Consider the following 72,089-nt stretch of genomic DNA (forward strand, 5'->3'; position numbering starts at 1 on the left):
AGAAAAGTATAACCATGTTGTGACTGATACAGGTACCTAACTGACACGTATGAGAAATGAACTCTATGTAAAATATAAGAGTAATGAGTTGGTAACGAGTAAGTCAAGCCTACGTTTATATTTGTAGTAAGAGATTGATGATCGTAGTAAAATTGTTGTTGTATAATTATTTAAGTGCAACTTACTAAGCTTTTATGCTTACTCCCTTTTTCCTTCCATTTTCTTTCAGTGCTACCTAGCTAGCTAAAGGATCACCGGAAGTCAGAGATATCGATCACACTATCAGCCAAAGCATTGGTATAGTTGGTTTTATATCTTTGAGCATGGCATGTATAGGGCTAGACTTTATTATTTTTGTGCCTTGAGAATTGGCCAAATGGGTTGGCTTGGGATAAATCCCACACTTGATATTAAGCCTTGAATGATGGCTAATATTCATTTTGGTTATATTTGCATATGTTATTACCATAGCGGAGTAATTTTTCTTGTGAAAGAATGTCCATTGTGGCTGATCTAGCCATATGGATTGTGTTGTTTTGGTATTTTCTTGCAGTTGTATTAAATTATGCTTGTAAGGGTGGCAATGAGGCTTGGTAAATAGCCTCATATTGCCCACATGGGTAGACACACGGGTGTGTGGTCTAGCCTTGTGTCCCCTACACGTAGAAATTTTAAGTTAGTATGCATGGTAATAAACACACAGGTAGAGACACGGCCGTGTGTCTCAGCCGTGTGTGTGACAGCCCTAATGTGACCCTAGTCGGGAAGTGGTTTTGGGACCACAAAACTGAGTCATAAAAATAATTAACTGTCATATTTGATGCTTATTATATGTATATATGCATGTGTGAAAATTTTCATATTTGAATTTTATTGTAGGTGAATTTTAGTAAATAGGACTTATGTGAGAAAATTTAGAAATGTGCTAGGCAAATGTAAAGTGGCCTATTAATGCATGTTATAGAAATGATGGGTTTGCATGTCAAATTACCAAAAATTTGAGCTAGTGGCCGGCCATGCTATGGGTCATAGCATATTATAAACATGGTGTGTTAATGTTTCATGTGGGAAAGAATAAAATAAAAGAGTTAGTAATAAAATAAGGGGATGAAAGGTGATGAAAACAAAGAAAAGAAAAAAAAATGTTCATCCTTTAACATCTTTGGCCGAAAATTCTAAGGAGAAAGGAAGAAGAAAGGTTGAAGAGGTTCGGCCATGCATGTAACTAGGCTAAGGTATGTTTGATGTTGCTCCATGAGATTCATGCATATTTTTAGTTGTTAGCTTGAGTTCTACCTAGCCCATGGTTTAAATCTTTGCTATGTGAGGGAGATGATACTCGGCCATAGGTGTTGTCTTCTTGGTTGGTGTTTGATGTTGTGTTGATGAGGTATGAAGATGATAGAGTTTGAGTGCTCAACAAAAAGGATTGGATGTGAGTGTGTGTGAGAATTTGAAAAAGGTAGGTCTTAGCAACTTCATGAAGCATTCGGCCATGGTAGGAAGTAGAAGAGAAATATAGTTGTTGTTCATGTTAGATGAAGTAGAGAAGTTGTGTGCTAAGGCCGAATGTGACTTTGAATATTATTGAGTAATGTATGCGTTTTGAATTGATGGAATGGAGAGGATGCTTTAATTTTGTTATGAACAATTATATGTTAAATTAAGGGTTGCTAAGTTAGCTATTAAGGTGAAGTGCAAATGTTAGTATTTGATTACTAGTGTATATATGTGTTTTAGCCGAGCTTTGAACTTGAAACAAAATGGTAATTAGTCAATACAAGTGACCATATTTGTAGAATGTATTAAGTATACAATCGGCCTCACCATAGACATGCATATTCAGCCACATGAATGAATACATAGATTGATGTTGTACGTTCGGCTATAGGTAAGCATATTGATGGCTTTATCTTGACTTAGAAAATCGGCTAAAGGAGAATATTGGCTAATATGTTGAATTTGATTCATGATTTCATACATATATGGCTCTAATGCCTAATATGCATGGGCTAAGTACCTTGAATTTCTCCTTGATGTTCAAAATGATTAAATCAATTTATTTGTTAAATTAAGCTCAAGAGCAAAGGGGAACTAAATCCGACAAAGGAAAGGAAAAGGTGATCGAATAGACGTTGAAATCGTTCGACAACATCCGAGGTAAGTTTTCGAGTAATGGAACTTAGATTATGATTCGATTAGGTCATGACATATAAGTATGACAAATAAACGGTGATATAATGATTCTACTTGAATTATATATTGAGGTGATTAGTTTATACCTATGACGGGTAGCCGAATGTGTATAGAGATCATGTTATAAAGCCAATCAAAATCGTGCTCTTTGTATGTGGCTATTGAGCCGAAATTAGTAAGTGTGATAAGTGTCTTGTGTTTGAGCTTTGGTAATGAAAATGAAATATGGATGTGTCATGATTTATTGATATATGTGCATGGTTATTCGAATGATATCCAGGCTAAGTCCCGAAGGCTTTTATGCTAGTGGCTATATCCGGACTAAGATCCGAAGGCATTTGTGCGAGTTGCTATATCCGGGCTAAGACCCGAAGGCATTTGTGCTAGCGACTATATCCGGGCTAAGTCCCGAAGGCATTTATGCTAGTGACCATATCCGGGCTAAGACCCGAAGGCCTTGTGCGAGTGGTTCTGTCCGGCTAAATCCCGAAGATACTTGGGTTTGGGAATGAGCGATCTTGTTGTAATAATTTCAATTAATACGCTCGTAAAATCCCAACGATGAGGTATGTTTCGTATATGCATTGGAATAATTGATTCCTTCTAAATAGTATTTGCTCAATCGATTGACAAGCTTCCGGCTTTTAGTCAAGTTGATTCCTTATGTAAGAATATAAGGGTTGGAAATGTGAAGTAGGTATGATTGTGAGAATATGTGTATATGAAATTATTCGTTTAGTCGTATGAATGCTATACTTCAGTTGTGCATGATTTCATTACTCAAAACTTACTAAGCATTAAATGCTTATTCCGTTTCTTTGATTCTCTGTTTTATAGATTTTGGTTCGTCAGCTATCGGACTCGGGATTGTCAAAGTCGAAGTCGTCCACACTATCAAAGCCCTTCTGGTACTCTTTTAGTTGAACTCTGCTAATGGCATGTATAGGACTGCCCTTTTGTTATTAGTCAAGTACTTTGGTGTTGTATATATTTGGATAGCCATGCGAAAATGGCTTATATATTTTGAGCATAGTGTTATAATCATTTTGTATGTATATGGTTATTGAGAGGTGTGGATATGCTTGGCAATGATTGGCCATTGGAATGGTTAATCATGATCATATTTTGTGCTATATATGCTAAAGGGCTAGTTGAATCATGGAAACTATGAAATAGGTGAAGTCTACCTTAAAGGTAGATGCTGACAGCAGCAGTGATGTAAATCTGAAGAATCACTAAAAATAGTAGAAATGGAATTAAATAGTTAATAAATTATGTAATCTAACCTTGATGAATCTACTTTCATTTGGAAGAACGAAACGATCATATGAGTCGTATTTTAAGAGATATTTAAGTTTTCGTGGAACAGGGCCAGAGCGATTTTTGGATCCCCTGGTCTGACTTTGGAAATTCAATATAAATTAACCAAAGATAATTAGAAGTCATTCCATATGTGTATAGATTCCTTTTTGAGTCTAGTTTCATTAGAAACACACTGCATAAATATTGAAGCCCTGTACAGGGAGATATATAAGTCGTAATGCATGAAGGTCAGAGCAGTCGAACCCTGAAACAGGGGAGACTTTAACTAATAAACTGTACTAATTGGCCTGATCAAAAATTCTAGAAAAACATTTTTAGATGGATATATGAGTCTAGTTTCAGGGAAATTTTATGGAATCAGTTTTCGAGCTTCGGAACTCGAGATATGAATTTTAAAGTGACTATGATGCAGTTAGCCAGCTTGTCTGGAAATAAAAAAATGAACTGTGTAAGTCAATGAAATAAGTCCGTAAATACCTCGTGTTCGACTCCGGCAACGGTCTCGGGTACGGGGCGTTACAATTTTATTGGTATCAGAGCTACAGTTTAATCGATTCTAGGACTACCGTAATACGTTTGGGTCTAGCTATACATGCCATTTTGCGATTATTTGATAGTGTGCTGATTTCTGACAATTGAAAATGTGTTTATTTATAGTAATGGATCCCGATCCCAACCGAGCGGTAGCTGATGATCTTGAGAGTGTAGCGCCTGCTCCCGCGCAAGGGACAGCGCCGGCGGACTCTGAACCTATTGCTAGTAATCCGAACGATGAAGCTAGACAAGCTTTTTATAGCGTGATGAATGATTGGTTCAACCAATACATTCGAACTAATACGGCAGTTCCACAACCCCCATTCCCGACTAATACAACCCCCGCACCTGCAATGCCTCCGGTCACTGACCAAATAAGGTCAAATAAGCCCCCAGTTGACAGAATCCGAAAACACGGGGCTACTGAATTTAAAGCTACGGATAGCGACGACGCCGAGCAAGCTGAATTTTGGTTGGATAACACTATTCGGGTACTTGATGAACTATCTTGCACACCCGATGAATGCTTAAAGTGTACTATCTCCTTGCTACGTGATTCTGCCTACTATTGGTGGAATACGTTGATTTCTGTTGTGCCCAGGGAGCAAGTAACTTGGGAGTTTTTCCAAACCGAGTTTCGAAAGAAGTATATCAGGCAGAGATTCATTGACCAAAAACGGAAGGAATTTCTTGAACTTAAACAAGGTTCCATGTCGGTTACCGACTATGAACGAAAATTTGTGAGGCTTAGCCGGTACGCACGAGAATGCATTTCTTCAGAAGCTGTGATGTGTAAACGTTTCGAAGATGGACTGAATGATGATATAAAGCTGTATGTTGGCATTTTAGAAATCCGAGAATTTGTGATACTTGTCGAGCGAGCTTGCAAAGCCGAGGGGCTCAGTAAGGAGAAAAGGAAAGCTGATATGGGAGTAAAAGAGTTTCGTAAGAGAACTTCGGGAATGCCCTTCCAACAGTCATCGAAGAAATTTAGAGATGACTTAGGCCAGTCTAGAGACACTTCGGGTTTTTCTAGACGAGATCGTGACCGACCCCCTGTGAGTACACGAGTCACTTCGGTCGCCAGTGTTGGAAAAGATCGTCGAGAAAGAACGGAGTGCCAGTATTGTGGTAAATGGCATTCGGGGAGTTGTAGATTCCATGACCGCTCCTGTTATAAATGCGGATCAGCTGACCATTTTATCAAGGATTGCCCGAGGCTGTCTGAACAAAATGTAAATCAGAGTGGGAAACTAGGTGCTACTACTGCTCGGGGTAGACCGTCTAGAAACAGTGGCAATGCTAGTGGCGGTCAGAGAGGATCTAGAGATGCTACATGTGACAGCCCTAAAGTGACCCTAGTTGGAAAGCGGTTTCGGGATCGCTAAACCGAGTCACCAAATTATTTGGATATGATAATTATTGTCTAAAATATGTGAATATGAATGTGTGAAAGTTTTAAGCTTCGATTTAGTTAATTGCATGTGAATTTATTTAATAGAACTTATGTGAGAAAATTTAGAAATGTGCTAGGCAAATGTAAGTGGCCTATTAATGCATGTTATAAAGGTGATGGGTTTGCATGTCAAATTACCCAAAATTTGACTAGTGGCCGGCCATGCTATAGGGTAAAAGGTATTATAAACCTTTTATGTTAGTGTTTTATGTTAGGAAAAATAAAATAAGGAGCATGGGCAATAAAATAATAATGGTTAGTAGGATGATGAAAAAAAAAAGAGGTTCTCATTTGTTTCTTCTTGACCGAAAAATCAAAGAAAGGAGGGGAAGAAAAGGTTGAAGAGGTTCGGCCATACTAGTATCTAGATTAAGGTACGTTTGATGATGTTCCATGAGATACATGCATGTTTTAGTTGTTAGCTTGAGTTCTACCTTGCCCATGGTTTAAATCTTTGCTATGTGATGGAGATGATATTCGGCCATGGGTGTTGTCTTCTTGGTTGGTGTTTGATGTTGTGGTGATGATGCATGGAGATGAGTTAAGTTTCGGCTAAGGTGGAATTGTGTTGATGTCATTTGCATGCTAAATGTGAAGCTTTGTAATGATACATGTGATGGTGGATTGATGCCTCTTGGATATTCTTTTTAGCATTTTTTTGAGTTAGACATTAGGTTCTTTGTTTAACCCATAACCAAAATTGAAATGGTATGGTGCCTTGATGCATTCGGCCATAGTAGGAAATATGGTTGTTGTTCATGTTATTTGCATGAGAAATGGTAGTAAGGTGAAGTGCAAATATTAGTATTTGATTACTAGTGTATATATGTGTATTAGCCGAGTTTTGAACTTGAAACAAAATGGTATGTAGTTAATACAAGTAACCATATTTGTAGGAAGTATTAAGCATATAATTGGCCTCAACATAGACATGCATATTCGGCCACATGAGATAGATTAGTGTTGCATGTATTCGGTTAGGGGCAAGCATATTGATGCTTTTATCTTGACTTAGATAATCGGCTCAAGGAGAATTTGTTAAAGTGCTTAGTTAATTGATATTAGGTTAATGATGTGTGTATTCGGTCATGAAGGTGCACATGAGGAAATGTTAGATTAATTGTATTAAATTGCTCAATGTGATTAAAAATGCGTATGACCACTTTGTATTTGAGCTAAAGGTGGCCATATGACCTATCAACTCCTTGTCATATTCGGCCATAAGCTAGCATAATGAGACTTTAATAAGTTAAATTTGCTTGAATTAGCTCAAAAGCTTAGAGGACCAAAGTTGGACAAGGGAAAGGAAAAAGTGATCGAATAGCCGCCGAAATCATTCGACAACATCCAAAGTAAGTTTTTGAGTAATGGATCTTAGATTATGATTCGATTAGATCATGTTTTAAGTAAATTAAAATCATGCTCTTTGTATGTACTATTGAGCCAAAAATGATAATGCTTGATAAGTGACTTGTGTTTGAATTCTAGTTATGAAAATGAAATATAGATGTGTCATGATTTATTGATATGTGCATGGATATTTGGATGATAACCGGGCTAAGTCCTGAAGGCATTTGTGCTAGTGACTAATTCCGGGCTAAGCCCGAAGGCATTTGTGCGAGCTACTATATCCGGGCTAAGTCCCGAAGCCATTTGTGCGAGTTACTATAACCGGGCTAAGTCCCGAAGCCATTTGTGCGAGTTACTATAACCGGGCTAAGTCCCGAAGGCATTTGAGCAAGTAGCTATATCCGGCTAAATTCCGAAGGTACTTGGTTTGGGAATGAGCGATCTTGTTGTAATAATTTCAATTAATACGCTCGTAAAATTCCAACGATGAGGTACGTTTCGTATATGCATTGGAGTAGTTGATTCCTTTTAAATATTATTCGCTCAGTCAATTAATGAGCTTCCGGCCTTTGGTTAAGTTGATCCCTTATATGTGAATATAAGGGTTGGAAATGTGAAGTAGGACTGATTTTTTTTGAGAATATGTGTATATGAAATTATCCGTTTAGTTATATGAATGTTATACTTTAGTTGTGCCTAATTTCATTGCTCAAAACTTACTAAGCATTAAATGCTTACTCCGTTCTTTGAATCTCTGTTTTATAGATTTTGGTTCGTCAGCTATCGGACTCGGGATTGTCGAAGTCGAAGTCGTCCACACTATCAAAGCCCTTTTGGTACACTTTTGGTTGAACTCTGAAAATGGCATGTATAGGACTACCCTTTTTGTTGTTGGTCATGTACCCTTTGGTTTTGTATAAATTTGGATAGCCATGCGAAAATGGCTTATATATATACTTTGAGCATAGCATTATAATCGTTTTGTATGTTGTTCATTGAGAGGTATGGAAATGTTTGGTAATGATTAGCCATTGGAATGGTTAATCATGATCATTTTGGTGCTTTGTATGACAAGTTCTAGTTGATTCATGGAAAACCATGAAATAGGTAAAGTTTACCTTAAAAACAGATGCTGATAGCAGCAGTAGTGTGGATTTGAAAAATTACTAAAAATAGTAGGAATAGAATTAAATAGTGAATAAATTATGTAATCGAACGTTGATGAATCTACTTTCATATGGAAGAAACGAAATGATCATATGAGTCGTATTTTAAGAGATATTTAAGTTTTCGTGGAATAGGGCCAGAGCGATTTCTGGATCCCCTGGTATGAATTTGGAAATTCACTATAAATTAAAAAAAGATAATTAGAAGTCATGCCACATATTTATATATTCCTTTTTGAGTATAGTTTCATTAGAAACAAACGGCATAAGTATTGAAGCCCTGTACAAGGAGATATCTAAGTCGTAATGCATGAAGGTCAGAGTTGTCGAACCCTGAAACAGGGGAGACTTTAACTAATAAACTGTACTAATTGGCTCAACCAAAAATTCTAGAAAAAAATTTGTAGAAGGATATGTGAGTATAGTTTCAGATAAAATTTACGAAACTGGTTTTCTAGTTTTGGAACTCAAGATATGGTTTTTAAGGTGACAGTGATGCAGTTACCCAGCTTGTCTGGAATTTTTTAAAATGAACTGTGTTTTACAATGAAATAAGTCTGTAAATACCTCGTGTTCGACTCCGGCCACGGTCTCGGGTACGGGGTGTTACAATTTTATTGATATCAGAGCTACAGTTTAGTCGATTCTAGGACTACCGTAATACGTTTGGGTCTAGCTATACATGCCATTATGTGATTATTTGATAGTGTGGTGATTTCTGACAATTGAAAATGTGTTTATTTATAGTAATGGATCCTGATCCGAACCGAGCGATAGCTGATGATCTTGAGAGTGTAGCGCCCGCTCCCGCACAAGGGACAGCGCCGGCGGACTCTCAACCTATTGCTAGTAATCTGAATGATGAGGCTAGACAAGCTTTTTATAGCGTGATGAATGATTGGTTCAACCAATACATTCGAACTAATACGGCTGTTCCACAACCTCCATTCCCGACTAATACCACCCCCGCACCTACAATACCTCCGGCAACTGACCAAATAAGGTCAAATAAGCCCCTAGTTGACAGAATCCGAAAACACGGGGCTACTGAATTAAAAGCTACAGACAGCGATGATGCCGAGCAAGCTGAATTTTGGTTGGACAACACTATTCGGGTACTCGATGAGCTATCTTGCACACCCGATGAGTGCCTAAAGTGTACTATCTCCTTGCTACGTGATTCTGCCTACTATTGGTGGAATACGTTGACTTCTGTTGTGCCCAGAGAGCAAGTAACTTGGGAGTTTTTCCAAACCGAGTTTCGGAAAAAGTATATCAGTCAGAGATTCATGGATCAAAAACGGAAGGAATTTCTTTAACTTAAACAAGGTTCCATGTCGGTTACTGACTATGAACGAAAATTTGTAAGGCTTAGCCGGTACGCTCGAGAATGTATTTCCTCAGAAGCCGTGATGTGTAAACGTTTCGAGGATGGGCTGAATTATGATATAAAGCTGTATGTTGGCATTTTGGAAATCTGAGAATTTGTGGTACTTGTCGAGCGAGCTTGCAAAGCCAAGGAGCTCAGTATGGAGAAAAGAAAAGCTGAGGTGGGAGCAAAGGAGTTTCGTAAGAGGTCTTCGGGGAAGCCCTTCCAACAGTCATCGAAGAAATTTAGAGATGACTTAGGCCGGTCTAGAGACACTTCGGGTTTTTCTAGACGAGATCGTGATCAAACCCCTGTGAGTGCAAGAGTCACTTCGGTCGCCAGTGTTGGAAATGATCGTCGAGACAGAACGGAGTGTCAGTATTGTGGTAAATGACATTCGGGGAGTTGTAGATTCCATGACCGCTCCTGTTACAAGTGCGGATCAGCTGACCACTTTATTAAAGATTGCCCGAGATTATCTGAACAGAACGTAAATCAGAGTGGGAAACCTGGTGCTACTACTACTCGGGGTAGACCATCTAGGAATACGGGCAATGCTAGTGGCGGTCAGAGAGGATCTAGAGATGCTACAACCAGATCTGAGGCTCGTGCTCCTGCTAGAGCTTATGCCATACGCGCACGCGAGGATGCTTCTTCGCCAGATGTTATTACCGGTACTTTTACTCTCTTTGATACTAATGTGATTGCTTTGATTGACCCTGGTTCTACTCATTCTTATATATGTGAAACCTTAGCATCCAGTAAGACTCTACCTGTTGAGTCTACTGAGTTTGTAATTCGGGTGTCAAATCCTTTGGGACGTTACGTGCTTGTCGACAAAGTGTGTAAGAAATGTCCCTAGTAATCCGAGGTTCCTGTTTTCCGGCCAATTTGATGCTTTTATCGTTTGACGAATTTGATGTTATCCTCGGTATGGATTGATTGACTGTACATGATGCAATTGTAAATTGCAAAAGAAAAACCATCGATTTAAGGTGTGTAAATAACGAGGTAATCCGAGTAGAGTCTACTGACTTGAATAGGTTGCCAGCTGTAATATCATCGATGTTGGCTCAGAAATATGTAAGAAAGGGGTGTGAAGCATACCTTGCGTATGTACTTGATGACAAAGAGTTAGAAAAGAAGCCTGAATTCGTGCCAGTGGTTTGTGAATACCCGGATGTTTTTCCCGAAGAATTACCGGGTTTACCACCTGTTCGGGAGGTAGAGTTTGGTATCGAGCTTGTACCTGGGACTACACCGATTTCGATAGCTCCGTATCGTATGGCACCAACCGAGTTAAAAGAGTTGAAAGCTCAGTTGCAAGAGTTGACGGATAGGGGTTTCGCTCGACCAAGTTTCTCACCTTGGGGTGCACCAGTATTGTTTGTGAAAAAGAAGGACGGAACCATGAGGTTGTGCATCGACTATCGTCAGCTGAATAAGGTGACAATAAAGAATAAATATCCGATACCGCGCATTGACGATTTGTTTGATCAACTAAAGGGAGCCTCAATGTTTTCAAAGATAGACTTGAGATCGAGTTATTATCAGTTGCGAATTTGAGATTCGGATATACCCAAAACAGCTTTCAGAATGAGATACGGTCACTACGAGTTCTTAGTGATGCCGTTTGGGCTCACTAATGCCCCTGCGGTATTTATGGATCTGATGAATCGGGTCTTCAGACAGTATCTGGACCGGTTTGTAGTTGTGTTTATTGATGACATCTTGGTCTACTCAAGAGATGAAACCGAGCATGCTGAGCACCTGAGATTAGTGTTGCAGATTTTACGAGATAAGCAGTTATATGCTAAGTTCAGTAAGTGTGAGTTCTGGTTAAGAGAAGTGAGCTTCTTGGGTCATGTGGTATCCGCATCGGGTATTCGAGTTGATCCGAGCAAAATTTCAGTCATACTTAACTGGAAGCCTCCGAGAAATATTACTGAGGTTCGGAGCTTTTTGGGCTAGCTGGTTACTACAGACGATTTGTAAAGGGTTTCTCGATGATAGCCACACCAATGACGAAGCTACTTCAAAAAGATGTTAAGTTCGAATGGACGGAAAAATGTTAGAAAAGTTTTGATCAACTGAAAACTTATTTGACTGAAGCTCCAATTCTAGTGCAGCCCGAATCAGGCAAGGAGTTTGTCATTTATAGTGATGCATCCCTACTTGGGTTGGGTTGCGTATTGATGCAAGAAGGTCGAGTTGTGGCCTATGCGTCGAGACAATTAAAGCCACATGAGAAAAATTATCCGACCCATGATCTCGAACTAGCTGCCATCGTATTCGCTTTGAAAATATGGCGACATTATTTATTTGGTGAGAAGTGTCATGTATATTCGGATTACAAAAGTCTCAAATATTTGATGACTCAAAGAGACTTGAATCTGCGACAAAGGCGTTGGCTTGAGTTGTTGAAAGATTATGAGCTTGTCATTGATTATCACCCGGGAAAGGCTAATGTGGTTGCGGACGCCTTAAGCCGAAAATCACTGTTTGCTTTACGAGCGATGAATGTACACTTGTCTGTTCTACCCGACAATGTGTTAGTAGCTGAATTAAAGGCCAAACCATTGTTGATTCATCAAATTCGTGAAGCTCAGAAAGTCGATGATGAATTGGTTGCAAAAGGGCTGAATGTGTTTCGAATATGGAATCAGAGTTTCAAACTGATGATGATGATTGTTTGAGGTTCAGAAGTCGTTTGTTTGTTCCAAGAAATATAGAACTTATTTCGATGATTCTGAACGAAGCTCATTGGAGCCGAATGTCAATTCACCCGGGGAGTATGAAAATGTACAACGATCTGAGACGTCAGTTTTGGTGGCATGGTATGAAACGAGACATTTCCGATTTTGCTTCGAAGTGCTTAGTATGTCAGCAAGTGAAGGCGGAACATCAAGTGCCTACGGGTTTACTTCAGCCGATCATGATACCTGGATGGAAATTGGATCGAGTCACGATAGATTTTGTATCTGGGTTGCCAGTGTCGGCAAGTAAGAAAGATGCGATTTGGGTTGTTGTTGATAGACTGACTAAGTCGGCTCACTTTATCCCCGTACGCACGGATTTTTCATTGGATAAACTAGCTGAATTGTATGTTTCTCAGATTGTGAGATTACACGGGGTACCTATTTCTATTGTGTCGGATAGAGATCCGAGATTCACCTCACGATTTTGGAAGAAATTGCAAGAAGCTTTGGGTACCAAGTTGCATTTTAGCACCGCTTTTCACCCCAAACCGATGGTCAATCCGAGCGGATAATTCAGATACTCGAGGATATGTTGAGATGCTGCATCCTTGAGTTTAGTGGTTCATGGGAACGGTATCTACCTTTGATTGAGTTCGCTTACAACAATAGTTTTCAGTCAAGCATTAAGATGGCGCCTTACGAGGCTTTGTACGGTCGAAAATGCCGTACACCATTATTTTGGACCGAGCTCGGTGAAACTAAAATTTTCGGAGTTGATTTGATTAAAGATGCTGAGCAGAAAGTAAAAGTAATTCGTGAAAGTCTGAAGGCAGCATCAGATCGTCAGAAGTCGTACGCGGATTTGAAACGAAAGGACATTGAGTATCAGGTGGGAGATAAAGTGTTTCTTAAAGTTTCACCTTGGAAAAAGATACTCAGATTTGAGCGTAAGGGCAAATTGAGTCCGAGGTTCATCGGGCCATATGAAATATCCGAACGAGTCGGTCCAGTAGCGTATAGATTGATTTTACCCCTGAACTTGAAAGGATCCACAACGTTTTTCATGTTTCGATGCTTCGACGCTACAGATCTGATCCTTCGCACATAATAAGTCCCTCGAGGTTGAAATTCAAGCCGATATGAGTTATGAAGAAGAACCGATTCGTATCCTGGCTCGTGAAGTGAAAGAGTTACGAAACAAAAAGGTTCCTTTAGTAAAAGTGTTATGGCTCAAACACGGGATGGAAGAAGCTACTTGGGAGACCGAGAACTCTATGAAAGAACGATACCCAAACTTATTTACCGGTAAGATTTTCGGGGACGAAAATTTCTTAAGTGGGGGAGAGTTGTGACAGCCTTAAAGTGACCCTAGTCGGAAAGCAGTTTGGGACCGCTAAACCGAGTCACCAAATTATTTGAATATGATAATTATTGTCTAAAATATGTGAATATGAATGTGTGAAAGTTTTAAGCTTCGATTTAGTTAATTGCATGTGAATTTAGTTAATAGGACTTATGTGAGAAAATTTAGAAATGTGCTAGGCAAATGTAAGTGGCCTATTAATGCATGTTATAAAGGTGATGGGTTTGCATGTCAAATTACCCAAAATTTGACTAGTGGCCGGCCATGCTATGGAATAAAAGGTATTATAAACCTTTTATGTTAGTGTTTTATGTTAGGAAAAATAAAATAAGGAGCATGGGCAATAAAATAATAATGGTTAGTAGGATGATGAAAAAAAAAAGAGGTTCTCATTTGTTTCTTCTTGACCGAAAAATCAAAGGAAGGAGGGGAAGAAAAGGTTGAAGAGGTTCGGCCATACTAGTATCTAGATTAAGGTATGTTTGATGATGTTCCATGAGATGCATGCATGTTTTAGTTGTTAGCTTGAGTTCTACCTAGCCCATGGTTTAAATCTTTGCTATGTGATGGAGATGATATTCGGCCGTGGGTGTTGTCTTCTTGGTTGGTGTTTGATGTTGTGGTGATGATGCATGGAGATGAGTTAAGTTTCGGCTAAGGTGGAATTGTGTTGATGTCATTTGCATGCTAAATGTGAAGCTTTGTAATGATACATGTGATGGTGGATTGATGCCTCTTGGATATTCTTTTTAGCATTTTTTTGAGTTAGACATTAGGTTCTTTGTTTAACCCATAACCAAAATTGAAATGGTATGGTGTCTTGATGCATTCGGCCATAGTAGGAAATATGGTTGTTGTTCATGTTATTTGCATGAGAAATGGTAGTAAGGTGAAGTGCAAATATTAGTATTTGATTACTAGTGTATATATGTGTATTAGCCGAGTTTTGAACTTGAAACAAAATGGTATGTAGTTAATACAAGTAACCATATCTGTAGGAAGTATTAAGCATATAATTGGCCTCAACATAGACATGCATATTCGGCCACATGAGATAGATTGGTGTTGCATGTATTCGGTTAGGGGCAAGCATATTGATGCTTTTATCTTGACTTAGATAATCGGCTCAAGGAGAATTTGTTAAAGTGCTTAGTTAATTGATATTAGGTTAATGATGTGTGTATTCGGTCATGAAGGTGCACATGAGGAAATGTTAGATTAATTGTATTAAATTGCTCAATGTGATTAAAAATGCGTATGACCACTTTGTATTTGAGCTAAAGGAGGCCATATGACCTATCAGCTCCTTGTCATATTCGGCCATAAGCTAGCATAATGAGACTTTAATAAGTTAAATTTGCTTGAATTAGCTCAAGAGCTTAGAGGACCAAAGTTGGACAAGGGAAAGGAAAAAGTGATCGAATAGCCGCCGAAATCGTTCGACACATCCAAAGTAAGTTTTTGAGTAATGGATCTTAGATTATGATTCGATTAGATCATTTTTAAGTAAATTAAAATCATGCTCTTTGTATGTACTATTGAGCCGAAAATGATAATGCTTGATAAGTGACTTGTGTTTAATTCTAGTTATGAAAATGAAATATAGATGTGTCATGATTCATTGATATGTGCATGGATATTTGGATGATAACTGGGCTAAGTCCCGAAGGCATTTGTGCTAGTGACTAATTCCGGGCTAAGCCCGAAGGCATTTGTGCGAGCTACTATATCCGGGCTAAGTCCCGAAGCATTTGTGCGAGTTACTATAACCGGGCTAAGTCCCGAAGCATTTGTGCGAGTTACTATAACCGGGCTAAGTCCCGAAGGCATTTGAGCAAGTAGCTATATCCGGCTAAATTCTGAAGGTACTTGGTTTGGGATGAGCGATCTTGTTGTAATAATTTCAATTAATACGCTCGTAAAATTCCAACGATGAGGTACGTTTCGTATATGCATTGGAGTAGTTGATTCCTTTTAAATATTATTCGCTCAGTCAATTAATGAGCTTCCGGCCTTTGGTTAAGTTGATCCCTTATGTGTGAATATAAGTGTCGGAAATGTGAAGTAGGACTGATGTTTTTTTAGAATATGTGTATATGAAATTATCCGTTTAGTTATATGAATGCTATACTTTAGTTGTGCCTAATTTCATTGCTCAAAACTTACTAAGCATTAAAGCTTACTCTGTTCTTTGAATCTCTGTTTTATAGATTTTGTTCGTCAGCTATCGGACTCAGGATTGTCGAAGTCGAAGTCGTCCACACTATCAAAGCCCTTTTGGTACGCTTTTGGTTGAACTCTGAAAATGGCATGTATAGGACTACCCTTTTTGTTGTTGGTCATGTACCCTTTGTTTTGTATAAATTTGGATAGCATGCGAAAATGGCTTATATATATACTTTGAGCATAGCATTATAATCGTTTTGATGTTGTTCATTGAGAGGTATGGAAATGTTTGGTAACGATTAGCCATTGGAATGGTTAATCATGATCATTTTGGTGCTTTGTATGACAAGTTCTAGTTGATTCATGGAAAACCATGAAATAGGTAAAGTTTACCTTAAAAACAGATGCTGACAGCAGTAGTGGTGTGGATTTGAAAAATCACTAAAAATAGTAGAATGGAATTAAATAGTGAATAAATTATGTAATCGAACCCTGCTGAATCTACTTTCATATGGAGAAACGAAACGATCATATGAGTCGTATTTTAAGAGATATCTATTTTTAACCAAGGATTGATTGATGAAAATAAATTAACCAGAGATAATTAGAAGTCATGCCACATATGTATAGATTCCTTTTTGAGTTAGTTTCATTAGAACAAACGGCATAAGTATTGAAGCCTGTAAAGGAGATATCTAAGTCGTAATGCATGAAGGTCAGAGTAGTCAACCCTGAAACAGGGGAGAATTTAACTAATAAACTGTACTAATTGGCTCGACCAAAAATTCTAGAAAAAATTTGTAGAAGGATATGTGAGTCTAGTTTCAGGTAAAATTTACGAAACTGGTTTTCGAGTTTTGGAACTCAAGATATGGTTTTTAAGGTGACAGTGACGCAGTTAGCCAGCTTGTCTAAATTTTTTAAAATGAATGTGTTTTACAATGAAATAAGTCCGTAAATACCTCGTGTTCGACTCTGGCCACGGTCTAGGGTACGGGGTGTTACACTACAACCGTATCTGAGGCTCGTGCGCCTGCTAGAGCTTATGCTATACGTGCACGCGAGGATGCTTCTTCGCCGATGTTATTACCGGTACTTTCACTCTCTTTGATACTAATGTGATTGCTTTGATTGACCCTGGTTCTACTCATTCTTATATATGTGAAACCTTAGCAACCAGTAAGACTTTACCTGTTGAGTCTACTGAGTTCGTAATTCAGGTGTCAAATCCCTTGGGTCGTTATGTGCTTGTCGACAAAGTGTGTAAGAAATGTCCCTTAGAAATCAGAGGTTCCTGCTTTCCGGCCAATTTGATGCTTTTACCGTTTGTGAATTTGATGTTATCCTCGGTATGGATTGGCTAACCGTTCACGATGCAGTTGTGAATTGCAAAAGAAAAACTATCGATTTGAGGTGTGCAAAAATGAGATGATTCGAGTTGAGTCTACTGAATTGAATGGGTCGCCAGCTGTAATATCATCGATGTTGGCTCAGAAATATGTAAGAAAGGGGTGCGAAGCATACCTTGCGTATGTACTTGATGACAAAGAGTTAGAAAAGAAGCCTGAATCTGTGCCGGTGGTTTGTGAATATCTGGATGTTTTTCCCGAAGAATTCCGGGTTTACCACCTGTTCGGGAGGTAGGTTTGGTATTGAGCTTGTACCTGGGACTACACCGATTTCGATAGCTCCGTATCGTATGGCACCAACAGAATTAAAGGAATTGAAAGCTCGGTGCAAGAGTTGACGGATAGAGGTTTCGCTCGACCAAGTTTCTCACCTTGGGGTGCACCAGTATTGTTTGTGAAAAAGAAGGACGGAACCATGAGGTTGTGCATCGACTATCGTCAACTGAATAAGGTGACAATAAAGAATAAATATCTGATACCGCGCATTGACGATTTGTTTGATCAACTAAAGGGAGCCTCGGTGTTTTCAAAGATAGATTTGAGATCGGGTTATTATCAGTTGCGAATTCGAGATTCAATATACCCAAAACTGCTTTCAGAACAAGATACGGTCACTACGAATTCTTAGTGATGCCGTTTGGGCTCACTAATGCCCCGCGGTATTTATGGATCTGATGAATTGGATCTTCAGACCGTATTTAGATCGATTTGTAGTTGTGTTTATCGATGATATTTTGGTCTATTCGAGAAATGAAACCGATCATGCTGAACACCTGGGATTAGTGTTGCAAATTTTACGGGATAAGCAGTTGTATGCTAAGTTCAGTAAGTGCGAGTTCTGGTTAAGAGAGGTTAGCTTCTTGGGACATGTGGTATCTGCATCGGGTATTCGAGTTGATCCGAGCAAAATTTCAGCCATACTTAACTGGAAGCCTCCGAGAAATATTACTGAAGTTCGGAGCTTTTTGGGCTTTCCGGTTACTACCGACGGTTTGTAAAAGGTTTCTCGATGATAGCCACACCAATGACGAAACTACTTCAAAAGATGTTAAGTTTGAATGGACAGAAAAGTGTCAGAAAAGTTTGATCAATTGAAAACTCATTTGACGGAAGCTCCAGTACTAGTGTAGCCCGAATCAGGCAAGGAGTTCGTCATTTACAGTGATGCATCCTTACTTAGGTTGGGTTGTGTATTGATGCAAGAAGTCGAGTTGTAGCTTATGCGTCGAGGCAACTGAAGCCATATGAGAAAAATTATCCAACCCATGATCTCGAACTGGCTGCCATCGTATTCGCTTTGAAAATATGGCGACATTACTTATTTGGTGAGAAGTGCCATGTATATTCGGATCACAAAAGTCTCAAATATTTGATGACTCAAAGAGACTTGAATCTGCGACAAAGACGTTGGCTTGAGTTGTTAAAAGATTATGAGCTTGTCATTGACTATCACCTAGGAAAGGCTAATGTAGTTGCGGATGCCTTAAGTCGTAAATCACTGTTTGCTTTACGAGCGATGAATGTACACTTGTCCATTTTATCTGACAATGTGTTAGTGGCAGAATTAAAGGCCAAACCATTATTGATTCATCAAATTCGTGAAGCTCAGAAAATCGATGATGAACTGGTTGCAAAACGGGCTGAATGTGTTTCGAATATGGTATCAGAGTTTCAAATTGATGATGACGATTGTTTGAGGTTCAGAAGTCGTTTGTGTGTTCCAAGAAATTCAGAACTTATTTCGATGATTCTGAACGAAGCTCATTGTAGCCGAATGTCAATTCACCCGGGGAGTACGAAAATGTACAACGATCTGAGACGTCAGTTTTGGTGGCATGGTATGAAACGAGACATTTTCGATTTTGTTTCGAAGTGCTTAGTATGTCAGCAAGTGAAGGCGGAACATCAAGTGATACCTGAATGGAAATGGGATCGAGTCACGATGGATTTTGTATCTGGGTTGCCAGTGTCGGCAAGTAAGAAAGATGCGATTTGGGTTGTTGTTGATAGACTGACTAAGTCGGCTCACTTTATCCCCGTACGCACGGATTTTTCATTGGATAAACTAGCTGAGTTGTATGTTTCTCAGATTATGAGATTACACGGGGTACCCATTTCTATTGTGTCGGATAGAGATCCGAGATTCACCTCGCGATTTTGGAAGAAATTGCAAGAAGCTTTGGGTACCAAGTTGCATTTTAGCACCGCTTTTCACCCCCAAATCGATGGTCAATCCGAGCGGATAATTCAGATACTTGAGGATATGTTGAGATGTTGCATCCTCGAGTTTAGTGGTTCATGGGAACGGTATTTACCTTTGATTGAACTCGCTTACAATAATAGTTTTCAATCAAGTATTAAGATGGCGCCTTACGAGGCTTTGTAAGGTCGTAAATGCTGTACACCATTATTTTGGACCGAGCTCGGTGAAAGTAAAATTTTCAAAGTTGATTTGATTAAAGATGCTGAACAGAAAGTAAAAGTAATCCGTGAAAGTCTGAAGGCAGCCACAGATCGTCAAAAGTCGTACGCGGATTTGAAATGAAGAGATATTGAGTATCAGGTGGGAGACAAAGTGTTTCTTAAAGTTTCACCTTGGAAAAAGATACTCAGATTTGGCCGTAAGGGCAATTTGAGTCCGAGATTCATTGGGCCGTATGAAATCTCCGAACGAGTTGGTCCAGTTGCATATAGGTTGCTTTTACCCCCTGAACTTGAAAGGATCCACAAAGTTTTTCATGTTTCGATGCTTCGGCGTTACAGATCTGATCCTTTGCACTTTATTAGTCCATCAGAGGTTGAAATTCAATCTGACTTGAGTTATGAAGAAGAACCGATTCGTATCCTAGCTCGTGAAGTGAAAGAGTTGCGAAACAAAAGGGTTCCGTTAGTAAAGGTGTTATGGCTCAAACACAGAATTGAAGAAGCTACTTGGGAAACCGAGAACTCTATGAGAGAACGATACCCAAACCTATTTACCGGTAAGATTTTCGGGGACGAAAATTTCTTAAGTGGGGGAGAGTTGTGATAGCCCTAATGTGACCCTAGTCGGGAAGTGGTTTCGGGACCACAAAACCGAGTCATAAAAATAATTAACTGTCATATTTGATGCTTATTATATGTATATATGCATGTGTGAAAAATTTCATATTTGAATTTTGTTAATTGTAGGTGAATTTTAGTAAATAGGACTTATGTGAGAAAATTTAGAAATGTGCTAGGCAAATGTAAAGTAGCCTATTAATGCATGTTATAGAAATGATGGGTTTGCATGTCAAATTACCCAAAATTTGAGCTAGTGGCCGGCCATGCTATGGGTCATAGCATATTATAAACATGGTGTGTTAATGTTTCATGTGAGAAAGAATAAAATAAAAGAGTTAGTAATAAAATAAGGGGATGAAGGGTGATGAAAACAAAGAAAAGAAAAAAAAATGTTCATCCTTTAACATCTTTGGCCTAAAATTCTAAGGAGAAAGGAAGAAGAAAGGTTGAAGAGGTTCGGCCATGCATGTAACTAGGCTAAGGTATGTTTGATGTTGCTCCATGAGATTCATGCATATTTTTAGTTGTTAGCTTGAGTTCTACCTAGCCCATGGTTTAAATCTTTGCTATGTGAGGGAGATGATACTCGGCCATAGGTGTTGTCTTCTTGGTTGGTGTTTGATGTTGTGTTGATGAGGTATGAAGATGATAGAGTTTGAGTGCTCAACAAAAAGGATTGGATGTGAGTGTGTGTGAGAATTTGAAAAAGGTAGGTCTTAGCAACTTCATGAAGCATTCGGCCATGGTAGGAAGTAGAAGAGAAATATAGTTGTTGTTCATGTTAGATGAAGTAGAGAAGTTGTGTGCTAAGGCCGAATGTGACTTTGAATATTATTGAGTAATGTATGTGTTTTGAATTGATGGAATGGAGAGGATGCTTTAATTTTGTTATGAACAATTATATGTTAAATTAAGGGTTGCTAAGTTAGCTATTAAGGTGAAGTGAAAATGTTAGTATTTGATTACTAGTGTATATATGTGTTTTAGCCGAGCTTTGAACTTGAAACAAAATGGTAATTAGTCAATACAAGTGACCATATTTGTAGAATGTATTAAGTATACAATCGGCCTCACCATAGACATGCATATTCGGCCACATGAATGAATACATAGATTGATGTTGTACGTTCGGCTATAGGTAAGCATATTGATGGCTTTATCTTGACTTAGAAAATCGGCTAAAGGAGAATATTGGCTAATATGTTGAATTTGATTCATGATTTCATACATATATGGCTCTAATGCCTAATATGCATGGGCTAAGTACCTTGAATTTCTCCTTGATGTTCAAAATGATTAAATCAATTTATTTGTTAAATTAAGCTCAAGAGCAAAGGGGAACTAAATCCTACAAAGGAAAGGAAAAGGTGATCGAATAGACGTTGAAATCGTTCGACAACATCCGAGGTAAGTTTTCGAGTAATGGAACTTAGATTATGATTCGATTAGGTCATGACATATAAGTATGACAAATAAACGGTGATATAATGATTCTACTTGAATTATATATTAAGGTGATTAGTTTATACCTATGACGGGTAGCCGAATGTGTATAGAGATCATGTTATAAAGCCAATCAAAATCGTGCTCTTTGTATGTGGCTGTTGAGCCGAAATTAGTAAGTGTGATAAGTGTCTTGTGTTTAAGCTTTGGTAATGAAAATGAAATATGGATGTGTCATGATTTATTGATATATGTGCATGGTTATTCGAATGATATCTGGGCTAAGTCCCGAAGGCTTTTATGCTAGTGACTATATCCGGACTAAGATCCAAAGGCATTTGTGCGAGTTGCTATATCCGGGCTAAGACCCGAAGGCATTTGTGCTAGCGGCTATATCCGGGCTAAGTCCCGAAGGCATTTATGCTAGTGACCATATCCGGGCTAAGACCCGAAGGCCTTGTGCGAGTGGTTATGTCCGGCTAAATCCCGAAGATACTTGGGTTTGGGAATGAGCGATCTTGCTGTAGTAATTTCAATTAATACGCTCGTAAAATCCCAACGATGAGGTATGTTTCGTATATGCATTGGAATAATTGATTCCTTCTAAATAGTATTCGCTCAATCGATTGACAAGCTTCCGGCTTTTAGTCAAGTTGATTCCTTATGTATGAATATAAGGGTTGGAAATGTGAAGTAGGTATGATTGTGAGAATATGTGTATATGAAATTATTCGTTTAGTCGTATGAATGCTATACTTCAGTTGTGCATGATTTCATTACTCAAAACTTACTAAGCATTAAATGCTTATTCCGTTTCTTTGATTCTCTATTTTATAGATTTTGGTTCGTCAGCTATCGGACTCGGGATTGTCAAAGTCGAAGTCGTCCACACTATCAAAGCCCTTTTGGTACTCTTTTAGTTGAACTCTGCTAATGGCATGTATAGGACTGCCCTTTTGTTATTAGTCAAGTACTTTGGTGTTGTATATATTTGGATAGCCATGCGAAAATGGCTTATATATTTTGAGCATAGTGTTATAATCATTTTGTATGTATATGGTTATTGAGAGGTGTGGATATGCTTGGCAATGATTGGCCATTGGAATGGTTAATCATGATCATATTTTGTGCTATATATGCTAAAGGGCTAGTTGAATCATGGAAACTATGAAATAGGTAAAGTCTACCTTAAAGGTAGATGCTGACAGCAGCAGTGATGTAAATTTGAAAAATCACTAAAAATAGTAGAAATGGAATTAAATAGTGAATAAATTATGTAATCGAACCTTGATGAATCTACTTTCATATGGATGAAACAAAACGATCATATGAGTCTTATTTTAAGAGATATTTAAGTTTTTGTGGAACAGGGACAGAGCAATTTCTGGATCCCCTGATCTGACTTTGGAAATTCACTATAAATTAACCAGAGATAATTAGAAGTCATTCCATATATGTATAGATTCCTTTTTGAGTCTATTTTCATTAGAAACAAACAGAATAAATATTGAATCCCTGTACAGGGAGATATATAAGTCATAATGCATGAAGGCAGAGCAGTCGAACCCTGAAACAGGGCAGACTTTAACTAATAAACTGTACTAATTGGCCTGATCAAAAATTCTAGAAAAAAATTTTTAGAAGGATATATGAGTCTAGTTTCAGGGAAAATTTACGGAATCAGTTTTCGAGCTTCGGAACTCGAGATATGAATTTTAAAGTGACTGTGATGCAGTTAGCCAGCTTGTCTGGAAATAAATAAAAAAATGAACTGTGTAAGTCAATGAAATAAGTCCGTAAATACCTCGTGTTCGACTCCGGCAACGGTCTCGGGTACGGGGCGTTACAGTGTGGTTCACACGGCATAGCACGCGGGCGTGTGCCTTGACCGTGTGACATTTTGGGTGTGCTGACGTCAGAAATAGAATACTCAAGTTTTCTCACAAAGGTTAAGATACGGGTGTGTCAATGCCGTGTGAGCAACACGAGCTAGGGACACGGGCGTGTGCCCAGGCCGTCTGAAGTTTTCTCTTGAATTATGAAAAAACATTGTGGAATTAAATGGGCCACACGGGCAATGGACCTAGGCGTGTCCCAAGCCACACGGCCGTGTGTAAGCACACAGCCTACCTACACAGGCGTGTCCCCTGTTTTAGAGTAAATTTTTCAGAGTTGGTTTAAAGACACGGAATGGTTCTAAATAGTTTTTAATGATAGATTTAGGGCTTATAGGCCTATAATAAGGAGTCCAAAATGGTTATTAAAAAAATTTTGATTTGGATCGAGTCTCGGTGACTTGAGGTTGTTCGAGTATATGAGAACCAGTTAAGTAATGCCTCGTACCCTACCCCGATGTGGGATACGGGTATGGAGTGTTACACGTAGGCCCATATTAAGGACGTGTTCATAAGCTTGATAAAGTTTTAAATTTTTCAAAGTCTTGGAGACTCGAAATTGGTAGTAAGCTCGAGTTTAAGTTAGGTAACGCCTTATACTATTTCTCGACATAGGATACGAGTATGGGGTGTTACATGTGAATTGTCATTTGAGGTGCCTAAGGGCATATTGGTTGTATGTGAATATACTACATGTTTAAGGCTTGATTTTACTTGTTTTGGATGTATTAATATGCCTTGTTTATATGCACAATGTTGAGCGTAGGTTGATGCCAAATTGGGTGAGAAATATGGCTTGCAAAATAGCCTATTTTTGTCCACACGGACATGTGTCTTAGCCATGTGTGACACATAGCCAGGTGACACAACTGTGTGTCCCCTGTAGTTTTCAAAGGGTTGCAAGTCAGGGAATCTGACTTGTTATAAAATACCTGCAATTGCATCCACTCAGGGAATCCGTGATCCAGACATTTATGAACCAACGTTTTAAAATGTTTCCAAGCCTCATAAAAACTTTCTCCTTCCAGCAAGCTGAAGATAACAATATCACTTTTGATCTGAACCACTTTACCGATAGGGAAAAACTTCTTTAAGAATTTTCCAGCAAGTTTATCTCATCTAACCAAGAAACAACATTTTCAATCAAAGAAAAGGGGAAAAATCGAAGATGAATAGCATCTTTAGTGGCCCCCCGTTATACTTTAAAGTATCAAAAAGTTGGAGAAACTGTTTTAAATGTTGATTCGGGTCCTTTGTCATTATGCCCCTAAATTGCAAGTTATTCTGGATCATCTGAATCATTTCCGACTTGATCTCGAAATTATTCGTTATAATAGCTGGCCTTATCATGCTATCTTGAACTATATCTAAATTTGGTAATGCATAATCTCTTAAGGTTCTCTTGTTATGAGCCATCTGCACGGCTTTAGGCAACTATGGTGCTATTGGGTTTCCTAAAATGTTATCGTCAACGTCGCCAAATAGTGGATTTTTACATGGTACTTTACTTGCAGTAGGTGGTGGTGGATCTTGCATCTGCTGTTGCTATCGGCGATTTCCTCGGATAATTCTCTCTATATATGTGGTTGCTACAATAGGCTTGCCCCTACTGTGAGTCATAGACTAAACCCAAAAAGAGAGGATTAGTAAATAAAATAAAATAAAAAAAGTATTTATTACCTAAAAATTTCCTAATTATTTATTACCTAAAAATTTCCTAATTATACTTTTCAAATGCAAAAATTAAAATCAAACTAGTGATGTTGCCTCCCCGACAATGGCGCCAACAACATAACCCCTTCAGACGTACTAACATCCAAAGTGTGAATACTGCAATAAAATATAGAAGTACAAAGTGGTATCTGCAAGTATATGGGTCGAGTTGTAATATAGTTTTTCAATGGAATAAGTGAGTACTCCTAAGATCGCACCCAAGGGAGGCGAGTGCTAGATCAATTGTAACCTAGACACTAAAATATCTAATTAGTACCTTAAATTAGTTATAGCACGAAAATATAAAATAAAGGATTTTTAGGGTTTTATAATAACAAAACAAAGTATCATAAAAGAAATAAACTTCAAGAGATTGAAAAGGAAATAAACTTCAAGAGATAGAAAAGGAGAATGAATCAAATCTTGATTATGAGTGATTAGCTCGCTTTGATAATCCTCATCAATTGTCGTTTCAGGTTCCTTGTCAATCAATTAGTCGTTACCTCAGCAGGATCTTCTGATCTTCTACTAACATAATGAGTCACCAATGACTACTTATCTCCTGACCTCACAGTCTAAACTAGCTTGGGGTGAAGGTGTTCACAAATGGATCATACCAATTTTGGGTTGATATCTACCTTAATGACTTCTTGGAGTTGTCAAGCCTAGGGTTTGTTTCACGTTCTCGCGTTCTCCCTTTTCCAAATAGCTGATTTGTTAAGTAACCTTACAAAATAGTCAATAGATTATACCTCCACTCGCTAATCCCTCTATGAGGGATTAGTTCCTCATAGTTTTCATAGACAATATAGAATCAATATAAAGAGAAAGCATGCTAATTAAATTAATAGTATAGAGTATATGAAAGAGCCTGATTGTATTGAGATTAATCGTGAATCCACAAATTTTGAATGCTTTCCACAATTCAAATCTCTTGAGAACAACGAAGAACAACTGAAATAAATTATAAAACCTAAAAATGAAAGAAAAACTAAACTAAATTTACTAAAGAAAGTCTAGGCTAAGTGAATGATGTCTATAACATGTGACAAAGGAGCCTATTTATAGATTTTAGATGGTTGTCGTCCTTAACCCTAGGTTAGCTGACGTCCTTAAGCTTTAAGTTTGTTTGTGCAAACCAAAACGCCCTTGTTTCGTATTTAATTCCCGTTTTAGAGTTGATGTCGCGACACACCAGGACCTATGTCGCGACATAATAGTCAGTGTACTCCTATTGGGATATCTCTAGGGGTGTGTCACGACACCCTCAAGCTGTATCACGACATTGAAGGCAGTCTTGAGATTTCTCTATTCTACTCCCTATGTTACGACATCGAACATACCATATTGCGACATAACGATTAGTATCAGATTAGTACGCCTTTTAATGGCCTCCTGCACAATCACAAAGTGGATTAGCTCACCTTTAGGCCTCATTTGGTCCCTAAGGTCAATAAAAGACTCAAATTGCACATTTTATTAAATATAAATAAAACTAAGAAAACTTAACTCAAACATAACGAAAATGCTTGTATTCAAGCTCCTTAAATGCGAAAACTAGTTTAATCTGCTACATCAAATTACGAAAAATCACTAACATTATAAAATAATATATAATATATCATCCTAGGGTAAAAAGTGTTAGGTATCCGTAAAAATAAGGGGAAGGATGAGTAATATACTCTTAATAGACCCATATCAAATATATGTTAGAGTTTTATAATTATGGAAACACACCTGATGGGATACCTATGTGAGTATGAAGTGTTGTCACTTTTAAAAGCTTAAGGGCTTATCTCTATCAATGTTCATGAAAAGACTTTAAAGGCACATGGTCATGATAATGTCATCAGATATTGTGTATTGCTTGGTGTTGAAATCATTGTATGAGATGTCTTTGGTTAATCAGATGGAATAGTTGATTTAAAACATATTCTACCAAGCAATTTTGATTAACTTTAACATGTTTTCACTAAGTGAAGTATCAATTATAAGATTTTTTTTTTTTTATACAACTAATTTTTAAGATTATCAAAATCTAACATATTTTGAAAATATGGTGAGATTTTTAATGTTCCAATAGTTATAGTTGAAAAGTTACGTAATTCAAAAGTTATGCCACTTGGTTATTAACCAAGAGTTGTTTCTATTCATAGTTATAAGTTATATATTTTGTTACCAAATGTTATGTTAGTTGATTATTAACAAAGTATCATAATTATTCAATAGATATATAATTATTCAAGTAGATATCTATTGAATAATTATGTTTATTGTTAAAAGATGTAACTATCCATTTGGATAGTTATGCCTATATGAAGAGACATGAGAATTATTATAAATAAGACTCAACATTCACTTGGATGATATACCAAACCAAAATCTTAAAAACAAAAGTTTCTTTATTCTTCTCCATCTTTTAGTATTCAAATATTGTTCTATAAAGAAATGTTACAAAAATTATTTATAGAATTTGATACTCTTGGTATGCTCCACTTAATGTTCAATAGACTATTTTTGTCAATGCAAAATGTAGACAATCATTGGCTTCAATGTATCCTCGAAGTTCATTTGCTTGTAACTTTTTTGCACATCAAAATATAGGTGGGGCAAATAGAACCATAAAGAAAGTGACATCATAACATATCTTGAAGCCTTCTGTCAATTTTTCATAAGTTTATTTTTATCCTTAGACACTAACAATTAGTAGACACATTGGCTAGTCTTAAATATATGAGTTTAATAAACACTTTTCCAAGATATAATTGGATTAAGATTTTTTTTAATGCCAAGGAAAAAAAACCTCTTCTATTATAGACAACAATTTATTTTGTTACAAAATAATGCAATGGAGACTGGTCAACAAAATGTTTGAATGTTAGATAGGACGCTACATGGAGGTCTATGCTGATGGTATATTAGTCAGAACTTCCTCTGTGGAGTAGCGTATTCAAGACTTATAATAAATTTTTTTAAGTCCTTAGAGAATATATCATGAAACTTAATCATACTATATTACTTTGGTATGAAGCAAGAAAATTCTTAAGCTTTATGGTCTCCAACAGAAGAATTGAGGCAAATTCAGAGAAAGCATAGGTATGCTTGTTTCGTGGAAAGTGACTTATGAAAATATTTTCTACATTTTCTTATGTTTATTTTGTAGAAAATAATTTGGTAAATAAAAAATGACTTTTAGGTAAACAAAAATAAGCCTTTTATTTTGGAAATGGACTACCCCTTCTGAAATCTTAAGTTATTTGTTGAAAAAAGAAATTCCTCATGAGTAACTTGATTTTTATATAAAAATAACTTGAATTAAGCTTAATATTATTATATTATTAATTGATTATTTTATTTTAAAAATATTTTAAATATTGATATCAAATATTATAATTTTTAGTATTATTAAACATGTATTTTTTATTTAATAATATAATAAACTAATAATATAATTAAATTTATTTATTATTTTAATAAAATTATTTAATATTAGAATTTTATTCTAATAATAAATTTTAACATTAATAATAATTTTAAATTTTAAATAATATGATTAATATTTTATTGAGAATATTAATATTAATATTTTAATAACAATTATATATTTAAATTAAAAATTTTAAAATAAAATTTTATAGTATAAAATATAAATATGAGTACTTGTTTAAATTATGCTTAACTTCATTTATCCCTTTCAGCTTTAATATGTCACTATGTCACTATGCACTTTTATATATGTAACTTTAAATTAAGTTTTAATTAGGAATTAGTCATTATTGAGTCGATATTAATAATTTCAAAAATATTATCTTATTATAAAATAAATTTCGATTGTTAAAACTACATGTTTTTATAATATTTTTTAACAAATATAATTTATGTTATGTTTGTTCTAGTCAAAACAATTTTCAAAAATAAATTCGTTAAAATTTTTTCGAATCATAATTTTTTTAATGTAAAATCATCTGAATATTTAAAAAAAAAAAGAAACTTATCAATGTTAGTGAACACCAATCAACCACTCCCTACATGAACATCGTGTAAATTGCCTTCAGTCATCAACATCCGCATGTTTAAAATGCATAAAATATCAATTTTTATAACAAGTGAAAATTTTGTTAATTTTATAAAATAAACTTAACTAAATGACATCACATTAAAATATTACCTGACATTTTTAATGAGGATACATATTCACACCTTCCATTATAGCTTAAAAGCTACAACAATTGCATTCAACTAACGGATCAAGTTAATGTAATATTTAAATTTAAATCTTATCATATATAAATTATGAATAAATTTTATATAAATTGATTTTAAGTTTAAATCTCGTCAAATATAAATGCCATATATACATTATAATAATTAATTATAATTATAATAATTTGAATATATTTTCCTTGCAAGGGCTAATTTATCATTAATGTTGAAAAATATGCTTAAAAAATTTGATAATTTTATTATTATTGTCAAAAAAATATTTTTGAGAAGACATGATATTATAAAGTAAAATATTTAATAAGAAATAGAAAGATAATTTCATTTAAAAAGTACTTTTCCTGAGAATCAAAATTTAAAAACTTTGATTTTTATGGCTTAGGTTAAAACCTCATTTTAAAACCAAGGTTTTGATTTGAAAAGCTTTTTGTTTATTAAAAAAAAATTTATGTGAAATCAAAGTTTAAGTTAATAAGTCATTGTGGTGTGGTAGAATCTTTTACCTCATAGCTATAGTAACTAATTCCATCACTACTACTATTTTTATCTTTACCCGATGTAAACGTACTACCCATCCAAAAGCACCCTCAATCTTAATCAATAGTAGTTGTATGTCTTATAAAAGTTAGAGAAAGGAAGTACATGTAAATAATATAAAAAAATAAGGATAATATAATTTTTGACCCCTACTTGGCAACTAAGTCCACTTTGATACCTATATATTTTTGTCCACTTTGATCATTGAACTTGGCAACTAGATTCATTTTAGTCCCTAAACTTGGATCTGTCAAGATTTGATGATGTTACTAGTGTTACTGGAACAAGATTGGACTGGACAAACTGAGAATTGATCAATATAATGGTTCGAACAAAGGGATTGATCTAATTGACTTGAAAATTTCTTGAAATTAATAAAAATAAAAAACTGAGACATTTTTATGGTTTTTTAATTAATTATTTATTTTTGTTGGTCCATTGGTTGAACTAGTTGAATTGAGAACTGGTGTCCTTACTTCTTCAACCATCGATCTGAAAATTAAACACATAGTGTGACACTTTGAGATTGTGCCACATCATCATATGGTACAATCTCAGAGTATCACATCGCTAAACTTTTATAACTTTTAAGTTTAGGGACAAAAATGGACTTAGTTATCAAGTTCAAGTGCCAAAATAGACCAAAATATAATACAAATACCAAAGTAAACCTTGCTGGCAAGTTCAAGGGCAAAAAAAATTAAGATAAACTACCAAGTTGGTCACCCAACTTTTAGGGCGCTTTTATTTTAGTCATTCAAGTGTTAAATCTTTAACAATGGTTGGTTGTACACACCAAATCATACCCACATCATATTTACAATTTCATTTTGGTGACCCAACTTTTAGATCGATCTTATTTTGGTCACTGATTTTTTTTTATCTTGGTTCGAGTAAAAAGAATTAAGGATTAAACTAAAAAAGAGCTAAAAACTAAAAAAATGAATTAAAACCTTGTCAAATAATACCTGTTTAACTTGTTATTAAAAATTCTAAATTACTTTTTTTTTAATCTGAAATTTTAAATTTCAAAACATCAAAATCAATTAATAAATTGTTAAAATTTTTTACCTCTTGATAATTGTCAATCGATTTGTTACTATAATATTAAGATTAACTAAATTAATTAATTCAATCTTCTTAATTTTGAAAATTTTATTTTATGTGCACAAATTATCCTTAATGAAATCAACTCAAATAACTTATATTTAATAATTTTCTTCTAAACTTACAATTTTTTTTTATTATATAATCTCAAAGCCTCTATTCTAAGCTTAGCAAAGGAAAAAATCATTACATTTAATTAAATTAATTGCTTGTTCTACGTTTGAGTAAAGAAGTGATGAAAATAAATTTGGGTTTTATTTGATGTTGAAGATAAAATTAATTAATTAAATTAATTGCAAATATATATATATATATTACTTTTAGCTTAGCATGAAAGATTCAAGATCATATAATCAAAATAATTTTTTGTTCTATAGACAATTATTAAAGATGAATTATTTGATCTAATTTTAATTTTGAAACATAAAATAAAATTTTAAATTTTAGAAGGAGATTAAATTAATTAATTTTAATATTTTAGTAACAAATCGATTGACACTATTATGGGATACAAATTTTCATCAATTAAATTTATTGATTTTGATATTTTGAAATTCAAAATTTTAATATTGAAAAAAAAGTAGTACTTTCAACAAGGGGATAAACAAGTTCAATATGAAAATTTTTTTAATGCATTATTTTAGTTTACACCATCTTTTTACTTTAATCCATAATATTTTTTACCCTTAAAAAATATTTTTTTGAGTGACAAAAATAAAAACGATCTAAAAATTAGACTATTAAAATAAAAGTGTAAACATGATGTGACATGTATACTTAACTGCTATTCGAGATTTAACGCTTCAGAGACTAAAATAAAAACACCCTAAATGTTAAGTGACAGAATTATAAAGATTTTTTTTTCGAGTGACCAAAATGAAAACATCCTAAAAATTAAATGAACAACTAACGAATTTACCCGAATTTGTATTATCCTAAAAGTTATTTCCAAAGAAACCAACTTTAATAAAATATTAACAAAAAAACTTCTTCAATACCACTTAATTATTAAATTGAATAAACTAATTTTCATAAAAAAGGAAAAAGAAAAAAAAAAGAACAATGAATGAGATTGACGCTTTCTGTCTACAAAACTATAATGACAAAATGAAAATAAAAAGATAAATATATTAAAAATAAAAGATACACGTGGCGAGTTCCAACTCAACCATCTAATCTAAATTTAATATATATATTCACATAATAAAAAACCAAAAAAATGTTTCGGAGATCCGTCGGAAAGCCAATAAATTGCGGGTAGGGTTGAACAAAATTCGATTCAATTCGAAAAATTCGATAAAAAATTTAAATTTTGAATTAAATAGTTCGAGTTATTTGAGTTAATTAAGTTATTCGAATCAACTCAAATAAAAAATTAAGATCAACTCGAATAAAAAAATAAGTTTTTTTGTTTAACTCGAATATGAATTACACAATTCAAGTTATCTAAAAATTCGAATAAGAAAAGGTAAAACTATGTCGTTTTAATAAATGTTTATTTTTTCTAAAGTTAAAAGACAAAATTACGTTATTTTGATAAATATTTACTTATTAAATTAAAAGGTAAAACAATTATATTGTTTATATAATTAAATAATCTTGTACTTTGTCTATTATTTAAATAATCAGTCCATGTAAATGCAACATTGAATATAAATAATATGATTCGTTAATTCGACTTAACTTAACATGAAATTTTTTCACTCGATTCAATTCGAAAAAAATTCAAATTGAATTCAGTTGCTAAAATATGATTCATCAACTCAACTAATTCGATTTTTTTAACTCGATTCGACTCGACTAAATCGAATACTCACCCTTAGAGCAACTCCAGGATTTCAATGAATCCAGAAGTAACTCGAGCAACAACAATAGCAGCACAGCCCGGACATGCAGGCGAAGTGCAGACAATCCTAGTGACAGAAGTACTACAGCATACCCTCGGCCATCTGCTTCGCCTCTTTACTATTGAAAAAAAAAGCCAAAGTACATCTCCAGAGGTTCTGAAACAAGCTCCAGATCGGAGCATTCACCATTTTAGAACATTAGTGTAAAGTTTGTTTAAACGAATGTAAACTTAAAAACACCAATCTTCCCCACGCAACTTGCAAGTGCAAAACCCTTGAAACATGGGGTGCATATAAGTCCGATCAAAAATCCAAAAGATTTGGATGATCCGGGTTTAGGTTTTTTTCTTGTCATTTAGGGATTTTAATCTTGTCTTTCTGTTCTTTTAGATTTTCTTTAGTTTTTTTTTTCTTAGATTTGATTCAATGGGTTTATGTAGTGGGTAAATGGGTCGGGAGAATATTCATTTTTAAAAGGATAAACTCTAAAAATAAATATTTTTATTTGCTTCAAATTATATTTTAATCACTTATGTTTGAAATATTACATTATCATTTTGTTACGAAGTGGTCATTCTACCGCTAAACTCTATTACCTCCTTAATGATAGTCTTACGTGATAGTCTAAATGAATTTTAAATACCAACTTAGATGCCCTACGTGACCGTCCAAATTAAATTTATTTAATTAAAAATTTATTTTTACCCTAGCAACTAGATATTCAAGTCATTTAAAATCTATTTAGACTGTCACGTAGGATTACTATTAGGGAGTTAATAGAGTTTAATTGTAGAGTGACCAATTCGTAATAAAATGATAACGCGGGTGATTGAAAGTAACATTTCAAATATTAGTAACTAAAATATAGTTTGAGGTAAACAAAAGTGACTATTTTTTAAATTTATTCTTTTAAAAATTTAGATTAGATAGTTCAATAAGTGCTTGACATACGTATATTTTATTTTTAATATATTTATCTTTTTATTTCCATTTTGCCACGTCAGATTTTTAGACCAAAAGTGCTAATACTATTAATTATTGTCTTTTATTTATTCACTTTTAAAATTAAATTAATAAGAATTAATTTCGAAATTGAGAGAGATTGAAAAGTTGTTTTTACCTAAAATATTTCACAAAATATTTCACGCCTGTTAAATGGACGATTAGTGACAAGTGCTCTGCCTCCGCAAGGTTTTGATTGCCGTCATCGCCGCCGTCTATTATTCCTTCCAACGTCTTCATCCTCTCCACTTTCCTTGCCTTCACTGGTCTCGCTTAATCCCTCAAGCTCCACACTTTGGTACTTTCCCTTTTTCTTTTTCTATTTATTGGCTTAGGCATGCGGTGAAAGAGAAAAACCCCACCAAATTCCCCTACTGACATTTTTCAGAAACTTCTGATAGTCTATCCATACTTCCAGGAAGCTTGAAAAAGCAATAAAGCTTAAGCAATGGCCATTCCGTTTATTATAAACAAAGTTTTGTTGAATAAATCCGTCCATATCCAGCGACTACTTTCAAACCACCACCATATGCTTGATCTTTTGTCAATGAGAAGGATGTGGTACCAACAAACCATGTTTGGGTGGTTTCAAATCAAACCAATGACTTCCAGTAGACGAGTTCAAGACCGTAGCAAGAACAAAAGAATTCACTATCTCGAAATTGTAAAAGAGAAATGGAAAATATTATCAAAAGTACTGTTTTTGATGGAACTTTTAAAGAAAGAAACAGAGATGGTTATCCCCTTAAGGTCATTGGACAAATACAGGAAGCAACTTAATTTGCCAAAACCACATAAAATAACTGATTTTATTAGGAAATGTCCCAAGTTGTTTGAATTATACAAGGATCAAAGGGGAACCTTATGGTGTGGAATGACTAAAGAAGCTGAGGATTTGTTGGAAGAAGAGGAAAGGCTGATTGAGGAACAATCAACCAAAGCTGTTGAGTATGTTACTAGGATTTTAATGATGTCAGTTGATAAAAGGATTCAGTTAGATAAGATTGCTCATTTTAGGAGAGATTTTGGTTTGCCAATTGAGTTTAGGACCAAGTGGGTGAATCAGTATCCCCAACATTTTAGGGTGGAAAAATCTAAAGATGGGGTTGAGTTTTTGGAGCTTGTAAATTGGAATCCTGCTTGGGCTATTACAGAGTTGGAGAAAAGAACATTGGGTTTGAATGATGGGATTGGACGTGAACCGGGTATAATTTCTTTGCCTTTTCCTTTGAAGTTCCCTCCTAACTACAAAAAGGTGTATAGACATGGAGGGAAGATTGAGCATTTTCAGAAAAGGTCTTATTTGTCTCCCTATGCAGCTGCTAGGGAGCTGAAAGCGGGGTCATTGGAATTTGATAAGAGGGCGGTTGCAGTTATGCACGAGTTACTTAGCTTTGCCATTGAGAAGAGATTGGTGACTGACCATCTCACTCATTTTCGACGGGAACTTGTGATGCCACAGAAATTGATGAGGCTTCTTTTGAAGCATTTTGGCATCTTTTATGTTTCTGAAAGGGGGAAGAGGTTTAGTGTCTTCTTGACTGAAGCTTATGAAGGTTCTGAGCTGATTGAGAAATGCCCATTGTTGCTTTGGAAGGAAAAGGTCCTGAGCTTTATTGGTTATAGAGGAAAGAAGAAAGAGGTTCCTATTTTCAGTGACCTGTCAGACATGGAGGAAAGGGATATAATTGAGGAAAAGGATATAATCGAGGGTGATACTGAGATGGAAGACACATGTGCAGATTTTGAGGAAGAGGAAATCATGGGTGGTTTAGATGCTGTTTCACCTACTAATGATGATGAGTTGGAGATTTCTCATGTTTGCAATTCATACAAAGGCACTAGTTAAACTTGAGGTTATTTTCTTTTGCACGGTTAGTTTTTGTGTCACTTCAGTCAAGTTTGAAAGTTCAAAGACGTCATTACTTTTAAATGAAAAAATTTAAGCAAAGCTTATTGCCTCCTTGATAACTGTTTGTAAGTGTTTTACTCTGTCTTTTTTCTAGCTGTTATCTTCCCTGTGCATAGAAGTTATTTGTTGAAAATGAGCTAAAAGCTTAATATGCATTTGAAGTAATAAATGTTAAGATATTCACAGCTCATGTTGTCCCTTTAAGCAGTCCTCTGAGTTCATGACTTGTAGCTTCCTGTATCTGAAACTAATTGGTGGTTCTTGATAAGAATTCGCCATTTGTTTCCCAAAAAGTTTTGACTGCTTTTCACAGTGAGGTATATGGATTCCTGCTGGGGTTTCAATTATATATGCATAGATTCCTAGGTAATTTGTACCCAACATGGATGGATAGCAATTAATATCACATACCATATTGCTTGCTTCTGATATTTTGATATTCAGATTCCGTTTGTTGATTCTGAAATTTGGAAAATAGTCTCTCCATTGTTTGGGGATTTAATGGTAGCCATTTGAAACTTCTAACCAATGTTTAGTATGGCGCGTTACTTATTATTGGCAATGTTGCAATGACTTACATTTTCAATTGTGACCTTTTCTTTTTGCGCATGAAGATATGTTATCTGATTGAAGCTCACTTTATATGAATAGAGCTTCTTCACTGTACTTCTATTAATTGGTCTTATCAGATACAAGCTTTTCTTTTAGAGTGAACACTATAAAGTCTATAATAGTAAAACCTTTATGAATGGATTGTCTATTCTCGAAGAACTGCTGATTGGAACATAGGCCTATCATTTTTTGTTCAACTATATTTTTCCGAACTATTTCTTGTCTTTCTTTTGTTTAAACAATTTATTGTTTCAGATATTCCCCTCTATTCAGATTGCATGTTCAGCTAGCAGACGGGTTTATATATACGGGTGCTTTTATCTTGGATGTTAGCAATTCTAATTTGCAAGATTGCATAATAGCATGAGTTCTCAGTACGAAATCTTTCCTTCAACTTGGGATTTTGTCTGGGTTTTACAGTGAGCAATTTTCTTTCACTTCATGGGTTTACATGAAGTTTAAATATCTGTTAGAAGTCAATCTTATTATTACCTTATGACAAGCACTCATGATTGTGACTAAACCCTTACGTAAACTGTGACCCAATTTTCCTTTTCTCAGATTGAAAAAGAGAACTCCTTCAACAGTGGAAATATTTAAAGTGAAAGGACAGCAGAAAAGTTCTGAGACATGAAGGTCATGGCACAGCAGCAAGAAATTCGGCCAATAACTGGATCATGTTCCATTTTCATACTGGTAACTCACATACAATTTCTTTGGCCAAACTAGAATATTTTGTAGAGTCTATAGATGCCTAAAGCAAATCATGTTATTTTAGATTTTAATGAATGTTTCTGTTGTGATGAATTAACCCTGTCCAGCATACAATCAAATTTGAAAGCTACTGTTATCTAATTGCCGCCTTTTGCCAAATGACATCCTATCATATCCTTTCAACCGGGAAAGAAACTGATACGTGGTAGAACTTTTATGATTGTGACATTTAAGATCTTGGAAAAGATTGTTTTTAAAGCTATATTTATATTATTCAGTCTAACCTAGCTAAGTTGAGTTGAGTAAAGCTTCCATGGTCTCATTCTCAACCAACTTGTTTAAATGAACATGGAATTCTTAACTACACATTTAGTGGTTTCACATTGTCAAACTGCAGGGCAGAGAGTGAGAGACTTTATGCATGCAAATAACAATGGTGATGATGATGGATATCATCTGAATTAAGTGTAGTTATAATTATTAATACAATATAAGTAGGTTATCTCTCATGTTATTCGTATGTATGCAAAATGCGTGGAAGAAGATAATGATGATATTTAGTTATAGAAGAGGCGCATTGAGCAAGCTCAATGTGTAGTGTTACAATTTCAAATCCCTTGTTATGTTTTCGCTAGACTTTGCTGATTTTTATGTTGAAATGGTTTTTGTCATGAGTTTTGATGTATTTTTCATATTTTGTATACTTTTGCTTTATTTATCTATTAATTGAAATGTACTAAATAGATATCGGAACTTTTGAATTGATAAATTTACCCATTATAGTATTAATTAATATGTTACTAAAAGCATGAGTTTGGAAAATATTATTTATTATATTACTAAATTGACATTAAAATATTATTGTGTTATTATTAAATTTTAATTATTAGAAAATATGTTGCTTTCTTGATGTCTGAGTTACTTTCAATAATATACCAATAAAATTAAAAACTTCTAATTATAAAATAACATCGTATTTTAATTAGAGTACTAGCTAATTATCACAAAAAAAGAAATTGAAAATTATTATAATTTTCTTTTAGACTTTAATTATGGTTTGAAATCTTTTTATTATAATATTATAATATTATTTTACATGAATTATAATTATTTAATGAATTAATAAATACATGCTTATATAACAATATGAACTAGTTCCAAGAAAAGATGGTGGTTGTTAAACAATAAACAATAAGTATAAACAGCTAATGACAAGTCAGCTGGTAGCTTCAACACAATCAACTTGTCATTTAGGCCTCAACTGCTTATGGACCCTAATTTAATCGCTACACAAATTTGATTAAGGTAATATTAAATCAGTGAATTTGTTTTAATGCCAGTAAAATAATATATTGCTTAAAATAAAAATTAAATGAATTTTACGAAAAATGATTTTTGAAAAATAATTTACTTTTTTAGTGTGTAGATGAATCTATGTAAAATATTTGTTTTGTTTGTTAGATGTTTTGAAAATATTTTATAAAAGCTGCTATGAAACAAACATATTTTGTAATAATCAATGTCATAATTAAAACTGAACTTAAATTACATATATTACATATATGAGAATACATATTGACACATTAGAGTTGTAAGGGATAAATGAAGCTAAATATTATTTAAACAAATACTCATATTTATATTTTTATACTAGGTTAAAACATGTCATAAGTCTTTGTATTCTTCTTAAATTTAAAATTTAGTGCATGTACTTCTGTTTTTGGGTTAGTCTTACTTTTTAGATATCAAAATTGAGGTTTAGTTGTTAGCATTATTAAAAATATTTTGTTAAATTTATGTTCATTATAACGTTATTTTTTAGTTACATGAATACCGAGTATTTTTATTAAAAATGTGACATTAACAAAATTGAAAAAAATAATAACAATATTAACAATTAGACTTAATTTTTAAATCTGAAAAGTAGAGAGATTAAATTTTTTAAAATAAAAATATAATGACTAAATTTTAAATTTGTCGAAGGTTGACCGACTTGTTACACAAGTAGAAAACATATACATACTTAATTCCAAGTTGGATGATTAAAAGAGGCATTTAGTTTCAAGAACATATGTCATTTATTAGTATATGTGGTAGAACAAATAAAGTTCAGTTAAAATCTTTCTTTTTGGAACAAAGCCCTGGCGGTAACAAATACATATAAAACAATTGGCGCATACAAATAGAAAATACTTCATATAACTTATCCAATCTCTTAACTACACACGCTTATAAAACTGTAACCAAATAAGATAAATATTTTATTACAAATTCAGTTAGAACAGAGTTACATGCCACCTCCAAAACATATGTATGTTACAAAACAAAAACAAACAAAGCTCACTGCAAAAATTGCTTCTTCTGGTTAAGTTCCTTTTACAGGTCTACGACGACAGCCCACTTGGAAGGAGGGGAAAAAAAAATGGAGTAAGTTCAAAAGAACTCAACACTTAAATAAGAACAGATTTACACTGCAAATTAATAACACAGACTAATACATTTAACTCTACATGCCAAGACACATGGGCGAACACCCCCATTTCATTGGCGAGCACTTAATCATGGCGGATAACCTTCCAGGCGAACTCTTCTTCTAGGTCCATACCTTCTTTCATAACATTGGGTGTATACTTATATTTTTCCCTCCAAAGACAACTATAACTAGAGGTGAGAATGGGCCGGGTCGAGCCAGGCTCGACTAAAAATTCGGGCCCATTTGCTAGGTCCAGGCTTGACCCGGCTTGAAAAATGGGACTAAAATTTTGCCTAACCCCGACCTAGACAAAAATGCTAAAACCTAGACCCGACCTGGCCTGTCCATATTAATTTTTATATTATTTTTATATAATTTTAAAATATATATAGTACATCAAAAACACTAAAAACATAAAAAAAATATTTCTCAACAAATTGAAAATAAATTTTAAAAAATATGTATATTTAAATAACACTAAAATAGATGCAGCTTAACAAGCAGATGTCTTTAAAATAATAACAAAATTAACAATAAAATAAGTTTTATACAATATCCAAACAATAACAACAAAATAGTAGCAACATAATAGTAAAATGGTAGCAAAATAGGGAGAAAATAAAAATAAAATAATATTAAAAAAGTAAAATTTTTTGTCCTTTAGTGAATTCGGGCTGGGCCTGAGCCAAAAATGCCTTACTCGAGGCTCGACCCATTTTTTAAACGGGCCTTAATTTTTTGTCCAAACCATTTTTTGGGCCAATATTTTTGCCCAAACCCTCTCACATTTCGAGCAGGCTTTCAGGCCGGATCAGGTGGCCCGACCCATGCTCACCTCTAACTATAACCTTAATAGAGCTGATGTTTCTTCTCCAACACAATCTTTCTCATACTTACCTTTGTATCACAAACATCCCTTCAGGCAAATTCTTACATACTTTCAAGACTTACTAGGGTGTATTCAATAAACACATAATCAATTCTTATAATTATGCTACATTTTCAACAGAACAATAGGGATTAGAACATATTTGTTAACAATTAACCCCTTCTTTTCTATCAATCAATACACGTGTCAAACAACACATATAGAATCAATTTAACTTCTTCTTTTCGTAACCTTCCTTGGGTTGAACCTTAGACCACATATATCAGAAGAGATCTTACGTATCATATCATTTCGAACACCTATATGTTTCCGTGAGTTCAAGGCTCTTTACCATGGTTCACAATTAGCATGTCCTATCATAGGCATCACCCATATCGTTAGGCTGGTTAGCAACTAATATGCCCTCCCAAACATAACACACATGCCAATTGGTTAGTAACTAACATACCTTACTTATGGTCGCCAAATTGGTTAGCAACTATCATGTCCTACTGGTGACCCATCATACATTCCCATCTGGTTAACAACCAACATGCTCTACCAATGGTCACACTTATTTGCCATTCTGGTTTGTATCTAACATGCCCTATCAATGGCTCATCTTATTAGGATACTGAGTTCATACCCTTGAGGAAGTCATATGAATTTCATGCCACAAACATACACACACAGATAATTATATACAACAATTCTCAAAGTTCCAAGACTCTGGTCTTACTTGAACTCTAGCTATAACAACCACGCTTTAATGTTATACTCAAGAAAGAATAGAACATTGAGAAGAATAACATAGTTTGGATACTTGAAAATGAATTCAATGAAGTTTTGCTACTCTATCTCAACTGCTACATACACAACCCTTTCTTACTAATTAGTCACTAGCTGTTTCATTTACCACAAATGATTCTTCTTAAACAAGATATAAGAATATAACAGAGCAAAAGAAAAGAGAAGAAGATCTCCCACTACAAAGGTCACTACTGATATTTATATCTCACAGCTTCCTCTCTTAGGGCTAAAGCGTACGTAACATGCAAAGCTAATTCATATTCTAACATGACCAACATAATCATTATAGGTTTAATATATATAAAAATAACCATAAAACTCTAATTAATTTCTAACTAGATTCTAGTAAAAGCGCAACTAAAAAAAATAGAAATAGGGGTGAGCAAAATTCAATTCGATTTGAAAAAATCGAAAAAATTCAAATTTCGAGTTAATCGAATCGAGTTAATCAAATTATTCGAGTCAACTCGAATAAGAAATTTTGGATTTCGAGTTCGAGTCTAGTTGAATTTTTATAATTCGAATAACTCAAATAATTCGAATAACAAATTAGTAATAAATACCCTTTTAGTCTTTGTCAATTTTGAAAATGACCAAATTGGCCTCTCAACAAAAATTACAAAAAAATCAAAAATAAATTTCAAAAATTGAAAATAATTTTTAAAATTCAAAATATTTATAAAAATTCTAAAATTTTTATTTTTTTTAAAAAATTATAAAATCTAAAAAAATCTAAAAAATATATAAAAATTTAAAATTTAAAATTTTTAAAAATTTTATAAAATAATAATTTTGGAATCTGTGGTTAATAATTCAAGCTTATCATACTAAAATATCTTATTATTATTATTATTATTATTATTATTATTTTGCTTTAAAAAATTTTCAAATATATATGGTTTTAAATTCATGTGCTCTAACATGGAAATAGTTATATTGTAACAAGATTTTAATTTGACATTATTAAGTTTCAAATTTAACTCGATTCGACCGAACGCTCACCCTTAATTCGACTTATCCGAAAATCTAAATAAGAAAAGGTAAAACTACGTCGTTTTGATAAATGTTTACCCAATAGTCTTACTTCCCTTCCCGAATCGCACCACTTTTCCTTTTTCTTTTACTCAAAATTAATCTAAAAGTTTGTACTTCATATGCAAGTTAAATAATGGGTCCATGTAAATGCAGCATTAAGTATAAATAATAAGATTTGTTAACTCGACTCGAAAATTTTTGACTCGATTCAACTCAATTAAAAAAAAATCAAATTGAGTTCAGTTGCTAAAATAGGATTCGTCAACTCAACTAATTTAAAATTTTTTAACTCGATTCGACTCAATCGAATACTCAACCATAAACAGAAATCACATGTGCACAAACAGACAACATTTAGATCCACAATTCCCTCAATTCACTACTGGTGTACTCAAACGGAAGAACTTAACACACAAACTTACCAAAAGAAACATTGATTGGTCTAGTTTTTCACAACGACCACCCTAAAATATAAAGACTACAACTTAAACTCCGCCTAAAAAGTGAAACATAACAAACTTACCTATAAATCAAATAGTCCGCCACATACATGGCACACAACCAATACAAATACCTCACTGGCGGATAGAATATAAATCAGTCTTACCTTGACTTAAATCTTAATTTAACTTTTAGCCCATACAAATCATCAACAAGACTACGTCGGGCGGGATATCACAATTATAATAAATATTTATTATTAAAATATTAATATTGAATATTTTTCAATAATATATGAAGAATATTATTTAAACTTATTATTTTTAAAATTTATTATTAAAATAAAATTAAAATATTAAACAATTCATTATATGATTAGATATGGATAATTAAATATGTAAATTTAATAATATTGAAAATTATAATATTTTATTAAATTTAAATATTTTTAAAAATAAAAAATATTATTAATATAATAATATTAAGTTTGATTTAAGTTAATTTTTAATATAAAAATAAAATCAACTATAAATGAGCTCTTTATTGAAAAATGACATTCATTTTCGCTGACCAAACTATTTTTTGCATGAAACAAACATAGAAAAATGTAAAAAAATAATTTTCGAAAACTATTTTCGGTAAAACCAACAAATTCTAAGTTTTAATTAATAAAATACCTTTTTAGATACATAATATCACAAGAAATAAAATGTTCCAAACCACAGCTTTGATCATAATTTAGTGTATAATTTACCAGCTGATGATGATAAACGAAAGAAACCCTGTTCAAAGTTTGAATTAGACCAGATTTCATTGAATTCAATACTTTTAGGCAGTTTAACCTTTCAATTGCACCACCAAGTTGGTCTGCCCATTAACTATACTCTACCCACCATCTTACATTAATATTATTATATATATGCATATATATATATAAGCCTGGATCTTCACCATCCTAGCGATTAATCCTGGCTTTAACATGGCTAGAAATAAGCAAGATCTCTTGTCACCAGAGATTGTGAACTGTGGGATCAAGTCCTCCGGGCCTAATGCCGGTTCCTTAACCTTTTCTGTCAGGGTTCAGAGGCGTATGCCGGATTTCCTTCATTCAGTGAGCTTGAAGTATGTGAAGTTAGGGCACCATTATCTGATCAATCATGGGATTTACTTGGCTAGCATACCAGTTTTGGTGCTTGTTTTTAGTGCGGAGGTGGGAAGCCTTAGTAGGGAAGAGCTATGGAAAAAGCTATTGGAAGATGCCAGCTATGATCTTGCCACAGTCCTCTCTTTTTTCACCGTCTTTGTATTCACAATTTCTGTTTACTTTATGTCAGGGCCTCGCTCCATTTATCTGATTGACTTTGCATGTTTTCGTCCTCACGATGACTTAAAGGTTAAGAACTTTTCATGCATGAATGAAAATATACTTGCATTTCTTGCTATACGAGAAACAATTCATTTACGTATACCCTATTCATATTACATTTCAGGTGACCAAGGAGCAGTTTATTGAAATGGCAAGAGCATCAGGCTAGTTTGATGAGGCTAGTCTTCAATTCCAGAAAAGGATTTTGAAATCATCGGGAGTTGGGGATGAAACTTACCTTCCCAAGGCAGTGATGTCTGATGAGAACAATGCAACCATGAAAGAAGGTCGCTTGGAAGCCTCAACTGTGATGTTTGGGGCACTCGATGAGCTCTTTGAGAAGACAAGGATTCGACCCAAGGATGTTGGAGTTCTTGTTGTGAACTGCAGCATCTTCAATCCAACTCCGTCTCTCTCTGCAATGATCATCAACCATTTCAAAATGAGAGGCAATGTTTTGAGCTACAACCTTGGTGGGATGGGCTGCAGTGCTAGGCTCATAGCAGTGGACTTGGCTTCGTGACATGTTGCAAGCGAACCCGAACAACTATGCTGTTGTAGTGAGCACTGAGATGGTTGGTTACAATTGGTACCAAGGGCGGGACCCGTCTATGCTTGTTCCGAATTGCTTTTTCAGGATGGGATGCTCCGTTGTCGAACTGCCGCCATGACTATCGCCGTGCCAAGTACAGTCTCGAACACCTTGTACGGACACATAAAGGTGCTGATGACCGCAGCTTCAGGTTTGTTCCTATTGTTTTCTTCAACCATTCATGTCTTGATTGCTTAACTTTTTGTGATCAGTTTAATGCTACATTATAGCTTGGTAGATAGATGAATAAGGGTCTTATAAATTTGTATTATATGTTTACAATAGTCACGTTTATGTATATGTTCACATACTTTGTTTCAAAGGAGCAAAACATTTTCCCCTTTCTTGATTCCTTTTTTTGGAAACTTTCCAACTAGTTTTCCAGCCATTGATTACACCTTAGACTTTATGGAGGTGGTACAGGGATTTAATAGATAGGCTCCATAGCTCATTCTATTGTGGTTATAACTTATAGGTACTTGAAATGTTGGGAACTCCAATAATAGGTTAAAATCTTTTAGCTATATCTCAACCCAAGTTTAAACTCCTTAAATTAAGGTATTGTAAACTCTTAATCTCCATGAAATCAAATCACTGAATTTATGTTATCTATCCAAACTACCTGTTAGATTACTTGAGTGTGTTGCGTTTGGCATTGTGGTTATATACCTGTAGTTTATGTTAATGTTTTCCTTATTGTAAATTACGGCTCAGGTCTATCTACCAGGAGGAAGATGGACAAGGTTTTAAGGGGCTTAAGGTCAACAAAGATCTAATGGAAATCGGAGGAGATGCCCTCAAAACCAACATCACCGCACTGGGGCCTCTCGTGCTTCCCTTCTCCGAGCAACTTCTCTTCTTCGCTACATTAATTTGGAGGCACTTGTTCGGTGGGGATAACTCCAAAGCATCACTGTCACCATCGTCAAAGCCAGACATCCCAGATTACAAGCTTGCATTTGAACACTTTTGTGTGCATGCTGCGAGCAAGACTGTGCTAGACGAGCTGCAAAAGAACCTTGAGCTCACTCAGAACAATATGGAAGCCTCAAGGATGACATTGCATCAGTTTGGTAACACTTCTAGCAGCAGTATATGGTACGGATTGGCATATTTGGAAGCTAAAGAAAGGGTTAAAAGAGGAGACAGGGTTTGGCAGATTACTTTCGGTTCAGGGTTCAAGTGCAACAGTGTCGTTTGGCGTTGCATGCGCCGTGTAAAGAAGCCTTCCAGGGATAATCCCTGGCTTGACTGCATTGACAGATACCCTGTAGTACCTTAAACTGCGTTGTAGCTTGGCTGATAATAATGGAATTTTTATTTTTTTCTTACTCTTGTTAATCACATGGAAAGGGAAGTCGTTGGAAGCTTGGTTTATGGCAAGGTTCTCCAGCGTTTCAAGATAATTCAATCATACGAAAAAGGTTTGAATTATAGTTGGTGGCAAAAAGCCTAAGATGGCTGATACTGTTCTATTCAATTTTATTCAACCTGGCAAGTAATATCTTCCATGGTTTTTTGGAATGAATTTAAAATGAAAAAAAATTTTATTTTTGTGTGTTATTTTATATATAGGCATAATGGTTTATTTGATCTTCTAATTTTATATAAAAAAATTCATTTTATCCCTCTATTTAAATTTTCATTTTTTTTAACCCTTAACTTCCATTATTTGTCAAATCATTAACTCTTAATTTGCATTGTTTGTTAAATCATATCTACAATAGATGGAAAAGTTAATATTTATTAACTTTGCTGATGTAGCATCCATGTTTATGCCACATCTTAATAGATGTTAACTTTTTCATCCATTTTGAGGTGATTTAACAAATAATTAAGTTCTGGAGCTAAAGGAGGTGAAAATTTAAATGAAAAGTTAAAATGATTTTTTTTGTAAATTTAAAAGGTCAAATACATCATTATATTTAAAACCAGTGACACATTTGTGTCACAAGGCTAGAACTTTCTTCTCGCAATTTGTGCAACCTTAGGTGAGTTCTTAGATTCAAATCCGCAGTCTAACTCTTCCAAAGTGAGAATTCTCATAAAATTTCTCTAAGGCATCGAAACAAACCCAAAGCAAACTAAAAAAGAAAGAGCAAAAAAAAAAAAACAACAACAACAGAAATAGCGCACACACCAAGTGCTTGAGTAAATACTCTAAAATATATTCAATACTATGAATGGAATGAATACAAATGAAGTGGGAGGACTCTATTTAAAATTAAGCTCCCCCAAATCTAATAGAACAAATCAAATTACATCAATGATTGAGTTTAGTTCCCATCTACAATAAGAGAGTCCTAAGGGATTTAAAGGGGCTTTGAATATAGGTGTTGTTCCTATTTTACCAGAGGGGTTTGAGTTAGCTTTGCCTATCATATTTGGCCTGAGATGAAAGAAAAGATAGGTGATTTATCTTTTCAGAACTATCGCCCCACTAAGAAAAGTGTTCTTGCGATAGGTCCTATTCCTGGTAAAAAATATAGTGAAATCACATTTCTTATTCTTTCCTTAGACCTTACTAGTAATAAGGATGTTCATTTCTTAAAATATCCCATATACGTAGGCAGAAACAGGGGAAATTCTAACATGTTTATCCTTTAGGATTTACAATAATTACACTGGTAAAATACAATGTTTACAATTTAACCAAAATCCAAGTAGATGGGCCTTGAGTCTATTCCAAGAAATGGGCCAGTCTTATTGGGCCGTATGACCCCTAATGAACAAGAGGGAACATCAAAATGTGCCTTGGTTGCAGGCTTCTTTGTGTGGCCCATGACATTCTCCCCTACTTGTTCTTCTGATGCCTTCGTCGCGTCCTCAAAATGAAACTGGTCTATCTTTTCTTGAAACTACCATAAAGCCTCGGCAGGTTCTCAATTAGTCGTACTGTCAGGAAGCCCTTTCCATCTTACAAGGTACTCATGCCTCAACCTGTAGTACTTCCATCGAGTCACTTGGTCTACCATGATACATTCAACATCTCGATCATATGAGACCTTTATACACATAGGCGCTCGTTCAGACTTGCCTTAATTTGGATTATCTTGATCTTCATGGAACAACTTAACAATATTGACATGGAACACCGGATGAACCTTGAATTTTGTTGGCAACTCTAGTTTGTAAGCCACCTTGCTTACCCTTTTTAGAACTTTGAAAGGTCCCTTATACCATTGTACAAGCCCCTTGTGCAAACTAATGTAGTCCAAAATCAAGTGCAATTTGGCAAGGATTGAGTCACCAACTTGAAATTGCACATCCCTATGATTCTGGTCAGCCCACTTCTTATTGTGCTTACTTGCCTTATGTAGGCAAGCTCTGGCTAAGTTATTCCACTCTTGCCAATCTTTAGTAAATCGATAAACTGTTGGATTTGGTCCTTTATAACGGGTCACAACAACATTGGGTGTGAGTGGTTGTTGCCGTCACTATTTAAAACGAACTCTGATTCATGGCCACACTCTGCTGTGGGTTATAAAAAAATTGGGCCACATCCAACAACTTTAGCTAGTCCTTATGTGTGGCACTCACATAATGTCGAAGATAGGTCTCCAATAAAGCATTTACTCTCTCTGTTTTCTCATTAATTTGCAGATACATGTTAGTGGAAAAGTTCAAGTCTGACTTCATCAACTTAAATAACTCTGTTCAGAACCGGCCTATGAACTGCCCGTCTCAATCACTGACAATAGACTATTGCACTCTCTAGTATTTTACCACATGTTTAAGGAACAAACGAACTGCCTCTTCAGGAGGGCACTCCTTAGTTGTTGGAATAAGGTTCTTTACTTGGAAAATCTATCAACTACAACAATGATACTCGCAAACCCATTAGATTTAGGCAAAGCGATAACAAAATCCGGGGATATGCTCTCCAATGTGTTGGATTTAATACCCTGAGTATAGTATATTTGTTTGTAAACTTGTAATTTTTTCAAACAGGTTGATTAATAAAACAAATTCATTGATTACATTAATATACTTTGTATAATTATCCTCATATGGTTTTTGCACACAAAGCAAAATGGAAGTGAATGTTGCTCATCGGTTGTCTAATGTTTAAACTATACTAAGCGGTATTACGTGGTTGGATCATAATACAGAAAGACAACTTATATTAGTAGACGAACCTAAACATGTCATTAGTCTAATTAGAAATGAGCAAACCAATTGAAAGACTAATATCCTATCTATTAAGTCCAATTAAGGAGATTGACCGTCTTCGGACGTACTAACATCTAGAGTGTGAATACTGCAATAAAATACAGAATTATGAGGTGGTTTTCATAAGTATAAGGGTTTAGTTATAATATAGTTTTACAATGGAGTGGGTGAGTACTGTAACACCCCTTACCCGTGTCATACGCCGGCACATGGTACAAGGCATTACTGGACTTAAACATAATCAATCATGTAAAAACCGACCATAAAATTTGTTCTATTTAAAAACTTTCATACATATGCTTACCGTCCCTTATATGGGCCTACGAGGGTCAAAACATACAATTGGGGTGGTTTGGGACCAAACCGTAAACATTTGAAACTTTTATAACACTTAGAAAAGTTTCACACTTTGGAGAGTCATACGCCCGTGTGGGTTGACTGTGTGGGTTTCACACGCTAGTGTGGCTTGGACACGCCCATGTCTTTAGCCCGTGTAACTCTCTGTTTATGACGTCAGCAAACATTTAGAGTCACACACCCGTGTGCTAAGGCTGTGTCCCCCACACGGCTAAGACACACGACCGTGTCTCTGTCCGTGTGGTTAACACTGAGGCTATTTTCCAAGCTTTTATGTTACCCTTAATCCTTCACATCCTTATACACACTAAGGACACATATCATGACATCATTTTAACGATTTAGCATTTCATATTAAGACACATTCATAACATTAATGCCAACCATATATGGCCAACAAGCATAATCACACCACCTCATCACAAGCATTAGAACATAGCATAGATAGATAGGTTCACAAACCATAATCAAAATAAGACACACCTCTTGGCCGTATACAAATAACTTAATATAAGCCAATGCATTTGGCTAATCATAATAACACATAACATAAAGATAAGTCCCTATACATGCCACTCACTTAAAAATGTTTAACGTATATCAATTTTACAAAGGTGATAGCTTGATAGTGTGATGTTGCCTCCGACGATCTCCAATCCTGAGCTAACCTGACAACACTAAAGAAAAGGAAAGGAAGGGAGTAAGCTTCATAGCTTAGTAAGACTGTATGAAAAATAATAGGCAATTATCAACTTGCTCCTCTGGGTAATACAACCATATTTGCACTTTTACTTATATTCAAGTCAAGTTGTTTTCTCGAGTCACAATCACTAAATTATTTATATCTGGAGCTACGGAACTCCAAATTAAAATCTCTAATTTTTCCAGAAACTAGACTCACATATATTCTTACCATTAAATTTTCAGAATTTTTTGTTTAGCCAATTAGTACAGTTTATTCTTTAAATTTACCCTTGTTTCGTTGTCTGACAGTTCGAACCCCTCTTCACTATAAATTATTTATCTCCTCATGCGGAATCGGATAATGTTCCCGTTTGTTTTTTTTTTGAAAATAGACTCATTAAAAAATCTAAGAATATAGATTATAACCCATAATTATTTTTTTACAATTTTTAATGATTTTCTCAAATCAGAACAGGGGATTTCGAAATCATCCTAACTCTGTCTCAGAACAATTTAAATATTTCATAATATGAAACTCTTTTGCTTACACGTTTCTTGTATGTGAAATTAGTCTCATTAAGCTTTAATTTAATATTTTATTCAACCTCTAACTCAATTTCAAAATTTTTTGATGGATTTTCAAAGTCACTCAACTGCTGTTGTCAAACACTGTTCTAGTGCAATATAATGATAACTATCATAAGTTCACTTTCAACTAATCATAATCTCAACACTTCATAAATTCCATGTCCAAATGCACAATATAAGTTAACATGCTATTGCAACAAAATTCATAATCATAATTCACTTAGCTCACCGATGTCTCAACATTTCAAAGTCTCAATAATCATGAGCTTAGTGTACGTACCTGTACCACTCATAGTATAGTATACAACCATACCTTCCGTAACATGTCCTCCGCGGGACTTTCCTTACATCATTCATTGTATTACCTGTTGAATACTTAGAATACTATTGGATACGTATAATTTCACACATAAGTGCCACATATACGAACGTAGTCAAAGCTACCATGTAACATGTAACGCTCACGAAGGAGCTACTCATGGGCTTGCTCATATAAGCTATCGATCAAGGTGTAACTATGCGGGTTGCTCACAAAAGCTATCAGGTATTTGACCACTCAAGGATTACCTAGCCACCAGTACGACACACGAAACCTTTGCCCGAAACAAAATCACATGTATCGCATCTATTATGAACTCGGACCACTCAACGAGCTCGGATGCTCACATCCATAACGAATTCGGATCACTCAATGAGCTCAGACTTCTTAATTCCTAGTGACATGTCACTTGTATCCTAAAATATCCCCAAGGTTCAAACGGGGTTTTTCCCATTTGCACATGGCACACTTTGTTCTACTTGTTCGTGATGTCATATGTAACAACCATAATATCATTCATGCTCACAATAGTACCAATTGCCCATTCATAGCATAATAAGGCATAACTCAAATAGCAAATAAGCTTTTAAGAATTTACATAACATATAACACATATTTCATATATCACTTGTCATGAATCATCATCTTATTGCATTTCATGTACTATTCTTCCATGTCATATACACCATTCCATTAATTTTTCCAATATATTAAATCATACAATATATGCAATAATAGTAAGAAATATAATTCAAACATAACGTTGCATTATTTATTATCATACGAACTTACCTCAAAAGCAATTACGGCCAACTACTCCAAATTAGCCCATAATCTCGAACTTTTCGATTTAAGCCCAAATCTCGATTTGCTTGATCTAACATGATGAAATTCACTCATTTAATAATTACATTAATTAAAACATTCTATAATTCACAATTTGGCAAAATGACCGTTTTGCCCTTAGACTTTACAAAAATTATGATTTTGCCCTTAGGCTCGTAAATTGATTTTTATCGAATTTCCTCCTTTACCAAGCCTAGCCGAATTCTTTTTATAACTATATAAACTCACAATTTCAATTATTTCACACATTTACAACTTATTTTACAAACTTTACAAAATAGCCCTTTTTAGGTGTTTTCATGAAAATCCTTTCACAAACGATGTTTATTACACAACCATGACTTATTTTCTTCCATAAAAATTCAGAAAACAACATAAATATTCACATAGAAAAACCCTATACTTTCAACCATTTTGCAAAATAATCTCCCCATTAGCTAGATTAAGCTATAAGGGTTCCAAAAATACAAAGAACATTAAAAACTAACACCAAAATAACTTACATGTGAGGGTTTATTTTGCTGAAAAATTTTAAGCTTCATGGAGATTTTCGCTTCAAATTTTCGGTGGAGAAGATGGAGAAGAAGATAGCCTTTTGTTTTATTTTTTTTTATTAATCTAGGCTTTTGTCATCAATTTACCAACTCCTACCCAAAATGTTAACTTTTCAATTTTTATATTTTATGTACAGCCATACACATATATAATGGCTTAATTGTTCATTAAGGACTTCAACTTTTAAGTTCTATAACTATTTAACACATTTAGCTATTAGAACACAACTTTAGCACTTTACGCGATTTAGTCCTTTTTCACCAATTAAGCATTCAAACGATAATATTTCTTAACAAAATTTTTACATCGTCATACTATCATGCTATAGAACTCAAAATAATATTAAAAATAAATTTTTGTGACCTCAAATTTTTGGTCCCGAAACCACTATTCCGACTAGGCCCTAAACAGGGATGTTACAAGTACTCCGATGATCCTACCCATGGGAGGCAAGTGCTAGATCAATTTTAACCTAAGCACTAAAAGATCTAATTAGTACTTTAGATTCAATTATAGTATGAAGAGTATAAAATAAATGATTTTTGGGGTTTTATAATGATTAAAATAAAACAACATAAAAAGATAAAATTCAAGAGATTAAAAAGGAAGAATAAATCAAATATGATTATGGGTGATTATCGTGCTTCGGTAATCTCCATCAACTGTCACTTCAATTCCTCGTCAATCAACTAGCCGCTACCCTAACAAGATCTTCCGATCTTCCACTAGCATAATGAGTCAGCAAGAAGTACTTATCTTCTGACCTTACAGTCCAGACTGGTTTGGGGTTAAGGTGTTCACGGATAGACAATACCAATTTTAGGTTAATTCCCACCTTGAAGACTTTTTAAGGTTGTTAGAGCTAGGGTTTGTTTCACGTTTTTCCTTTCCCAAATAGCTGATCTGTTAAGTAACCCTACAAAACAGTTAACAGATCATACCTCCACTCGCTAATCCTTCATAGAAGGATTAGTTCTTCATGGCGTTCATAAATAATATATAATTGATGTGAAAAGAAAGCATGCTAATAAAATTGAGAAGATAAAGTAAATGAAAGAGCCTGATTGTATTGATATTAAGCTTAAATCCATAGAGTTGAATGATTCCACAATTCAGATCTCTTGAAAGGAAACAACGAATACACTAAACAATAGAAACCTAAGAAGGAAATAAAACAAAATAAATTAAATGGAAGAAACTAGGTCAATGCCAAGGTTATTTTAACATGTTCCAAAAGAGCCTATTTATAGCCTTTAGGTGGTCGTCGTCCTTAAGCCTAGGTTAGCTGAAATTCTCGAGATTTAATTTTGATTGTGCAGACCAAAATACCCTTACTTTGTGTCTAATTTTCGTCTTAGAGTCGATTTCGCGACACACCAGGACCCATGTCACGACATAACAACTAGTATGCTCCTCTGTAGCCATTTTCAGGGGTATGTCACAACACCCTCAGTCTGTGTCGCAACATCAAAGGCAGACTTGAGTTTTTTTCATTCTGTTCCCTATATTGCAACATCAGTTCTCCTGTGTTGCAACATAACTTCCAGTATTGTCCTAAAATTCCTTCTAATGGTCTCCTGCACACTTACAAAATACGTTAGCTCTCCCTTAGGCCACATTTGACCTTTTAGGTCAATAAAAGACTCAATTTGTATATTTTATTAAATGTAAGTAAAATTAAAGAAACTTAACTAAAATGTAATGGAAATGCTTGTATTCAGGCTCCTTAAGTGTGAAAACTAGTTTAATTTACTACACAAAATTTTGGCAGATCAAACTCCCCAACACTTAAGTCATTGCTTGTCCTCAAGCAAGATAAACAAAAAAAAAATAAAAGTGACAAAACTTGAGCAAAGATCATACAAGTATTTACTTTGGAGCATATGACTTAGGCATTTAATGCTTACTAACAACTTTAACATGATGAATAGTTGACTTACCACCTTTGCCTTCAAGCATCTAAATTTAGTATGTTACAAAATATACAAGTATTAAGGGTCTCACCTATAGGAGTCCATCCACAAATCACTCTAAGATCACTAATGAACTTCTTGATCCAAACCATTTCCTTTGCTGCATCAGATGCTGCTATGTATTTAGCTTCAGTTTTATAATCAGCAACACTACTTTGCTTTGAACTTATCTAGCTGATAGCACCACCATTTAAACAAAACACATATCCTGATTGTGAAACTGATATCATCTTTGTCGGTTTGAAAGTTAACCATAAAATAAAATTTTAATTTTAGCTTGGATTTGTGGTTTCGAAACCACTGTTCCGATCTCACTGAAAATGGGTTATTATAGGTTAAGTGCTACTCCTCTATCTTAGAGGTCTTAGGTTTGAGCCACCTTTCTTTCATTTCATTTATTTTTATTTTCCTTTACCTAAGATGTAAACAACACTAAAATATATATTGTTAGGATTAAAAATTAATCAAGAAATGGGCATAAGGCCTAATGGTTAAGTGTTATGTTCCCCCATTGACCCGAATTTGAGCCATTCTTTTCACTTTTCCATTCTTTTTAATTTCGGTAGTATAGAATAAATTACCATTTTGCCCTTAAGTTCCCATACCCTAGGTATTTAGTCCAAATTTTCCTAATTAAGCTGGGATTGTGTTTCCTCTTCAATTCCAATTAGAAATTTTCCTTCCTCACTTTATTTCTTCCCTATTTCTTTTCTTTTCTTTTCATTTTCTTTTCATCATATTTTCATTCCATTGCTATCCAATATTGAGTTAGATCATTCCTCATTTACTCGTTTCTCTATCGGTTGTTGAAATGGCTAATAACATCCGTATTTTCACCAAAGGTTGGTAAGTGCATTCATTTCAATAAGTAGAACTTGTAAATTCCACAATAACATCATTCTACATTAATCTTTCAATTCAATTACTTGATTTTTTTCTATTCTTGACAAATCTTTCGATAATCTTGATAAATCTTGAGATCAATCATTAACTCATGTGTAAATATCATTTAAAGGACCTGATTTAAGTAAATTGAATCAAAATCGAGCATAAAGAACGTCAATTAGTCTTTCAGTGAAAGATATGTGTTCTTTATGAAGTGAACTGGGGCAAATTGTGTGTAGGTTTAGGGCCACACGGTCTCCAACACAGGTATGTCGACCACATGAGTGGACCACACGGCCTCCTACGCAACCATGTACCTTACAAACCCTAGCCTAGTTCGTGAACCACACGGCAGAGAACCTTCCACACGACTTGGCACACGATCGTGTCTCTCCTGTAGGTTAATTTTTACAATTGCCAAACAACCATAGTCTGTTACAAGGCTTGGCCACATGGTCATGTAACCCTTCCACATGGCCATGTGACCCTGTTTTATAGTTTTTCCTAGAATTTTATGAATGATTCTATTTAGTCCCTAAATAATCCCTAAACTATTTTTAAAATTTTATTTCACCTAATTGAGTTTCTGATAATATGAATATTTTAGAATTCATGATCTGATTGACTTAATTACTACTATTATATGCAAGATATAAGATTGATACATGTCTATTGTCTTTGTGTTTATGATAAACTAATACTAATAAAATTTTCCATTGTATTACTGATTGCATGTTCAGAATTTCTACTATTACTGTTAAACCGAATACATATTAATCATGTCTACTTCTATTGTTAAACTAAATACATGTTAAGCATGTCTACTGTTATTACATGATACTATTACAAGCATGCCATATTGCATTGCATGAGGGGACGTTATGAAAGGAGGAAGTACTGATAGTTTAGTAATCTACAATACTGGTCGTTCATTTACAAATTACTAGCAGTTTTTATCTACAAATCTGTTGTTCATCCACAACAAGTGACAGCTTGTCTACAAACTTTTTAACTGAAAATATTGGTGGTTCATCTACATTTTTTATTACTGGCAGTTAATATACAAATTACTGGTGGTTTATTTACAACGCAGTATGTAGGGATGGATGAGTTTTGAGGATCTCTTACTGTGGTGTGTAGTGGAGTTGGGCAGGGGCTTTTCTGATAAATTGAAATTGCATTGCATTCATAAGCATTTACATGGTTGTGAATACCGAGATATTATACTGAGGAGTTGATCTGAACTACCAATATTCTAAATTGCTATTCAATTGTGATTATTCTATGAATTGTTATTCTGTATGATTTGTCTACTGCTTACATTGATTTTCTTATGACTGAACTTACACTGAGCTTCTTAAATTCACTCCTCCATTATTTCCAACTTTACAGATAATCCACCAGGTTATGACACGAACTCGGCATATGAAAGGCTCGGCTCGAATTGATCTTTTTTATTAAAAAATATTTTAGATTTACTACTTAAAATTTATGTTATTTTGGAACTATATTGCTTTATTTGAATTGTGGCATGGGACTACGATTTTGGGTTTATTTAGTATGCATGTTATTTAATTCAAATTTAGGATATTGAAACATGAATTTTAAATTAATTATGCATAAAATATTTCTAATTTTAACGTAACTAAAATTAAGTTGAATATAACTTTTCCGCTGTTGGAATATAAATAAATTTTGAGTAATAAATAAAATAGAAATTAATTAAGTTTTCATCTAAAATAAACAAATGCTTAAAATGTCTTTTTTATAAACTCCATTAACTTACTAATAATTTTGGTGGCCAATGTAATATTCTAAATTCGGACCTAATGTCTAGATCAAATTATGAAAGTTACAAATTTTAAATAAAAATTATATACCAATAAATGAATTAATATCAATAATGTTAATATAAAAATTCAAACCCATGCATCACAGGGGCCAAAAACTAGTAATGTTTGTTTATAAAATTATATAATAGCGTTAGGCTGGATTTGATTTTTGAAAATATTTTCTATTTTCATTTTTAATTTTTTTAATTTTTATTTTTTACTTTTGGAAAATTGAAAAACATGTTTGGTAATCAATAATGAAACTTTCCCTTTAAAGTTATAGTGAATTTTAGTTAAGCTGATTAAATTTTTGAAAATTTTTGTTAATTTTATAAGAAGGTTAATTAGACCTCAATTTTTTTTTAAAAAAGTTCTCATTAAACTCTTAATTTTTTTTTTAAAAAAATTTTTACTAGACCTTAAAACATAATTCTTGGATCATATGTTATTTTTATCTAGAGGTTGCTTTTTTGCAGTGATGGATCCTAGAACTAAATTTTGGGGTCCTAGTAAAAGTTTAAAAGTTTAATGAGAATTTTTTAAAAAAATTAGGGTCTAATTAAATTTTTTATAAAATTAATAAGAAATTTTAAAAATTTTTGACGCCTAACTAAAATTTATTAAAACTTTCAAAATTTCCCATAATTTTGAGGCTAGGCCCATAAGGATCCGCCTTTTCTGTCCTGCTTTTCAGGGCACTTTGATGGCTCTCTCTCTGCTGTCTTCTTCCTGTTTGGGAGTTTGTTCTGTCGTCTTATGAATTATGAAATGAAATCCTTCTTTATGAAAAGAGGCAAGTGCTTGTCTCGTCAAAAAAAAGGGCCGAATAAAATATATTTATGTAAATGGACTATGCATGCAGACGGTTGTAGTACTAAAGATGGTAATAAATTCCCTTTGGACTATTTTATATAAAGTATTTCCACAATCCTTCTTTTAACCAAAAATAAATAAATAAATAAAATTCCACAATCCTCAACAACCATTATTTACTTCCTTTTTTCCATCTTCTCCATGACTACTGCGTATGTACAAAATTTTCTTTTTTACCAAACAATTAAATACTGTGGGTTTTCTCTTTTCTTTTTTCAATTAATAATAAATTGTTTGACATGGTAAATAAACCTTTTTTTCTTTTAAATTAGTAAAAATGGTGGAAACCTTCGGAAGACTGGAAAATCTCCGCGTATGACGTAAAGCTCAGTCCAAAACCATGCATGACCCTAATAATATTATACAAGCTATATCTAAATATCATAACCTTATAACTAATTAACTAGGCTAAATATTATTAGTCGTCGAAGTGGAGCTTTACTTTTTTTAAAGGCTTCAAGTTTACTAAAAGTAATAGATTTTAAAGACAGGTACAAATAACAAAATTATTTTTGAAACACCTTAAATTGAAGTGGTGGCACTTCTTCAACCACCACATAAAAAGTTTTTTCTATTTATGTGGAGTTTAGCTCAATAAAAAATATGTACTCTCTTCAATAAATATAAAAGTGAACATATTCAATCATACAGTTCGTGATAATTTTATTTATTCTTGCACTTTGAAGACACGATACTCTTACCACTAAATTTACCATTTTTGAATTCAACAAGTAAAATCATGTACTCACACGATATTCTTATCAAAAGAACATATTAAGTACTTAACTCTTAGTACAATCACCTATTCAAGTCTCTCAAATATGTAGCCTTAATTTCAAGACTTGCTTACATGTGAAGATCTATATCAATCCCACTAAAGCAACAACAAAATAAGTTTAATACATTATAATAATATCAAACACTATAAATATGGACTCTTGACAACTAAAATTATGATCTAATCCATGATCCAACGAATTGTCTTATGTAATTTCAAATCAATCCAACCAATATAAGATTCCCAGAGTAATATAATCTTCTATAATGGCTAAATATCAACCATATAATCAATATAGTCCAAATAATTAGTCTAATAAATTGTTAATACTTTAAATATGAAAATTGTTTGGTATTGGTGATAAGGGGAGTAGGCAGTCCCTCTATCACCAACTTTCCAATTTCATATTTTTCAAAAAAAAAAGTTAATATTTAATTTAATTAATAACTCTAATTACCGGAAGAAAACCAACAAAGAATTTATATATATTTGATTTGATAAGATGGGGAGTAATTAAGTTGTGGAAATTCAAATCTTAAATTTAATAGCAATGAAGATTTCAAATTAAGGAAAGTTATTTTTTGTTTTTTTACCGAAAAAGTCACAAATTAATTTATGTATATGAGTTGAATTGATATGAGGTCTTCCTTTTGGTAATTATTATCATATAGTTGGGGAAGAATGGTTTGAGTAATGAAGCGTGTTTAGTTAAGATTTTTTGTCCCCAAAAAAGTTGTTAGGATTTAATAAAATGAGAGCTGTAGACAATGTGACGTGATGCATTGAGCCAGTGTGGTGCTAGGAAACTGCTGTTTTGACGAGTGCCACATGCTTCAATTTCTCACCCCTCCCCTCCCCTCTTTATCTTCTTTCTATTATATTTCTTAATTATGAAATTAAGGTTTAAATAATTTCCAACTCACTACCCGTTTTATTTTGGTCTTAATATATATTCTTTTCCAATTTACCTATATTTTAAAAATATTTATATTTTATTTACGTATTACATACATATAAATATATTTTAGCATTATTAATTACGTTGAATAATTTAATTAAATGTTTGTATTTTATTTTTAAAAATAGTTAAGATAAAAATATTAAAAATTAATTTAAAATATCAAAATCTTCTACAGGGTTGATTTAAAAACTTGGTTTGATGCTTTTTTTTTCACCAATTTAGTCATTTTAATCTTTTATTTTTCATCTTAAAATTATAAAATCTATTTGGTAACATTATTTATGGATTTTCATTAATTTTGAATATTTTACATTTTAATATTAATTTAAAAATTAATTTTAATTGCAAAATATGTTTAAATTTAGAAGAAGTCAATTAATATTATTATTAATTGAATTTTGAATTTTGAATTTTAAATTTTAAATAAAACTAAATTTTTTAAATTAAAAATACAAAATTAAATTTCAAAAGTAGGAGCAAGTAGAAGAAGAAAAAGAAAAGGAGGAAACAATGGAAATCATTTTCTTTAATATATATGCAAGGTGCTGGCTTTTTGGTCTTACAGCATACACTTCTAAGTACAAAAAAAATTATTCCACAAAAATGAAAGGAGAAAGTGTTGTTGAGATTAAGCTACCAAATTTTGTGTCAGCAAAGAAAAGTGAGTTTGAGTAGTAATTTCCACATACACCACTTAAGGTTTCTTCTTCACATTTCCCTACCCTTCGGCCTTTGGAGCCATAATCTTGTTGGAAAATAATACAGATCCATTGTTGACTTTAACATGCAAACATTTTTCATTTTTAAACTTCTATAATGCATACATATTGCTTTACAAAATTGTGAACAATCAGTCTCTCTATCTTAATTTATCAAAATTTAGTTATTGTATTTTATAAAAATCCAGAAATTAATCCAACACAATTAAAATTTTTCATTAAATGGTTAACCTGGAAATTTGTAGTTTGAAAATTTAGAAACGAAGAATTAGCTAAAATCAATTATTCAATTTCATCTAATTATCAACAATCAAATTAATTTCTTACTTCTCACAAAATATAAATACCAAATTCTGACATACAATTATAGATGGATCAACTTTTTCAATTTTCGTAATGATAGCTTCAATTTTTAAATTAGCCCTAAATTATGATTTAGATTATTTTATAAATGTAGATATAGTGTACAACAAGAAAGGAAGTTAAAGAGGAGATATGAAAGAGATCACAGTGAGACTACGGAGGTCGGTTCACCTAAAGAAGTGAAGAGCTAATTCAAGAATAAGAGGACAGACTAGCTGCTTGAGGAAGCAATTGAGCATAATAACTTCATGGTATTAAAAGTTGATCATTTCTTCATCGTTGATGAGGATACTTATAAGAAGGTCTTCGTTTTCACTAGTATGACATGGCAGATCATAATGAAGGAAGTTATCATCATTTGATACATGAAGAACGTGCACTATAGAGCCTATTCTATTATGAATTTGATTAATACAAGATTGTTATACTCGGGTGGTTTCCATATCGGTTCAAGGGTGTGTTGATATTTGAGAAATGTTAACACTTAAAAAGTGGTTGCTTGGCCATTCTAAGTGGAATGGAGGGACGGAACCTTGGTACAACGACGGATGAAAACACAGGAGGGGGGGGGGTATCTTTGTATAAAGTGGGTGGTCAAACGTGATCAAGTGAGACACCTTCTCAAATGAAGTTAACAGGAGGTCAACGTTGTCTATATTACATCCCAAAAGGCTGGGGTATAACCATAAATATAAAAAAAATTAATTGTACCAACCGGTCATCTTTTAAATTGAATAATTTACTAGTTCAATATGAGTCAAAGTACCCTTCTTATTAAGTACAGAGCACTTAGCTCAAATTATTCATACTAAATAAATAAAAACGAGTATCTTAAAATATATTATTCATGCTTGACTTTTCAAGTAATGTGATATTCATAGTTTAATTACTAGATATACAAAATTAATTTTGTATATATTAAGTCAATCAGTATATATAATTAATCCTTGTAAATTTACAAGCACTCAATAAGAATTAACAAAAATATTATTTATGATGACATATTTTGTAAATTCAATAGTTATTTTAGGTTGTTACTTTTAATGTATTAAGAGAAATTATTATTAAATAATAATTTTATTTAAGTCAACAACTTTTTGATTAAATGGAAAAAGTATTATGTTGTAATCATGAGAATTTATGTTGGATCATAAGCAATCTTATTTCCCTTCCTAATTATAAAAAAAATAACTTTATTTAAAAAGAACAACATAAATATTACTAGACTTTGTCATCCTCACTTACGATGTAAGTGAAAGGAAAATATGAGATTAAAATTATATTTATAAAAAAATTACTCGTCTGTCATGGGTTCAAACCATATTACCCTCATTCCTTACCCTCAATATTATTTAAAAAAATTATATTTAGAAAAAAAATCAATAATTAAGTTATAAGTGAATTAGTAAAATGTTTATGGTTAAAGCTTGAGTTAAATACTTGGCATTATCTTTAGACATTTTTTTGCTCGATTTGTTTTTAGTTGTTCTACTTAAACGTTTCATATAAAAAGAGTAAAAGGCGAAAAAATAATTATATTAATATTAATTTTTTATTAAAAGAAGGTTTTAAAATAATTTTCTTACTAAGTTATGATAAATTAACTCATAATACCAATTCAATAAATCATTTTATATAAGTATTGAAATAAGTAAAAGTTGTTGATTGAGTCTTGTCTTATTGATACTGTTGTTGTTGTAACAATAAGGAAAACATGGATTTAAGTGCACTTAAGCCCATATTATTCTCCGATTTATGAGAGAGAGGGTTATACCTAATTTAGACATTGTATCAAAAAAATATAAAAAAATTTTGTACTACTAATTATTACATAATCACCGTTAGAATAAATTATTATTAGATGAAGTTATAATTTTTATCCAAATATTTAGTTAAAATAAGATAATAAGAAATTTATTTTGTAATTTAATCCTTAATTTTATGTATATTTATATCAGCTACTAAATGTGAATCTCTTAAAATTTTTTATATAGTTATTGTGTTTGGGGATAAAGTTCAAAATTGTATATTAATTTTAATCTAATATGAAAGGTTATACATAAGTTTTAATTTTATATAATTTTGTATATTAATGTTCCGTTTGGTAGAAATATTATTTTTTTACACGTATTTTAATATATAGGTTAACAATAAACTAATGTAATTTATAATATTTAGCCACTCTTATGGCTTATTTTTAACAAAGAGAAGGAAAAATTTTCACTTATTTTGATTAAGTATTATTTTGTACTAATTAAACTTTTTTTTATGTCTAACTATTGTAGTACATACTTAATAAATAAGCTTTTTCTTCGTATTATATTACACTAGTAACCAAACGAGGCATAAATATTGATTTGATTCAATTTTCACAAATCTAACACAATTATCAATTAATATCATTTTAGTTAACATATTGTACACACAAATAATTATATTTATTCATTATAAAAATAAATTGATATATTTATTTATTTAAATATTTATAATTGAATTAAAATTATAGTTTTATTTATACATTTAAACTAGAATCCAAATTGATATATAATTTTAATATTTATCCCTTGTGTTTATTAAAAAGTTTTCTGATAATGTTAAGTTAATTCTTATATAGTTTTACAGCAATTAAAACTAAAGTCGTAAGTTAAATACACGTTTTTTTTTAACAAGATTTGAGTAATATTTTATTAACTATTTTTTTAATTTTAAAATAGTGTCTCTTACTTACTTTTCCTAAAACATTAATAGAGACTAGAAGCTTTAAAAAAATAAAATCATTATATGATCTTTTTAAATACATGTCAATAAATAAAACTGATGTATTAAGTGAAATTATTATTAACTAAGAATTTTAAACATCTATAATCATACAAAGATGGAAATATTTTTTAATATTTTTTAACTGATCAAAGATAACCAACATTAGAATAGATTATTACTATAGAGTTAGCATTATTATAATTATATTATAATTTTTTTTAAACTCAATAAAATTTTGAATATGATGTGATTTGAACTCATATTGTTTACATTAATAAAATATTAATTTTTTCACTAAAGTAAAACTTTATTTTATTATATTATTTATATTTTAATTGTATTATGCATAATTTATTACCTCAATCAATTGTATATTTTATACTTATTATTATTTAAGCCCCTGACTGAGTTTGTATTACGAGTCAATCGGGCACCAACTTGATTAGAGAATTATGAAAATATCTTTCCAGAATTAAAATAAATTTATTATTTGAAGGTACTTTATTTTTTTATTTAAAAAAGAATAAAAAAATTATGCATGTTGTGATATTTGAACCTATGCCAACTGTATTAATAAAATTTAAGTTTTTACCACTCAACCAAAATTTTATTTTAGTATTTTATATACATTTTAATTTTATTATGTACACATTATTATCTCTATCAATTATATATCTATACTATTATTTAAGTCCTTGATTAAGTTGATGTCATAAGTTTACTCGACACTAACTCAAGATTAATGACAACACCATGATAAACAATTATAGTGCATTTAGCATTCTTAATATGATGTATTTACGTGTGTAAATTTTATTTTACTCACATTTTAATATTGTACATATTTGATGTGTTATTATTAATTTGTTTCAACTCATAAGTTTCATTATTTATTATATATTATTTTAAACTAACTTATATGTTTTAAATACGTATTTTCACATGCATACACATATGATAAAATTTCTAATATTTATATTAAGTTTCTTCACTAATGTCAAACTATCAAGTTTGCTTTATAGAGTTACCATTTATATCAATAATTTTTACCGTATTTCTCGGTTAATTATTTATAAATTTATAGCAATTAAAATTAATGGTCTATTTGATAAATTGAAAAATTAAGTGATGAAAAATTAATTACTAAATTTTATTATTGAATTTATATTATAAAACTGTTTGAAATATTTGTAAAAATCAAGCACCGAATATACTTATTTTGTTTGAAAATAGTAAAAAAAAAACAGATTTTGGTAGAAAAGAAAAGCATAAAAAGATTACAAAAAGAACACACATCTTAAGACTTATGAAAGCTCCTTTTATCAGCTAACAGAAGTCTTTTTATCTACTTACTTATCATATTCAATATTTTTTTCGTTGAAAGTTTTATATTAAGTAAAAAAATTAATATGATTATTAAACATACTTAAAAAATTAAATGTTAAAAACTTGCATTTTCAATGTCATAAATTTTTTTTAATGATTTATCAAATACACCATAAGTCTCTAACTATTAAATACATATTATTTTTAGAACCAACAAATTTTGAGTAATATTGTCATGCCCCGAGATATAGGAGGATTACTTGAAATGATTAAATAAGAAATGAATTAGGTTCAATGGCTAAGTGTTAAAGAGTTCTCCTTAGAGACCCAAGTTCAAGCTCCTTTCCTCCCATTTTATTTTGGGCAACCTAGGGTAAAGTCACACCTAAAATCTATACTGTATCACCCATAACCTGTCTCCGTCATCATATTAGGGCTACGGGATATTACGACAGCAAACAAGTTCAATTAATACATATTCACAATACAAAAATCTATTTATTCATCATAGATTAATAATCATTTATCATTCACAGCATACATACAAAAGAGCCTTAAATCGAGCTTTTGAAACCCTAAAATCAAGTTAGAAACAAGTAGGGACTAGTCTGAAACAAAACACAAAAAATGTGGAAAAGCTGCAAACATGGGTCACATGGCTGTGTGGAAAGGCTAAGGCTATGTGGTACTACTTACAATTTGATGTTGTGAAAAATAGGGTTGCACGGTCACGTCGCTAGGCCATATAACAATTTGTGATAGTGTGGAACATCCTGCACGTAAAATCAAATAGACCATACAGCCGTGTGACAGATCGTGTGTGCCTAAATTCACCTTCAAACATAACCCAATTCACATACCAAAACTTAGGTTACAAAACTTAGATTAAATAAGAAATGAATTAGGTTCAATGGCTAAGTGTTAAAGAGTTCTCCCTAGAGACCCAAGTTCAAGCTCCTTTCCTCCCATTTTATTTTTCGCAACCTAGGGTAAAGTTACACCCAAAATCTATACTGTATCACCCATAACCTGTCTCCGTCATCATATTAGGGCTACGGGATATTACGACAGCAAACAAGTTCAATTAATATATATTCACAATACAAAAATCTATTTACATGTTATAATCGGACCAAAGTGAACAATTAGTTACTGATTAAGTTGTAACACCCCAAAATTTTAGTTTTTGAATTGTTAAAAATTATCAAATTGATTAATTTGGTTCGGTGGTTAAGTGTTGTAAGTAGTGTGTGTGAGGTAAGGTTCTGAGTTCAAATCCTTTCTCTTGAATTTTTATTACTTTTGTCTCAACCCCTATCTTTTAACTTCTTGCTTAAATATTATTTTCACTCAATTAATAATAGAATGAGCCTCTTAGTTTAGTGGTAAGGCTTCAGCTGATCCTTTGGTCGGAAATGAGAATGTTTTTGCTATTTCATAGTGGTGCCACCCAAGTGGATGCGGTTGGGTCAAATACAAACTCTAGATAATTTGATAAATTATTAGAAAATCTGGTTAGTGGGATATTACTTTTTTTTTTAAATTAATTAGATTTTTTCCCCAAAATTCTCTCACTCCCTTTTGACGTTTCTCATATTTTTGCATTCCTTATTTTTTGATGTTTCAAGCTTCTCCCATTTTCTTTTATCACTTTTCTTTTTCCTTATCTCGCTTTCTTCCTATTGTTCTTTTTGTTTTCTTCTTTTTGCTAGCGTTTTTGCCTTTGTGTTGTCGTCTATGGTGCATTAAGTTGTGTGGTTTTATTAGAGTTGATCGTAAGCAATTATTAGTGTAAGTATTGCTATTCATTTATGTTGGTTGTAATCAAATGAATTTTGTTTATTAATCGTGAGGGTTTTTAGGTGAAGATTGCGAGGCGATTAACCCTCCGACGAATTAAGCATTCATAAGGTTGCTGTTCTTTCAAGGGTAAGTGTTTTAAACACCATTTTGGGGGCTGTCGTGGTGGTTTTGAGTCAAATGCCCTATTGTTTGGCTATAATTTTAGGAGGCAAGGGTTGTATCCTCTTAATCAATTCTCGTTTCATTGGCTAATTTGTTAAGTGAATGTCGTTTTTAAGTGCTAGAATTCTTACTATTGGAATTGCATCGAAAATCGACCAGGTGTGTAACAAAAAACACAAAAAATAGAGAACAGTGTGATGTCGAAAAGTGGATTGTCGACACCACACGACCATGTGAACTACACGATCATGTGACAGGCAGTGTGGACCACACGGGTTGGGCCAAATGGTTCGTGTGGGCGACACGGGTATGTCGACCCATTTTCTGAGAATCTTGCTTAAGGTCGTACTGATGTGTGATTCGTATTTAGCAACTCTGTAGGGTCTGTACTGTATAAAAATGACTCTAAAACATGAAATCTGATGTACTGCTATTGTATCTGATATAGATATTGTATTTGTTTCAAATACTAACATGTCTAAAATGTGAAATTCGTATATGATATGTAATCTAATAAATCTAATAGCATGTTTTATATGAAAAGCATGCAAGAAATATTTGCATTTGATATCTGTTAGTATATGCATGTGCATTGGGGTGGGATAATAATGTGACGGAGGAAGTGTTGGCAGTTTAATAACTTGGCTTATCTGGTGGTTTAAACCACATATATATGTTCTTGTGGCTTGATCACATATCTGTTCTAGCAGCTTGGCTGCATTATTCTGAAAAGTGACATACGCTTACTTATAGGTGTGTAGGGTTGGATGAATATTTATTACCTTAATTAGCGTGTAGGGATGGACGAAGATGGTGTGTAGCAGATGGGAGTAGGATCTATATATGTCTCTGAATCTGCATTTATGTATCTAAATCTGTATCTACTTCTGAAACTACATCTGTAACTGAATTTGATTTTGTATTTGTATCTGATCTGTTTGTTGGGTTGAGTTATACATTGAGCTCGTAGCTTACCTTTTTTTATGTTTCTTTCTAGGTAATCAGTAAACCTACGATTGGACGGTGCATATAAATGTTTAAGCTTTTCTTTGTCACATGAATTCAACTTCATAATTTCATCATTTTCAATCATAACCTTAAATTATAATTTCATTTCAATTTTAACCATTCAAAGCTTTAAAAAGCATTGCACTATTAATTCAATCACAAGCATAAACAATTTTATTATACTACACAAATAACAATTAACTCAATTTATATGCTATACAAACTTACCTAAATTGATTTTGCAGCAAACACGACTTCAAAGACTAATCAACAATTTTTCCTTTTACGTATTTTTCTATCAGTTGATCTATTTCTTGATCTATATATATTAATTTAATTTAATTATCTAATTCAAATACTTTTAAATACTAAAATTCACATAATTGACCCTTAATCAGCATTTAATACTTTTATCCTAAACTTTTACCTCTTATTCAATTTAGTCTCTAAACCTGAAACTTTCATTCACCAATTTCATGCTTGCTGAATTTCCCTTATGCCATTACAGCCCATAATTATTAAAATATAACAAGAATTTCATGCCAAATTTATTATTATTTCAATTTAGTCCTTAAACTTAAACTAATCAAAATAACTTTACAAAATAGTCCTATTTAACTATTAAGCTTAATAATCTATCATCAAAATTCAAAAACTTCACAAATTCATCAATGGAATAAATCAAAACAATTAACAGTTTTACAAATTAGTCTCTAGGTTAGCTACATTAAGCTACAACGAAATCAAAAACATAGAAATTACTAAAAACACTTTTGAATTTCATACCATGCAAGGAGATTATAACTTGGCTGATTCTTTGGTTTCTCAAGCTAAGGAGCTTCGGTCGAATGGTTGAAGTTGATGAAAGAAAAATAAAAGAAATGGCTTTTTACTTTTGTTTTATTATGAATGACATTATTATAATATAAAATAACATATAATCTAATGCAATTTCTTCAACTATATTTAATTAAGGGTAAATTTCTATTTAAACCCTTGCACTTTGAATTTTTAAGCCATTTAATTAAAAATTCTGTAGTGATTGACTTTTACAATATTTACGATTTGGTCTTTTTTCTCTAATTAACTATCCAAACATCAAAATTTTTGACCAAATTTCAGTAAACCTAAATAACCACTCCGTAAATATTTTTATTAAATATTTACGATCTAAATTTATAGAAATGAGGACCCAATACCTCATTTTCCAAAACCTCTTAACTTTAGGGTCAAACCATTTGACCATTGTTAACAGTCCAATTAACAAAATTTACCAAACCAAAATTTATTAAAACAATAGAATCAACTGATAAATATTAATAAATACTATTTATGAACTCACTTGTCAGATTTCTGGTTTCAAAACCAATATTTTTGACACCACTAAAAAATAGGTTGTTACAACTCTCCACTCGTTAGGAAATTTCATCCTTGAAATTTCTTGCCTGGAATAAGTTTAGGTATTGTAATATCATAGTCTCTTCGATTTTCCAAGACAAATTTGTCTCAACTAGCTTTTTCTTACCCAATTCTGATCAGTATAATGGGGTTATAGATTTTCGTCATAAAAGCTTCAAACGGTATCATTTTAATACTAGATTGATATCTGTTACTATAACCGAACACAGCCAACGGTAAATATTTTTCTAGCTACCCTCGAAATCAATGATACAACATTATAACATATCTTCCAGAATTCAAATTACTTGTTCTGACTACCTATTTGACTGTGGTTGAAATGTTGTACTGAAGTTAAGTTTAATACCCAGAGCCTTGTGAAGTTTACTCCAAAAATCTATAGGTGATCTTATATCTCGATCGTAATTGATATACAATGGCACTCCGTGGAATCTATCATTCTCTGATACATACAAGTCAGCTAGCTTTTTAAATGAGTAATCAGTTCTAACCGAAATAGAATGAGCTGATTTCATCAGTTTGATAATAATGATTCAAATCAAATATTTCTTTTTCGATGTCAAAGGTACTTTAGATAAGAAATCCATCGTGACTCGCTCTCATTCCTACTCAGAAATAATAACAGACTGTAATAATTCAGTTAGAACTTGATATTAAGCTTTGACCTGTTAACATACTAGACATCTCGGTACAAACTCTGAAATTTCACGTTTTTTCTCGGCCATCAATAACTCTAACTCAAGTTATTATACATTGTCATTTCCTGGTTTAAATCAAATAGACGTTGCTATGGACCTCATGTAAGATTTCTCCTATAATCTCAGAACTGTTCAACACACAAATTCAATTTCAAAAATATGGATTATTATCACAATCAATATTGAAATTAGTGATCTAATCATCATGAATCTATTCTCGTTTAGCTAACAAATTCGAATATTTTCTTTTCATCTCACAAATTCTCTAAAGAAGTAATGGTTTAACTCTCAACTTTGTAATAATCAAACCAATCTAATTTAAGGTCATCTGAGTGAAGCTTTAATGTAAGCAATGAATTCCTTCCTGAATTTAGGTTGAATCAGTATTGGAGGTTAAAGTTTTCAATTGATCAAACTTTTTTGGCACTTATCTAACCAGACAAATTCAACGTTCCTATAATAACTTTCTCATTGGCAATACAATTATCAAGAAATTCTTAATAATTTGTCGGTAATACAAATTTTAAAATACTAAGCACGTTCTGAATCAGTTAATAACAAATCAGTATATCATCAATAAAAAATAACAACAAACTTGTCGAAATGTAGCTGAAAAACCCGATTCATCATATCCATTAGTGCTGCGGGAGCATTAGTTAATCCAAAAGGCATAATTAGAAACTTGTAGTGTTCATAACAAGTTTTGAATATTGTTTCTGGCATATCAATATCTTTAACTTGCAACTAATAGAAACCAAATTTGAGATCAATCTTCGAAAACACTATGGCACCTTTCATCTGATCGAATAAATCAACAATATGAGACAATAAATTATTCTTTATCATGATTTTATTCAACTGCCAATAATCTATACAGAATCTCATTAACCCGTCTTTCTTTTTCACAAACAGTACAGGTGTGTCCCAAGGTGATACACCCGGTCGAATAAAACTTCTGTCGATTAATTCTTGTAACTGAACTTTTAATTCTGTTGGAGATATTTTATACAGAGCAATTGAGATCGGAGTAGTCCTTGACATTAATTCTATAGCAAACTTGACTTCTTGCTTTGACGGTAAACCCGATAATTCTTTGGGATAAACATCTGTAAACTCATAAGCTGTCAATACCTGATCAACTTTCATTTATGATACTCTGGAATCCAGGACATACGCATAAAAGAAATGCTCCATAGCTTTTCGGATCAATTTATATACATATATAGTTGAAAACATATTCGAAACACAATTAGACTTAACAGATTCAATAGAAATCAATTCACTGCTCTGGCATATCAAATCAATTTGTTTCCGTCAACAATTCATTATAGCATTGTGAATAGTCAACCAATTCATTCCAGTATAACGTCAAATTCATTAAAAGGCACTAACATCAAATAAACAGGAAAGTCATAACCCTGAATTTTTATTGGACACTATTTGCAAACCAACTTAACTATAACACATTGACATAAAGAGTTCGTTACTTTAATGACAATTGCACTTGACTGAACCGGTAAACTCCTTTCTGTTACTAACGTAATACATATATACAAATGTCTCAACCTAGAGTCAATTAATGCATATACTATAACATTAAAGATAGAAAATGTACTAGTAATATCATCAAGAACTGAGGCCTCCTCGCGTGCTCAGATCGCATAAGCTTTAGCGGGAGCTCGAGCTTCAGATCGAATCGCTATATCTTTTGTTCCACTTTTACTGACTCTAGTTGAATTTCACATTCCTAGTCATTTGCCTCTTGTAGAAGTAACAACAAGTTTTACATTCTTATTTTTGTTCAAATTAGCTCGATACAACAGTCTTTCGTATAATGATCTAGAGATCCGCAAATGAAATAGGACTTTCTTTCTATCTATGTAGCCTAGAATGATTCTATCCACAAAGGCTACATTCAAGTCTATTTACATTTTTTATGCTACCCACACTGGCTACTAAAGTCATTGATGGTCTCACATTAGCCTATTTCTTTCTATCTCTACTAAAAAACCCTGATGGCACTAAAAATGACTACTCGATTTTTTCATTTTTCTTTGGTGAGAAAGTATAAAACATTTTAGATACGTTTCGTTTATTGATGTCTAAAACTATTGTATCACTCTGTTTCTTGTGATAAGAAATTTCATTGCACTCACAAGCATTTTAATCTCAATATTAAATCCATCTCCAAAACGAATACACAATTCCTCTTCAATCGGTACAATTTTATAAGTATATTTACCGAGCTAAACAAACTATTGCTCGTATTCTGTAACTGATATGTTTCCCAACTTCAAATCAGAAATTCCATTTTATTCTTGTCGAAATATCATTTTCTAAAAT

The 72,089-nt window shown here is 33.1% G+C and overlaps 1 protein-coding gene and 1 pseudogene across 2 annotated transcripts; both read left to right on the forward strand.

Annotated features, from left to right (window-relative positions):
- Nucleotides 1-33,957: 33,957 nt before the first annotated feature.
- Nucleotides 33,958-37,793, forward strand: LOC107961623 (protein WHAT'S THIS FACTOR 1 homolog, chloroplastic). Of its 2 annotated transcripts, XR_005928586.1 has the most exons (3): nt 33,958-35,697; nt 36,621-36,784; nt 36,927-37,793. XR_005928586.1 is itself a non-coding variant. In XM_016897675.2 (2 exons), exon 1 carries the CDS (start codon nt 34,290-34,292, stop codon nt 35,688-35,690), a length of 1,401 nt encoding a protein of 466 aa, XP_016753164.2. In that variant the 5' UTR covers nt 33,958-34,289; the 3' UTR covers nt 35,691-35,697; nt 36,927-37,792. The 2 variants fall into 2 exon arrangements, 1 of the variants encoding a protein (XP_016753164.2); XM_016897675.2 differs by lacking the exon at nt 36,621-36,784 and having other exon boundaries at nt 36,927-37,792.
- Nucleotides 37,794-43,685: 5,892 nt separating this feature from the next.
- LOC107962996 (3-ketoacyl-CoA synthase 10-like) lies at nt 43,686-46,090 on the forward strand (annotated as a pseudogene).
- Nucleotides 46,091-72,089: the final 25,999 nt, after the last annotated feature.

Source organism: Gossypium hirsutum, chromosome A06, assembly GCF_007990345.1.
Source record: "Gossypium hirsutum isolate 1008001.06 chromosome A06, Gossypium_hirsutum_v2.1, whole genome shotgun sequence".
Taxonomy (NCBI): Eukaryota; Viridiplantae; Streptophyta; class Magnoliopsida; order Malvales; family Malvaceae; genus Gossypium; species Gossypium hirsutum.

Bases quoted from the DNA above. Each gene is read 5' to 3' on its own strand.
- LOC107961623 (XM_016897675.2), top strand. From the start codon at position 34,290: ATGGCCATTCCGTTTATTATAAACAAAGTTTTGTTGAATAAATCCGTC.